Here is a 72,089-nt window from a genome sequence, read left to right on the forward strand (position 1 = left end):
GATTGGCAGAGCTGCCTCTACTAGGGACAAGACTTAACATTTACACTCACAATAAATGTCTAATCAATCATTCAAGTAAGATCTTTGTGCAGAAGATCCCTTGTGAGAGGTGTCTATATAAGATGTTGCTTTGTGCTTTAAATGATGTCGCCTCAGCTAAGGAGCTTCGACAAACAGGGCCTCGTCCATCTTCAAAGGACCTCAGCATATGGGTTTCGGAAGCTCCTCATGAGGCAATGATAAATGGGCCTCGGTTTGTGGGCCTCAGCTATGCAAATCACCTCGAATTGAGTGTCATGTGGTTCGGCATGAGTTAGTTGTGGGCACCGGTGGGTTGCCCAAGTGTGAGAGCACGTAACAATAGTCCTCCAAGTCCAAGTATAGTCATTTATGTAATGCGAGGACTTTGATGAAGTAAAGCCAGCCAATTAAATTGAAAGAAATTTTTGAATTTTTTTTACCCCAAATAATAGTCCCTCAAGTCTAAGTATAGATATTTATATCATTTTTGGAGTTAGAGATTTGCTGCTGTTTGAGAAGTGATGAGAATGATGAAGTCGAGGTGGTTGGGAAAACCAAATCTGCGAGGCTTGAAGGTTGAAGTATGATGATGAAGCCGAGGTGGTTGAGGATCTGAACCTACGAGGTTTGATGGCTGAATTATGATGAAGAAGCCAAGGTGTTTGAGAAATCGAACCTAGGAGGCTAGATGACAGAATTATGATGAAGAAGTTGAGGTGGTTGAGAAACCGAACCTACGAGGCTTGATGGCTGAATTCTGAGGTACCTTGACAATAATTGTTCCTCGACAGCTGTTCCTCGGCAGTTGTGCAAATGATTTGATGTTTTGCACATATTTTCAAAGAAAAGTGGCTGAACCATTACAACTTCCAAGGTGCATGCTATCGGTGAATTAAAACCGTAATCATGAGAACAGTTGGAGCTTCTAGAAAAAGACGCGTTGGAGGAGGTACGTGGGGGACATGCTTAAATCTGAAGTGTAGGTTTGAAAAACCGTTTGAATTCTACGCCTCGGATGTGATTAAAAATGAAGGGTTCAAATTGGATGGGCTTTGATCAGACGGTTGGGGTTCGTCCTAGCCCTTTATAAAAGGCGAGAGCCCCTCATTGTCTTAGAGTTTCTACCTTTAGCAATCTAATTTTTCTTCCAAAGCTAAAGTTTTCCAGCGTCAAAGCTCTTTGTTCCCTGATTTTCCGGTAGCATTTCGTCGGTGTAGTAACCCCGTAGGTATTTTTACAGAAAATTCCTTGTATTGTGTTCTTAGTGGTTTTCTAAAATGGAGTCCACCTCGGGTAGGGAGCTGGTCACTGTCGCGTCATTCAGTTAGGGGGCTAGTTACAAGGGGGACTCCGAGGTTGAGCAGTATGCTATGACCGAAGAGGCAGTAGATTACAGTGTGGAGTGAGGGACGTCTAGGGTCCCGTCGAGCATGAGAGGGAAGAGGTTGGGGAGATTAGGGAGAGGTACTGTGTACCTCATTAGGTAGAGATGTTAGTACCTGAGGCCCATGAGCAGACCAGCTATCCGAGGCCTGGGTGCGTGGCGGTGAATGAGTACCTATTTAAAGCAGGTATGCATCTTCCTCTGTACCTTTTCTTCAGGGTGGTGCTGAGGAACTTTATGTTGTCGCCGACCTAAGTTCTGCCACATGGGTGGGACAGTTGGTTGGCTCGTACTTTCTATGGAAGGAAGTTTCACTTGGGGAGGACATGCCTCTCCACGTCTTCATGACCCTATTCCAGCCTAGGGTAATAGGTAAGGAGTCAAGGGGGTGGTATTACTTAACTCCTTGGGAGGTTCATGCACCATTTGTGGTGGGGCTACCTTCTTCCATTAAGGGGTGGAAGAAGTCGTGGTTCTGGGTGAGGGGCAGGTGGTAGGCAATGGAGGGAGACATAGCCCTGGCTTGCATAGTACTGACCCAGTCCTACGAATCTCGTTAGTCTCTCAGCCTAAGTAGTTTGCATTCTGTATTCAAATTTCTTTTTCTAATTGTTGAGGCTTCATTTGCAGATAGTATGAGGTTCGAGCTGAGCAAGGAAGAGTTCGAAGTGATAGAGGAAATTTACAAGAGGCCTCTTAAGCTTCGCCACTTCGACCACCTCATCGATCGAAGTCGCTACTTCCTTGATTTCGAACTGATGGCCTCCAAGGGTAAGAAGCTCCTATACTTGTCTATTTCTTACTTTTCGTTTTGATGCTGATGCGTTGACATGTTTTGCAGAGAAGTTCAAGAGGAGGGAATACCCAGCCCCTGATATGGCCTCTATACTTAAGGCTACATCTACTGTGAAGGCGAGGCACCTGAAGCCGGGGTCCAGTGGTGCCAAAGAGGTTCGGGGCAGGGTAGAGTACCTCTCTAAGGACGACAGTTCGAGGGCTCCAGAAGAAGGGACACCTCAAAGGACGGAGAAGGCAAAAGAGCTTCGGGGGAAGAAGAAGGTCCTTGAGGAGCCAAAGAAGAGGAAGCTGGTGCATGTCACTAGCTCGTCAGGAAAGTTTGGGACACAGAAGGCAAAGAAACCACTCAGTCAAAGCTCCTTGCAGTCGCCTCGAAAGCTGATAAGATTGAAATGGTTAGTCGAGCCGAGGCAGGACAGCAGAGGCGGCAGAGGAGGAGGCCGACAAGCAAAGACCTACGAGGTTGCAAGGGAAGTCTCCAAGCTTCCTTGCCGAAAGGGAGGAGGTCTTGGCTCCAGCGTTGGTGGAGGCTCTGCCACTTGAGATCCGAAGTACCACATAAAGCTTCTACAATTTCTGGATGGATCAGTGGCAGTTGCACGCCTCCTCATGTGACACCACAAACTTGACGAGGGCCCTCGTTAGTCAAAGTGTGAGGACCTTTGGCCTCGTACTGGAGTGTAGGGAGGCCTTTATTGACTTTCAAATGAGGACCCAGTCCTCGGAGAAGAAGATGATCTCCCTTACAAAGGAGCTGAAGGGGTCTAGAGCCGAGACGGAGGAAGCGAGGGCCCAAAAACTTGAAGATGCGGCCAAGCTGGAGTCTGCCTTGGCTCAAATCGAGGCGTTGAAGAAGGAGGTGTATGAGTCCCAGCGCGAGGTAGCCTCCTTGACTAAGAAAGTGGAGGTTTTCAGTGACCACCAGAAGGTGACTGTCGAAGCCTTGGAAAAGGCAAGCATAGAGCTGGCAGGGGCCCAAGATGTGTACAAGTTCTTAGAAGGCCAGATAACGTGGTATGTCGCTGATGCGACAAAGGCAAGGAAGGAGGCATGTGAGGCGAGGGCGGAGGCGGTGAAGGACTACATTGCCAACTTCCACAATACTAAGGAGTACAAGAGCTTCAGTACTTACTGGAGAAATTTTGCTTATGCCGAGATGATGGAGAGGGCTAAGAAACTCTACCCAAATCAAGACCTATCACAGTTGAGGTCAGAGTTTGTGGATGAGGTGCCTCAAACCCCTACTGATGAAGCGGTCGGAGATGAAGTAGCAGAGGCAGAAGAAGGAAGTTCTAATGCTTAAGCTGCGGAGGCCCCGGCTGTAGAGGCACCTCCATCATCGTCACAGGCTAAGGATAATTTTCTTTTCAGTTATTTTTGATGTACTGGCCTCAGGCTCCCTTTTGTAATCTTGATTGAAAATCAATGCAATATCTTCTTTCATTCAATGTTTTTCTCCAAAGTGTATTGGTCTCGTCAAGCAATTGAAGAATTAAATAAATTTAACTTGGTATCCTAACTCCAATCACTTGAGCGAGTAAATTATACGCAAGCCTCACGAGCCATGAACAATATCGGACTTAAGCAAATGGACTGTACTTAAGCTTAATAATTGTAACCTGAATGGATCCTAACCGGACCGTGTTTCAGCCGAACTGAGAATATTGCTTTCTAATTCGAAAGGTAGTTGCATGAAGCTAGTTGTGGTTGAGCCTTGTGCATAAATAAGTGCATGCGCCTCAGAGTTCAAACGAAGTGGCCTAAAGATGGGACGCTGGCCTCTCCTCTGAGGTGATGATGCTTCCCAACTTTGTGGATGGTTCAGCCACGCTGAGGCTTCTCCTAATGGTGTTCAGCCTCACCAAAGGGAGGCAAGTGCATGTGCCTCGGAATTCAAACGAGGTGGCCCAAAGATGGGACACTGACATCTCCTCCAAGGTGACGATGCTTCCCAACATGGTGGATGGTTCAACCATGTTGAGGCTTCTCCTAGTGGTGTTCGGCCTCGCCAAATGGAGGCAAGTACATGGGCCTTGGAGTTCAGACGAGGTAGCCCAAAGATGGGATGCTGACCTCTCCTCCGCGGTGACGACACTTCCCAACATGGTGGATGGTTCAGCCATGCTGAGGCTTTCCCCAGTGGCATTTGACCTCGCCAAAGGGAGACAAGTGCATGAGCCTCGAAATTCAAACAAGGTGGCCTAAAGATGGGACGCTAACCTCTCCTCCGAGGTGACGACGTAACGTGACACATGAATTTAATCATGGATAATTTTATTGAATCATGGAAATGTTACATAGGCTGGGAAAGATCGTCCAGGGAGGTGGTACATTCATTGCTAATAGATTCGGTGCTGCTCAATGTTGTGGACGGGGTTGTGCCTTGCCGTTCATGTCTTCAATCCAGTAGGTCCCGAGTCGAATCTCCTCTCTGATTTTATATGGACATTCCCAGTTCGGGCCCAGGGAATCGGTACCAAGTTCCTTTGAGGCGAGGAAGACTCTCCTAAGGATCAAGTCATTGATTCGAAATGACCTCTTCTTCACATTTGAGTTGAAGTACTTCGTCATTTTTCTTTGATATGTGCCGAGCTTTAGCTGGTCGTCATCTCTTCTTTCTTCGATGAAGTTGAGGTCGCACTTGCGAAGCTCGTCGTTTGTTATATCACTAAAATGCAGACGTCGTAGAGATAGAAGTCTCACCTCGACGGGGCTCATCGCCTCAGTTCCATATGCCATGAGTAATGGTGTTTCCCCCGTTGGGGTCTTTATAGTGGTTCGAATTGCCCAAAGAACCTGTGGCAGCTCATCCACCCAGGCCCCTTTTGACACACCAAGCTTCATGTTTAGGACGTGTTTGATGGTCTTGTTCACAGTCTCAACTTGGCCATTTGCTTGTGGGTGCTGAGGCGCAGAAGTGTTTCTTGATGCCAAGTTCTTCGCACAAGCTTTTGACCTTCTTGTTGTTGAACTGTCTACCATTATTTGAGACGATCAAGTAGGGAATCCTGAAACGGCATATGATATTCTTCCACAAGAACTTGGAAGTGTGGGCTTATGTAATTTTTGCTAGGGGTCAGCTTCAACCTACTTTGTGAAGTAATCAATGGCCATAATGGCGAAACTCGCACCTCCTCTGCCTTTTGGTAGAGGACCTATGAGGTCCACACCCAACTTCGAAAAAGGCCAAGGGCTGGAAATCGCGATCAAATCTTGCGATGGTTGTCTTTGGACAGGAGAGAATCGTTGGCACTTATCACATTTTCGTACAAACTCGAGGGCGTCCCTTTTCAAGGTAGGCCAGTAGTACCCCTGCCTCAGTATTTTTTGTGCAAAAGATAGACCTCCAAAATGGTTGCCGTACATACCCTCATGGACTTCTCTTAAGATGTAGGTAGCCTCTTCTCCTCCGACGCATCGTAAGAGTGGAGAAGAGAAGCTCCTCTTATAGAGCACATCATTAATGAAGAGGAAATGGGTGGACCTCCTCCTTAGCTTGTAGGCCTCATGCTTGTCGATGGAAAGTACCTGGTCCTTGAGGTATGCCGCGATGGGCTGCATCCGGGTAGGCGTCCCAGTGACCCACATTACATTGGGGCCTCGATTGATGGCATGAGGAGATGCTCTATAGGGACTACTGTGAGTAGTTCAGAATCCTTGTTGCTTGCAAGTTTGGAGAGTGCATCCGCATGTGCGTTTTCGATGCGGGGGATCTGGGTCAACTTAAACTTTTCAAAGGACAAGATGAGGTTCATCACCATTTTCAAGTAGGAGGCCATTGTTTTGTCCTTGGCTGAGAAGTTACCGTTAACCTAGCTAACGACCAGTTGGGAGTCACTACTGATGAGTAGCCTCTTTACTTGCATTTTTTTAGCTAACCTAAGGCCTGCAAGAAGTACTGCTACATTGTTGGTGGCCTTGAACCCGAACCTCACCGCTGAGTTCAGCTTGTGACCTTCCGAGCTGATGAGGACTACTCCGGCACCTGAGCCAGCATCCTAAGCCAACCCATCAACGAATAAGTTGCACGTTGGGGGCTTGGCTTGTTCCATAATTTCATCTGCCTCGGGTAAGATGGCGAATTCTACCACAAAGTCAGCTAAGGCTTGGCCCATGATGGTTGCCCTAGCCTTGAACATGAGGTCAAATTTTCTAAGCTCCACCGCCCATTTCAATAATCTCCCTGAGGCATCGGGCTTTTGAAGTACCTGCCTTAGGGGGAAGTTTGTCAACACATGGATGGTGTGGGCTTGGAAATAGGGCCCCAACTTCCTAGAGGTCGTGATCAAGGCCAAAGTGAGTTTCTCCATATCGGGGTAGCGGGTTTCTGACGATAGGAGTGCTTTACTTGTATAGTAAACGGGGAGTTGGGTGGTTCCTTCTTCTCAAGTTAGAACCGCACTGATGGCCTCATTGGAGACGGCTAGACATAGCTGTAGGATTTCACCAGGCTTCGGTTTGGAGAGGACGGGGGCCTACCCTAGTGCCTTTTCAGGCCCTGGAAGGCCTTTTCACATTCCTCATTCCACTGGAACTTCTTCCCAGCCTTTAGCACTTTGAAAAATGAGAGGCATTTATCCATAGCTTTGGAGACGAAGCGGCTAAGTGTGGCCACTCGTCCAGTCAAGCTTTGTACCTCCTTTAGCTTTTGGGGCAACCTCATCTTGCATAGGGTCTCAATCTTCCTTCGGGTCTATGCCTACCATATCCTCCTCGCACCTCTCAGGATTGAGGGCTCTCCTTTTTTGTCTATGCGGGGCAACCTTAGGATCAATTTTCAGGTGGTGGCAACTGACCTTCGGGTCTATGCCTACCATATCCTCCTCCAAGCAAAGATATCGAGATTCCTACTTAGGAAATCCTTGAGCTTTTCTTTCGCAGTGCTGGACAAGCCCTTGCCCACCTTCGACAATTTGGATGGATCTTGGGGGTCCAACGAGAAGCTCTCAATTTCCTCAACAGGGGATGCTTGAGGTTCGTGTTGAGTTATATGGGGATCAATCTCATCAATGACCAATACTTCCAGATTGGGTGGTGCGTCAATCATTTCGACATCTTTCGGTTTGCGGGAGCATTACATAGGGCATTAGCCATAACTACGTCGACAATAATTACATGGACGTCCCGGGGCTCTACCTATCTGATGGAGCTCAAATAATATTTTCTTAAGCCTCTTTGGTCGCCTCTCACCATTACCACCCCATTTTCAGTCGGGAACTTCATGCATAGGTGGTGGATGGAGGTGACGGCTTCCAATTCTTTTAGGACTGGCCTGGTAGGCTGATCAACTGTCGACAACAAGGAATTGCATGAAGTTCATTGTGGTTTGGGGAGACTCCCCCATCTCTATCACTAGTGTGATTTTTCCTCTTGGAGTAATGTTATCTCTAGTAAATCCGTACAAAGGAGTGGTGGTGGATGTTAACTCATGGTCCATTATCATCTTATCAAAGGTAGATCCGAATAGGATGTTGACGGAGCTATCATTGTCAACTAACATTCGTTTGAGCCCATTCCGGGCTATGACTGCTCTTACCACAAGTGCATCGCAGTGGGAGTAGAGAACCCCTTCAGTGTCCTCCTGGGTGAAGACAATAGGTGGAACTTGATCTCTCCGAGAGCTGTGGCTCACAATATAGTTGGTAAGCGGGGGACGCTTGGCCTCACGGGCATAATTCCTTTTGGCGTTTCGGATTGCACTGCCTACATAAGGGCTTCCAAAAATGGTATCCACCTCGTGGATAGGGGCCTCATCCTGAGTTTGTTGATTTCTTCAATGTCTGCGCCCTTCCCTGGGCCTTTCTGCATCATACTCCCTTTGTCGCGGAGAGATATCTCTTTGACGTGGAGTGGCCTTTTCACGCCCAGGTCTGTTATCGTACCTTGGCGGGGGCCTGTTCGCTTGGGACGAATCATTTCTGTCCCTAGGGTGTTCTTATTGGGAGCGGTGAGCAGAGTCTCGATAATTTGCTGTGTCATGTCCATAGGATCGGTGGTATTGCCCTTGAGAGGCGTATGGAGAAATATGGAAGCCTCCCTGGCCCTGCATTTGGGCCCTAAGTTACCTCACAGCCACATTTTAGCTAGCAATGTCCCTCATATTAGCTGCCATGGTGGCCATTTCTCTTGACAGCCGGGCCGTCGCACGCATTCCACCTCTTTGGTGGTTGTGATGGGGTCTATGCCGAGCTGCTGGGGCTGCTGCTTGGCATTTTTTCTTACCCTCATGGGGGTGTATCTTCATTTGAACTCATTTTCTTTGTATCTTACCCTTCATATTTTTGCTAAGTCGTAGGGCTTCCTCTTGTTCTTTTTCAAGAACAAATCCTTTTTCAAAGAGGATGCCCAAATGTTCCTCTTTAACAAGCTTTCACCACAAGGTTGTTTGTGGTTATGGTGTGGTTTCTCACAGACGACACCGATCTGTTGACCCCAATAAATGTTGCCAACAGATACCGGACCCACCCATGCTCACGTAAGCGAAAGACCAACACGCAAAGACACGTGGACGGTCTAAAAAGGACAGATCAAGGGTGTGGGAGTAGCTCAACAACGCGGGACGAAAATGTTTGGAATCCGGAGAGATGATCGTAGAACGATTATACAATAATTACCAATCGATGTTTGTAAATGTGTATATAAATATCCGTAAATTCGTATTGTGTTGCAAGATAATAAGAAAGAGGGAGTAAAGTGTGGTTTCTTGTATTGATTCTTGTTTAGCCTTTGTATGGGGTACATGGGGGAGTATTTATAGTGTTACTAGTTAGATCATGACCTTTGGTTCGGGGTACACGTGACCTCATCCGGTTGAGTTACATGTCAAATTGTAGGCATCAGCCGCACCTAGCCTGTTATACATTTATTGATTGGCAAAGCCGCCTCTACTGGTGACAAGACTTAATATTTACACTCATGACAAACGTCTTATCAATCATTCAAGTAAGATCTTTGTGTAGAAGATCCCTTGGAAGAAGTGTCTATGGAAGATGTTGCTTTATGCTTCGGATGCTGTCACCTCAGCTAAGGAGCTTCGGCAAACAGGGCCTCGTCCACCTTCAAAGGCTCTCGGCATATGGGTTTCGGAAGCTCCTCATGAGGCAATGATAAATGGGCCTCGGCTATGCAAATCACCTTGAATTGAGTGCCACGTGGTTCGGTATGAGTTGATTGTCGGCCCCGGTAGGTTGCCCAAGTGTGCAAACACGTAACATGATCTATAATTTTTATTAATTTTTAATTATATATTGTATTCGTGTGTTCTAAATATCCAATAACTTATTTTTTTGTTTTTTATAAAAAAACTTTTTCAAACTTTAGCATCTATTTGATTTAGTTAAAAATCAGATTTCTAATAGATGTTGATAAAAGTTGATAAAATTTTAGTTGAAAATTCGATAAAATTTGGAATATCATAAAATGATTGAGTGAAAATGAATTTAAGTTAAAATAAATCTTAGAAAATGAAGAGCTAATTTAGATTAATTAGTGTATTTTTTGATAGATGGGTTTAGATTTCATTTGAACTTTTAAGACGCTAGATTTTTTATCTTTATATTTTCATTTGCGTTTTGAAATATTAACTTTCAAAAATTCTGAAGACATTTTGAAAATTCAAAAATTCTTAAGACATTTTAAAATCTTCTAATGTTACATGTTGGAAGTGTAATCAAATAGGTCATTGCTCAAATGGATGTCCTATAAAGGGAAATATTAATAATCTTCAAATTGATGAAGATATTAAATGCAGATTTTTCAATTTGATCAATTCAAGCTCAGATGAAGGATCTGACTATAATCTCGAACAAGTTTATCTATATCAAGAAGGTTCTAATGTTGAAATTAGTTCAAGTTCATCTTCCTCTTCGTCTTCAAGCCAAGATAAAAAGGTTCATGGTTGTCAAATCATAAAAGTTCTCACCAAAGAAGAAGAACATATTCAAGAAATTGTTGAGAATTAAGAAGAAAACTTTAGGTGAGGGATGATCTCGACGGCATTGCATTGGCTCAATGCATCGATGAACATATTCTTTCTCAGACCCCTCCTCTTTGTTGGGGTGGTTGCCAATAATGGTAGTGATGGGAGTGAGAAGAATAGTAACTATGACTTGTTAATTATGTGGTTTGTAACTAATAAATGATTTTGTGACTTGTTAATTTTGTATTTTGCAGCTAGATATGTGATTGCAATCTTAAATTTTGTTGCATGTAACTGCAACCTTCTTTTGTGATTTGGTATGTGAGTGTATGACAAGTGTATTTTATACACTTATTTATAGCGGCAACGGGGCGGGTTCATGGCAGGGCGCACCTACCCCACCCCGCCTCGCCCTGTTTGGCCCAAACCCCATCCCTCGTGCCCTACCACGCCTTAGACGGGACGAGGTAACTTTTGCCCCGTTTAAATTTTTTTTTTTTTAACATTTTTAAAGTTTCGAATTATGTTATTATTAAATACAAATTCAAAATGAGTTTTTAATGTGTAAATTGTCTAGAAATAAAATTATTTTTAAATATTTTTATTTTTTTCTTCACGGGGTTGTTCAGGGCGGGGTGAGGACCGCGCCCCGCCTTGCCCCGCCTCGTCCATTCGGGCGGAGCGGGTTTTTTGGCCATCCCTACTTATTTAGGTCATTAAAATTGAATATTTTTTGACAAATTGGATGAAACAAGGCTTAATCATATGTATATATTGTTTGTAGGTAACAATAGATGGAAGATGCGGGATTAAGAAGAATAAGCGAGAAAAGGCTAATTTGCATCAAATATAAAGTTTGAGGACTAAAATGCAACAATTCAAATGTTGGGCACGAATGCAAAATGAATATTCGAGATGCAAGAATTCTATTAAAATGAAGAATAAGCAATTGGTATAATAAAATAGTGAAGAAAGAGGGAAAAAAAATCTCGGAAAAAGTTCGAGGGCCAAGTTTGCTCAAAGTTCAAGAACCAAGTTGCAAACTTGGCCCTAAAAGTAATCCAAGGTGGACGCCTCAAGGCCAAAACGGGGTGCCTGCACTAAGGCACGCATCCTAGATTACATTGGCAAGCGCATCAAGGTTGAGTGCGAAAAAATTCAGTTTCCATGTTTTATTTTGGTAAGGAGTCCTTAGAGGATCATATAAATAGGAGAACTTCTCCAAGCCTAATTCTGATCAGATTGTAAGACGACTTTGAGGAAAAATAGAGAGAAATACATTAAAGAACGAAGATTTCATCGCTTAGATCCGGATTTGAAGGCTTATATTGAAGGATTCCAGATTCTCTTCATACTTTAATGCTTCGGGTGATGACTTTCTTTTATTTTTCGTGTATTTCTTACATCAATATGGAAAGCTAAATTTCTTTGTATTGGATGGATGACAAAACTGGTTGATTCTTATTTTTTTAATTCAAGACCTTATGTTTTTATCTCAATTCTTGCGTTGTGATTTCATTAGTATGCATATTTATATTGTTTTAAAGTTTGCACACATTTAGGACAATAAGTTGCTTATTCGTATTGTTGAAAAACTCATGACAGGTAGAACACTGTTATTAGAATAAACGGACAATCAATGTTAGGAATAATATTTGTGACGTGTGCGATTATGTGTGATAATCTTATATGTCAGTGCATGTTTACCATATGAATTCGGACTAGGAATAAGATTGTTTCATAGTAATCATAGGTTTATTTTATTTTGGGAAATAGTAATAAATAAAAGTGGAATTATCGATCGTCAAAATTGCATAGATTGAGATAAATATCACTGGTTGAGAATTTGAATTATGAGTTGATCAGTGGCGTCGGAAATTCAATACGTTCACTTATTTGAATTTTAAATTAAACTTTCATTAATTTTACAATTTTTAGTTACAAAACTTAATTAGCTAACCAAAAATCAACTTTTGGTTATTAGTACAAATTTAATTATATCAATTATACTAGAATTAGACCTTATTCTCTATCGGACGATAACTCTTTCATCACAATTATTACATGTACAATGCACCCGTATGCTTGTGGGATTTTCACAAACAGTGTGATCAATAAATTGTGTGATATTATATGTTGCAACCATATATTTTGTGATATGTGACTGTGATTTTATATGATTTGTGATTTAGTATACAAGTTTGCCGCATAGATATCGTGTAGTATGCGATTGTGACATGTTCAACTTAAATTATAAGTCACAATATTCTATCAGATGTCATAAATATAAACACCTAATTTTTGAATATTTTTTCACAAATTTCTAAAACATTTGTAGTTATGAAATTCTCACTTCATGGTTCATATAATATGTAAAATTCAAATGGTTGGCTTGGTCAGAGCTTCCTTTTGGGCATACAGATTTCCAAGAAGGTAGGCCTTGTTTGGCCAGAGCCCTCATTGAATAAAGTGGGACGGTGTTTTTTATTCTTGGGCAAATTGCATGTTGGTTTCTCACCTATTGCTTGATCAGTAAATTGGTTCTCAACTTTGAAAAAGTAGCGAGTTCATCTTGGACGTACATTAATTTGTCTAATTTTCTATTGAAATTTTAGGTCTTCAATTTAAGTTGTGAAACAAAACCTAATTTGATAACGTTGGATCATGTCAGAAAAACACGACAAATCAATGGATTTTGAACAATTTCTTGCATTTTGGATCGATTATTTTGTTACTCGAATAATTTCTTAATTTTTTATATAACTTTCACTTTATTTCACTTACGGTTTCTGCTTTTCTTAATTTGAAGTTCGTATGAAAGCATTAGTTCAAGTAGTTATAACTACTTACCGCTAATTTAATGATACGCTAGATGGATTAATAAGAGTCGTTCTGCACACTACCACCATTATTATTGGATTGCACGTTTAAGAAAGTCTTGATATCCATTAGTTTATTATAATCACAATTTGCTTTGTCTAACATTTCTCGAGATCTATTCATTTTTTTTTATAAATATATAGAAACGCCTTTCTTTAAACAGAAAATGTCCCACGTGGCCACTTCCCATTTCCTCAAAAGCCACTCAAATAATGGGCAACTTGTGTTTAAAAACTAAGAAATCAACCAATTGGAGGTTAAAAATGTGCTTCACAGAGTGGGGACGCTTATCCTCATTGAGATTGGAGAAAATTTAAAGGTAATGGTCAAATATTAAACTCTTAAAAATAAAGACAATTATCAAGTAATGTTATTCATAAGGAAAACAACTGATGATTAAATAACAAAATGACGTTATAGGTCATGTAGGATCATTACTGACAGTTTTTACTATGAATAAGATTGTTCATACTTTATGGGGGAATTTTCATTCATGTTATTGAACATCCAACCAAATTTCAATAGGGGCATTAAATTTCAAATCGTCTTAATTAGATTATTGAATTTTAATGTTTACTAGTTTATAATATTCTGTCACTTATCGTCCTTGTTAGGCCTGTAAGCGAAATTCAAAAAATTGGGAAATCAATTCAAAACACCTTCTTGAATACGCTAATTTGGTTCCATATGTACAATCAACTAAACGATAATGAACTAAACTGAACAATTTTAAAACAACTAGGTTTAAGTTTTGAAATTTTAACAACGAACTAAATTCAAACTAAAATGTATGGAAATAAAATAAAATGATAAAAATGATAAATTTTAAATCTGACCATTAATTAGAATGACATATTATGATCTTGACCTCCAAAATAAAATCAAACTATCAAACTTTTGACACAATAGTTATATCTTTTAATACAATAATGAATATCTTTGTCCGTTCTCCATTATCAAACACCAATAATTAATTAATTATCCTAATTTTATGACCTTATTACCAATCAATCCATCAAAATAGATGGCCTTACACCGAAGTCAAAACCATCTTCATCTTCAATCTTCACGTTGCAAACATTGAGAACCAAAAAGTCTATAATGTCGGCTATTTAAACTTACAGTCGAGAAAAAATATAGGGGCACGATGTAGTTTAATAATGGACCAAATTGTTAGGTTTTAAGTTTGAGAAAATTCAAAATGTTTTAAACGATTTGGTTTATGTTTTTTATTTTTCTCAAAATGTTTAAAAACGATTTGGTTGAAAATCTACAAAAATAAATAAAATAAAAAATCGATCAAATCGGACTGCTTATATCTATAGTCAACATACTGATGGAATTTTCTTTGTTGATAACCATACTATTACTAGTCTTCCAACTAATCACTACATAGGACTGTATAAACGAAACTTGTAAAATGAGACTTCCAGCAATATCATTAGATTAAAATGTTTATAGTTATTGTTTTATTTATGTATTTATTTTGATATGCAAAATAATAGTTTGGCATATCACGAAACTTACAGGGAAGATGCGGTGCGGTACGAATGATAATTAGGAAACTTTTATCAATTTGAGAAAAGAGAGATGACAACGTTGTGAAATTTGAAATCAAATTTAAGTTCAGAAACCCCATTAAAACTACATTCAACTTTATGACCAAATTGAAACAAATTAAGTTTAATAATCCAATTCAAATTTTGAACAAAGTTCAATGACTTTAGATGAAATTTGAAAAAATTTTATTGCATAAGAATATGTTTGTGAGCATTCTTGAATATGCAATTGAGCCCTATTATTCCGTAAGATTGCATTTTGAAATAACAAATTGATGACAAACGTCCGATTAAAAAATAAAGAAAATATTGGATTTGCATGTAATACTATTTTAGAATGTGATTGAAAAGAAGAAATAGGAAAAATATATTTTGAAATAATTGGGATCAAACAAAGACTAAAATGATTTTATTGAACCTTACAAGTCGTGAAAACATGTATGAAACATGATCAAGGGAGAAAGGAGTTCAATAAAATGTCAAACTTTTCTATCTAAGTCTTGTTCTTTTGATTGTACAAATAGAAATGAGCCTTCGTTATTCATGAATTTCTTACATATAAAAGGAAATTAGTCAAAAAGGTACGAGATTTACATTTTAGTTAATAGTCAACTACGTCTCAAAAATTAAATATGTTTGGTTACTATCAAGTATTATAATACTTGAGGTTTTCAAGAAGATGCAAATTTCCCAATGGCAAGACGTGAAATCCATGACCAATATACAATGTTGCAACTTTTTGGTGAGGAAGAAATTTTAAGTTTCTACAAAACACGACTTCTAAGAAACGTTCTATTGTTATTGAGAATATTAGATAGGGATGATTAGTACTAATTAAGGAAAATAATTGTGTCCAATCGTAGGGATTAAAATTTAATTTTTAATCTAATTCAAATTTATTAATTAATTTTAACCACATGTTTTATAGGATCTACAAATTTCAACCACATATTTCATCAACTTTTATTAAAAAATCTATTAAAAATCTGATTTTAAATAACACCAAACAATGATATAATTTAAAAGAAAAATATTATCGTTGTGAATCCCCGATTTATATGCAGGAAGTAACCCCCTACTTTCATTTTTTGTATATAAATCCCCAACTTTCACATATAATTGGTTATAATTCTTGACAACATCTTGAGCCCTTTTTTGGTGGGGATTAAAATCATGATTTTTATTTAAGTTAAAATTCACAATTAATTTTAGTCATATATTTCATGAAATTCATAAATTTTATACTACACATTTTATCAATTTCTATCAAATTTGATTTTAATCCCCAGGGACTCAATTTAGAATTAAACTCCCTGTACAGATAAAATATACAAAAAATATTATAAATGATGAGGTAACAATACTGCATTGACTGGTTTAACTTTGTTTTTGTTCAACATCCACTCAAATATTGCCAACTGATAATTTGTCAAATATATCTGTATATATAGCATTTCTCCTCAATTTATGCCAAATGTTTGCAACTAAACTTCATTGTAAACATTGTCAGCAAATTATAGTGTAGATTTCTTCAAATTTTCAATTAATCTAATGAGAAATTTCAATCATTCAACTTCTTCGCCGACCGATCACATCTTTCTATTTAAGGAGAGGAATAACATGTGAGAATAGAAAACGAGGAGGTGATACTATTTTAGTTAATATTAATTATTAATTAGTGACTAAATTTGATTATTTGATTAGATGACAATGGACTCGAATAAGTGGGAATATGCACTACAATGATTTCCTCAAATATTTTAAATACCTTCATTGTGCCCCAAATTATTGAGCAAGAAATAAAAAATTGATAGGTTGTTGAATTCTTAGGGCACAAGTGTTTGACTGTCACCACTCCCCATGCCAACCCAACTGTAACATGATAAACTTGTAACTTTTTTTAATTCAAAGCCGTTACGCTTATCTATGAATAGCATTGTTCATACTTTATGGGGGAGAATTTTCATTCATGTTATTGAACATCCAACCAAATTTAAATAGGGGCATTAAATTTTAAATCGTCTTAATTAGATTATTGAATTTTAATTTTTACTAGTTTAAAATATTTTGTCACTTATCGTCCTTGTTAGGCCTGTAAGCAAAATTCAAAAAATTGGAAAATCAAATCAAAAAACCTTTTTGAATACGTTGATTTGGTTCCATATGTACCCATCAACTAAACGATAATGAACTCAACCGAACAATTCTAAAACAACTAGGTTTAGGTTTTGAAATTTTAACGTTGGACTGAATTCAAACTAGAATAAAATGATAAATTTTAAATTTGACTATTAATTAGAATGATAAATTATGATCTTGACCTCCAAAATAAAATCAAACTTCTGACACAACAGTTGTATCTTTTAATACAATTATGAACATCTTTGTCCTTTCTCCGTTATCAAATACCAATAATTAATTAATTAATCTAATTTTATCACCTTATTACCAATCAATCCATCAAAGTAGATGGGCTTACACCAAAGTCAAAACATCTTCATCTTCAATCTTCACGTCGCAAATATTGAGAACCAAAAAGTCTAGTGTCGGCTATTTAAATATACAATCGAGAAAAAAATATAATGTCACGTTGTAGTTTAATAATAGATCAAACTGTTAGGTTTTAGGTTTGAGAAAATTCAAAAAGTTTTAAATGATTTGGTTTAGATTTTTTATTTTTTTCAGAACGTTTAAAAATGGTTTGGTAAAAAATCTACAAAAAAAAAAATAATAATAATAAATAAATAAATATTGATCAAATTGGGCTACTTATATCTATAGTCCACATACTGATGGAATTTTCTTAGTCGATAACCATACTATAACGAATCTTCCAACTAATCACTACGTAGGACTGTAGAAACGAAAATTGTAAAATGAGACTTCTAGCAATATCATTAGATTAAAGTTATTGTTTTATTTATGTATTTATTTTGATGTACAAAATGGTAGTTTGGCATATCACGAAACTTACAGGGAAGATGCGGTGTAGTACGAATGATAATTAGGCAACTTTTATCAATTTGAGAAAAGAGAGATGACAAAGTTTGTGAAATTTGAAATCAAATTTAAGTTCCGCAACCCCATTAAAACTATATTCAACTTTATGACCAAATTGAAACAAATTAAGTTTAATAATCCAATTGAAATGTTGAAGAAAGTTCAATGACTTTAGATGAAATTTGTACAAATTTTATTGCATAAGAATATGTTTGTATGTATTATTGAATATGCAATTGAGGTCTATTATTTTCTAAGAATGCAATTTGAAATAATAAGCTGATGAAAAACGTGCAATTAAAAAATAAAGAAAAATGTTGAATTTGCGTGTAATATTATTTTAGAATATGGTTGAAAAGAAGAAAGAGGAAAATATATTTTGTAATAATTGGGATCAAACAATGGCTAATACGATTCTATTGAACCTTACAAGTTGTGAGAACATGTATGAAGCACGATCAAGGGAGAAAGGAGTACAATAAAATGTCAAGCTTTTCTATCAAAGTCTTGTTCTTTTGATTGTACAAAATATGTATTACAAATTTAAACGAGCCTTCATTATTCATGAATTTCTTACATATAAAGGGAAATTAGTCGAGAACAAGTTAACTACGTCTCAAAAATTAAATATGTTTGGTTACTATCAAGTATTATAATACTTGAGGTTTTCAAGAAGATGCAAAATTCCCAACGGCAAGATGTGACATCTATGACCAATATACAATGTTGCAACTTTTTGGTGAGGAAGGCATTTTAAATTTCTACAAAACAGGACTTCTAAGAAACGTTCTATGGTTTTTGAGAATATTAGATAGGGATGATCAGTACTAAACAAGGAAAATAACTATGTCCAATAGTAAGGGTTAAAATTTAATTTTTAATCTAATTCAAATTTAATAATTAATTTTAACCACATGTTCAATAGGATCTACAACTCTTCTACTACATATTTCATCAACTTTTATTAAAATCTGTTAAAAAATCGATTTTAATTCAACCAAAGAGGGATATAATTTAAAAGAAAAGTATTATCATTGAGAATCCCAGATTTATGTGCAGCAAGTAAATGCTACTTTCATTTTTTGTATATAAATCCCCAACTTTCACATATACCTAGTTATAATTCTTGACAACATCTTGAGCCCTATTTTATTTATTTAATTTTTTTGTGGGGATTAAAATCATGATTTTTTATTTCAGTTAAACTCCACAATTAACTTTAGTCATATATTTTATGAAATTCGTAACTTTTCAACTACATATTTCATCAATTTTTATCAAATTTGATTTTAATTCCCATAAAATAGGGACTCAATTTAGAATTAAGCTCCTTATCTACAATATATTAAAAGGGGGGATGATGGAGAAACTTTTAAATAACAAATTTAACCCTACATATTTAACTATATGCCCACTAGACCCTCATAATTGGAATACCAATTTAATTAGTATTTATAATTTGGTTTAGAATTAATATAATATAATGAGCGAAATATTTGATTTATATTTATCATTTTGGATTGGAATAAATATAAGGATTGAAAGTAACATTCAAATATATTAAAAAAATAAAATCAGTGACTTACCATTCAATTGACCATTTTGTTCTTACAATTTTTATTTTTCACCACCAAAATTATTTTTATTTTTCATTAACAAAACCCTTGTTAATCTTCATGATTTATATTATAATTCATGCAATGAGTCTTTATTTTTCATCAATAGAGCAATTTTTTATCTTCATGCGTTACATTATAATTCATTCATTAAGTTATTATTTAATTGATGTTACAACTATTTTAAAGGTTGCATTAATATATTGCGGACATTCAATGAATAAAAAAGAAATTACATACGAAAATTCAATGACTAACATTCAATTAATTTTTTTCTTTACAATTTTTAATTTTCATCAACAAAGCCCTTATTACCAATTTAATTAATATTTATCATTTGATTTGGAATTAATATAAGTGGTGAAATATTTAATTGACATTTATCATTTGGGTTGAGATTAATATAAAGAGTAAAAACGACATACAACTATTAAAAAAAAAAAAGAAAAAATCAACGGAAATTTAATAACTTATCATTCAATTGAGTACTTTGTTCTTACAATTTTTATTTTCCATCAACAAAGCAATTCTTTATTTTTATCAACAAAATCCTTATTAATTTTCATGATTTACATTATAATTCATCCATTGAGTTTTTATTTTTCATTAACAGAGCAATTTTTATTTTTATCGACAAAGTCCTTTTTAATTTTCATGATTTACATTATAATCCATCCGTTAGGTGATTAATTGAGGATACAAAATTGAAAGATTGCATTAATGTATTGATGTGCTAACAAATATGCTAAAGGTTGCATTAATATATTAATTGGGATATTCGATCACTAAAAAAAATAAAAAAAAATAAATATTGTGTACAAAGAATGGTAATCATATCATTACATTTTAGTTTATTCAACATTTTTATATTACATATATGATTTCATAAAAACTTATATATATACTCAATTGTAATTTTCCCTTTACAATATCAATTACCTCTATTATTTAAAAAAATGGTATTAGTAATTCAAAAATAATACGTATATCATTCATCGACACATAAGACGTGCAACGCTCATACTTACTACTAGTACAAATAAAATGTACAAAAAATATTATAAATGATGAGATGACAATATTGCACTAACTGGTTTAACTTTGTTTTTGTTCAACATCCACTCAGATATTGCTGACTGATAATTTGTCAAATATTTCTGTACATATAGTAGTTCGTCTCAATTTATGCGAAATATTTGCAACTAAACTTCGTTCGTAAACATTGTCAACAAATTAGAGTGTAGATTTCTTCAAATGTTCAATTAATCTAATGACAAATTTCAATCATTCAACTTAGGTGATCACATCTTTCTATTTTAAGGAGAGGAATAACATGTGAGAACAGAAAACAAGGAGGCGATACTATTTTAGTTAATATTAATCATTAATTAGTGACTAAACTTGATTGCTTGATCAGATGACAATGGACTCGAATAAGAGGGAATATCCATTACAATGTTTTCCTCAAATATTTTAATTACCTTCATTGTGCCCCAAATTATTGAGCAAGAAAATAAAAAATTTGAAGTTCGTACGAAAGCATTAGCTCTAGTAGTTATAACTACTGACCACTAATTTAATGATACTCTAGATGAATTAATATTTAATGAGTCGTTCTGCACACTACCACTATTACCATTGGTTGCACTTTTAAGAAAGTCTTGATATCCATTAGTATATTTTAATCACAATTTGCTTTATGTTAACGAAAAATTTTCGGCTCGATTAAAATGCTCGAGCTTTTTTAGAGCCCGGGTCGAGTCGAACCGAGCTTTTGTTAGGCCAAAAAATTTTGGGTCGACCCGAGCTTTCGGCTCGAGTTTTTCCGAGCCGAGTTGAGCAGGCTCGATTTTTATTTTTATTTATTTATTTTTTTGCTTTCCCTATGCCTTAAGAGGCAGCCTTTTAAGGCTGAAATTTATGCTTTTTAAGGCAGCAAATGTTGCCTTTTATGCCTATCTTTCTTCCTTCCTTCCTCCTTTAATTTTTTTTTTTTTCAATTAAAGGCTAGAGGGCCGGGTTAGGCTCGGCCCGTGGGCTCTCCCCAAGCCTCGGCTCGGTTGCTTCGAGCCACGAGCCAGACAGGCTCGAGCTTTTCCCAAGCCGGGCTGCGTGCCGTCCGAGCCATCGTACCTTTTTGACACCCCTAGTTTTGTCTAACATTTCTCGAGATCTATTCCTTCTTTTTTATAAATAAAATAGAAATGCCTTTCTTTAAACAGAAGATGTCCCACGCAGCCACTTCCTATTTCTCCAAAAGCCACTCAAATAACGGGCAAGTTGTGTTTTAAAACTAAGAAATCAACCAATTGGGGGTTAGAAAATGTATTTCACATAGTAGGGACGCTTATCCTCATTGAGATTGGAGAAAATTTAAAACTAATGGTCATATATTAAACTCTTAAAAGATTCAAGACTAGTATCTAGTTTGTTCTTGTTCATTAAATAAAAAATAAATAAATAACTAAAAATCTGAAGCTTTAATATTTTTAATTTTGTTGGATGCAGTCCAATGCTTTGCACCAAAATCTAAACTCTTTAAGTAATGCCATTCATAATGAAAATTACTTGTGATTAAATAATAAAACGACGTTGTATGTCATGTAGAATCACTATTGACGTTTTCACTATGAGTAGCATTGTTCAAACTTTATGGGAAATCTTCATTTATGTCACTAACCTTCCAACAAAATTTCAATAGGGGCATTAAATTTTAAATCTTCTTAACTAGGTGATTGAATTTTCGATTTTATTTTAATTTTTACTAGTCTGTTATATTCTGTCACTTATCATCGTTATTGGGCCTGTAAGCAAAATTCAACAAATTGGAAAATCGAATCGAAACTCCTTTTTGAATACGTTGATTTGGTTGCATATTTACCCATCAACTAAACAATAATGAACTAAACCGAACAATTCTAAAACAATTAGGTTTAGGTTTTGAAATTTTAACGACGGTATGAATTCAAAATAAAATGTACGGAAATAAAAATAAAATGATAAAAACGATCAACTTTAAATATGACTAATTAGAATGATAAATTATGATCTGAACCTCCAAAATAAAATCAAACTATCAAACTTTTGACACAATAGTTATATTAATACAATAATGAATATCTTTGTCCGTTTCCATTATCAAATAGACAAATACCATTAATTAATTAATTATCCTCATTTTATGACCTTATTACCAATCAATCCATTAAAGTAGATGGCCTTACACCGTAGTCAAAACTATCTTCATCTTCAATTCAATCTTCACGTCGCAAACATTGAGAACCAAAAAGTCTATAGTGTCGGCTATTTAAATTTACGGTCGAGAAAAAATATAAGGTCACGATGTAGTTTAATAATGGACCAAACTGTTAGGTTTTAGGTTTGAGAAAATTCAAAATGTTTTAACTGATTTCGTTGAGATTTTTTATTTTCTCAAAACATTTAAAAACTGTTTGGTTGAAAAACTCAAAAAAAATCGATCAAATCGGACTGCTTATATCTATAGTCCACATACTAATGGAATTTTCTTAAACTATATGCATACTATAACCAATCTTCCAACTAATCACTACATAGGATTGTAGAAACGAAAATTGTTAAATATCATTAGATTAAAATGTTAACAAGTTATTATTTTATTATTTATTTATTCATTCTGATGTGTGAAATGATAGTTTGGCATATCGCAAAAACTTACACAGAAGATATGGTGCGGTATGAATGATAATTAAGCAACTTTTATCAATTTGAGAAAAGAGAGATGACAAACTTGTGAAATTTGAAATCAAATTTAAGTTCAGCAACCCCATTAAAACTGCATTCAACTTTAGTGACCAAATTGAAACAAATCAAGTTTAATGATCTAATTGAAATTTTGAAGAAATTCAATGACTTTAGATGAAATTTGGACAAATTTTATTGCATAAGATTATAAGAATATGTTCTTGTGTATTATTGAATATGCAATTGAACCTTATTATTTTTTAAGAATGCATTTTGGAATAATAAATTGATGGAGAATGTACGATAAAAAATAAGGAAAAATTTTGAACTAGTGTATAATATTATTTTATTAAAGAATGTGATTAGAAAAAATATATATATTTTTTGAAAATAAATGGGATCAAATAAGGGCTAACATTATTTTATTGAACCTTACAGGTCATGAAAATGTGTATGAAACACGATTAAGGGAGAAAGGAGTAAAAAATTCAAATTTATTATATCCATCTCGTTCTTTTTATTGTACAAAATATACTACAAATTGAAACGAGCCTTCATTAATCATGAATTTCTTATATATAAAGGGAAATTAGTCGAGAAGGTACGATATTTACATTTTAATTAATAGTCAACCACGTCTCAAAAATTAAATATGTTTGGTTACTATCAAGCATGTGACATCTATGACCAATGTACAATGTTGCAACTTTTTATTGAGGAAGAAATTTTAACTCTCTATAAAAACAAGTCTTTTTAAGAAATGTTCAATGTTTAATGAGAATATTAGGTATAGTAATGGTCAGTACTATATAAGGAAAATAATTATGTCCCTATTTAGTAGGGTCTAAAATTTAAAATTTAATCTTTTTAATCCAAGTCAAATGTAATAATTAATTTTAATCACATGTTTTATGGAAACTCCAGCTTTCAACAACACATTTAATCAATCTTTATTAAAATCTACTAAAAATATATCTTAATCCACATCAAATAAGGACATAACTTAATCAAAAAAATATTATAGTTGGAATCCCCGATTTATATGCATTAGAGCAAATAACTCCCACTTTCATTTATTGTATATAAATCCCCAACTTTCACATCTAACTAGTTATAATTCTTGATAACATCTTGAGCCCTTGTTTGGTGGGGATTAAAATCGTGCTTTTTATTTAAGTTAAATTCTATAATTAATTTTAATCTTATATTTCACAGAATTTATAACTTTTTAACTACACATTTAATGAATTTTTAACAAAATTCAATTTTAATCCCCCATAAATTAGGGACTTAATTTAGAAATAAACTTTTAGTGCAAATAAAATATTCAAAAAGCATTATAGATGATGACGTGACAATACTGCATTGACTGATTTAACTTTGTTTATTGTTTAACATCCAATGAAATCTTGCCAACTGATATTCTGTCAAATATATCTGTACATATAGCGTTTCTCCTCAATTTATGCCAAATGTTTTCAACTAAACTTCGTTCAAAAACATTGTCAGCAAATTAGAGTCTAGACTTCAAATTTCCAATTAATCTAATGACAAATTTCGATCATTCAACTTCTTCACCTACTGATTACATCCTTTTATTTTAAAGAGAGGAATAATGTGTGAGAACGAAAAACGAGGAGGCGATACTAATTTACTTAATATTAATTATTAATTAGTGACTAAACTTGATTGCTCGATTAGATGACAATGGACTCGAATAAGTGGGAATAACCATTACAATGTTTTCCTCAAATATTTTAAAAACCTTCATTGTGCCCCAAATTATTGAGCAAGAAATAAAAAATTGATGATTGCCCCCCGGGGCACAGCTCAATTGGTGGATCAATCAACATTGGCTTGCTTCCAGCGGCAGGGTGGAGAGTTCGATTCCTGGTGGGAACCTGCGACCAAAAATTTGGTATGGAGCAATTACTGTGGAAGAGGGTCTCTTGTGCGTAGAAGTGTACAGTCAATGGGGGGAACTTGTGATCCAGTTGAGGCATAACCCGCGATTTATCCCCTCCAAGGTTCTAGGGGCATGAGTCTTGGAGGTCCAGGATTTAGTCTGGTGTAAGATGGGATACCTTGATATCAAAAAAAAAAAAATAAATAAATAATTGATGGGTTGTTGAATTCTTAAGGCACAAGTGTTTTGACTGTCCAACCCCCCACGCCCCCAACCCCTCCTCCCTTTCTCTCCCAATTCAACTGTGACGTGATAAACTTGTACCTTATCAACTACTAAGATGCGCTTAGGTGGCGATACGCACTCATGTGCCGGTGTTTTGTTTTAGGGTTATGATAGGTGTATAGGGATAAGGGTTCACAGAACCCTTACCAACAACTCACATGGGGGGTGAGGGGAAGAGGTGGGTTAATTTTTTAACATTATTTATTCATGTGGGATTCATACATTTGTGAAAGTTGGTACACTTTATGTAAAAAAAAAAAATTTCTGAACGCCTATCATTTTCCTTTGTTTTATGGGCAAATCCCTCTAGCCCTGGATGGATGGACAGGGCGTCAAATGTGACCCTGGACGTCAACCAAAACCATTTGTTTTATTATGTGTGTGATAACTTCATTTTTTTTTATATTCTTTATTTTCAAAGGTCAAATTTCAATCTTGATTACACATTTCATATGATCTATAATTTTTAACTATATATTAAATTCGTTGTTCTAAAAATCTGCTATTTTTTTAATAAAAAAAACATTGTCAAACTTGAGCATATGTTTGATTTAGTTAAAAATCAAATTTTTAATAGATATTGATAAAAGTTGATAAAATGTACAGTTAAAAATTTGATAAAAATTGGGAATATCATAAAGTGAGTGATTGAAAATGAATTTAAGTAAAAATAAATCTTCGAAAATGAAGACCTAATTGAGGCTAATTAGTGTATTTTTTGATAGATGGTTTAGATTTCATGTGAACTTTTAAGACGCTAGATTTTTATTTTTATATTTTCATTTGTGTTTAAAAATAGTAACTCTTCGAAAATTCTAAAGACATTTTGAAAATGCAAAATGGGTTTCCTATGTTTATAATTTTTAATTTCGATAAAATTTTGGAATTTTTGAGGAAGCTCTTGATCAATACTTGAAAGCTTGAATTAGACTTTCTGAATTTAACTAAAAATTAACTTAATTCTAACTTCAACTATAAGTTTATATAATTTTGGCCTTAATTATTATACTACAAGAAAATTAAGAGGTGACTAGATTTGAATTTAATGTTTTTTAAGAAATTTAACGATTCAATTTATAAAACTAAATCTATATGAAGCTCTTATGTTTCATTACTTATAATTAAACTAAATGTTTCAATTTTTGCGTATTATTGTATTTGTTCCACATTTTATTTTTCCATCTTTCATTAATTATTATATTCAATATTGAAGATGATTTATATCAAAATATTCAGCTATTATTCTTTGCAATAAAGGGGTAAATATTATGCTGTGTTTTATATAATTAACTTTTTTATTTAAAAATATGAAAGTTAAATAAATATTTTTACAAAAAAAGAGAAGAAAATAAAAAATTGAAATTAAATTTGAAACATGGAGTACTAAAAAAATAAGGAAAATTGCAACAACACGGTCCCTAACTTTCATTTTGTGCTAGTGGAGGTTTCTAACTTTTCATAAATATTCATCTGAGGCCTATCTAGACGGAAACCGTCTAAAACACCGTTGGTTGGCTGAAAAATTTAAGAAATCAATATCCAATAAAATTATTCAAAACACCGTCCAAAAATGTACCAACATCTAATAAAATTGTCGCGGTAGCAGATAGTTTAAGGAATATTCCGGGTCAAGTGATGGTATTTTGGATTGTGTCCGTTCAGATGGATATCAGGTGTATATTTATGAAAGATTAGAGACCTTCATTGACACAAAATAAAGGTTAAAGTAATATCTGAAAAAATGAAAAGGTTAGGGATGTGCTGCAATTTTCCCAAAAAAATAACCATCCTTGTCCAAAAATAGCATTTTTTAAAATTTATTTTAAAGCGTCATTTCGTCTGCTTTGCGATTGCGTAGGCACAGCTTCCCACCGATTTTGTTTCTGTTTCTCTGAATTAAGAAATTGCATGCATAGATTTTAACATTATCTTTTCATTTATCGTATACTAATATTTATTCAATCTCTCTAGTTCGCCAAGTTAATGAGCCATGGATTTCCAAATTTTATTCTCCAAGTCCATTCAACTCCAGTTGCTTCAGCTTTAATGATTCCGATTCAAACTTGAATCCTGTTCCAAAGAATCGAGATCATTTGATGTTTCATTTGTAAAAAAACTCGTATTGATTGTCTTAAACTGCAAGCTGTTGGAGTTTGGTGAGCAGAGATCGAAGGAAAAAAAGTGAGTATTATATCGGCCAAAGAGGCAGCTGGCAGAGCATTTTGATTGTTGATTGATTTTTCAATTATTTGAATTTTCTAGTAATTGTACAAGTTTTTGTTTGGGCTGGTGAAAAATGCCGCACCGAACGACTTATATTTTTCCCAGACAATTTCCTGGCCGAAAATTTGATGAACCTTCGAGGTTCCTCTTGGATCACGAGAAGAAATTAGCAACCAACAATGGAAAGTGTTTGGGCGATGCAAAGGACTCTAACAATATTAGCAATAAAAATACTATCCGTCATCGATTCAAGGGCGACAAAATTCACGGAAAGCAGTTGGATACTTTTGTTAAGTGGTTGGCAGAGAAGAAAAAGAAAGAAAAATCATCTGATTATGTTAATCTGGCAATGATTGGATTGGATAATCATGATGAGATTGAAGAGAAAGAGTGTGAATATTGTGGTAGCCAAGTGCATGACGGAAAATCAATTGTTAAGGAAGATCATTGGCAAGGATTTGACTTTGATGGTCATTTATCGAGCAATGGGTGCAATTCTTGTGCCCATCATCTGGGGAATAATAGAAATTTTGAGAGGCAAGCTTCACTAGAGAGACCTTTGAGTGGAGAGAGCACGAGCGATTCGAAGAACTTCTTTTTAGGGACAATATTTGATTGGAATTCGTTGGGTACTACTGCTGGAATACTTGAGGATTCTACGAAAACAGAGGAAGCGGAGAAGGTAGGAGGAGGGTATAGTGTTGATAAAGAATTGTTGCAGAGATCTAAAGAGAGTTATTACTTGCAGCTCACTCTTGCAAAAAGGCTCACTGAACAAGCAACGCTTGCCAATAAGCTTGGGTTTCTGCCGGAGTTAAGAAATGCTGAGGGTCTTGTCTGTGGATCTTCTGATGCAGAAATCGTCTCCTATCGATTTTGGGTACTTTCTCTTTCTCAAAACAGTTTGAGTAAAACATAATGTAGTAATATTAAGACTCACCATCATTATATATCCTTTACGTGGTTCACGTAAAACTTTTCCCTTCATTATTAAAAATTGGTACCTTAAATTCTCTCGAGAAGAAATTTGGTTAATCCACTATTGATGTTTCCAGTTTGTTATCTTTGTTGTTCGGTCAATCAACAAGTGCATTTTCCTTTTTCAGGTAAATGGTTTCTTGTCGTATAATGACAAGATAACAGATGGATTCTATCACATTTTGGGCATGAATCCATATTTGTGGCTGATGTGCAATGAGTTGGAGGAAGGTAGAAGAATGCCATCTCTTATGGCACTTAAACAAGTTGAACCCACTGATACGTCAATGGAGGTGGTTCTGATTGATCAATGTGGAGACTCATAGCTCAGGAAGCTTGAATATAAAGCTCAAGAGATATATTTTTCAGCAGAAAATACATTAGTTTTGGCAGAGAAACTTGGCAAACTTGTATCTGTCTATATGGGGTAGGTATTAATTTTCTGAATGTATTCGTTGAGACATTGTATGCTTATTTTCACAAGACAATTATGATTACAAACATTTTAGGGGCTCTTTTTTGGAGGAGCACGGTGACCTTCATGATGGTTGGAAATTGGTTAGCAAGAGATTAAAGAATTTCCAGAAGTGCATTGTTCTCCGAATTGGGAGCCTGTCCATGGGAATCTGCAGGCACCGTGCAATCCTCTTTAAGGTGATTAGATACATGCTATTTTTATGCTAACAAGGAGGCCTTTCTTAATTTGGTTTTCGGGAAACAGGAATTGTAATTAGCTATTGAGAAAAGTTATCTTATATGAATATGCTTTGCATATGTGAGAATCCAATATTTCTCCTTGAAGGTTCAAATTTAGCTCTAAATTATTTGATTTGATTTCAATATTCAAGGTTAATAGACTCTTACTCCTTTTACTTCTTGGCAAATAATTGCAGTTCTGGATTTATGTGACCATGCATATCACATTGGGTGAACGGTCATCTAGGTTCACAATCTTAATTTGTCATACGTACTTTACTTTAGTTATATAGTAAACGGGAAAATTGATTGAGTTACTTTCATGAAGAAGCTAATAACTCTTATGACACAAGTAAGTTTAAGAAGCTAATAACTCTTATGACACAAGTAAGTTTACTCATGAATCCATTTTTGTTTCCAGAGATTAGCGGACTATGTGGGTTTACCTTGCCGGATTGCTAGAGGTTGCAAATATTGTGTTTCAGACCATAGATCTTCATGTCTAGTCAAAGTTCACGATGAAAATAGACTTTCAAGGTATGATAACTCAACCCTTCTTTGTGATAGTATCATTACCCTTTGAGTTTTTGGTTGATCAGGCAACACCAGTATCTGGATATGGGGGAAAGGAATTGCAGTTTCTCTTCTTACCACCGACCATGTATGGTCTGAGGAGGCTTAGTTATCTTAGAGGTTTAAAGAATTAATCCATCTTTGGCTTCAATGCGTATGCAGAAAAAGAATCCAGAGGGAAAGGATCGTACTTGACGTTGTGGTTAAAGATGATTGTTGGTTATTATGTGCCTATCCTAAATACGACCACATCAATACTTCAGTTTTGGCATTTTGATGACAACTCAGACCATATCTAAGGCATCAATCAACTTGTTGAGGCTGGGCAGTGGGCACCTTAATTGGTTATTTTTCTGTTTAGTCCTTTATGCAAACTGAAATTTGCACTTACTTGGTTGCTTCAGTAAGAAATCAGGTCACTGAATCTTTGTGCTGATAAGTTATGACCTTGGTGCTATACTGATAGGCCTCCTATATGGTTACATATTCTAGAAAAACCCAAAAGAAAGAGGAAGAGGAAGCTGTTGGGAGGGAATAATAGAAGCCGTTAAGAGCATGTGGACTTGACGAAGTTTGTTAGGAAATATATTATAATTAGATAGAGGTAGAATAGAAAGGAGGCAATTAGAAAGTGAGGTAGAGGATTAACCGTGCATTTACAGCCTTCTATGGGCTTTTGTTTCATTTCTATTCTGTAATCGTTTCTTTTATTCAATAAAGGAGATGTTTATTCATAATTTGGTCCTGTTCTTCTGGTGGAATCTTATCATATACATTCTTCTCACTTATTTCTTATGCTTATTGTGACCTTATGATGTTGAAGTGGTAATTTAACTTGCCTTTAAATCACTTAACTGGTTTTATTATGATTTTAGATCAGAACTAAATGCCAGTAAGTAACACGTTATCAACAACTATTAAGCAAATAGATTGTCTTTACATGTTCCATTTTTCATACATTACTTGTTTAACCTCCTGCAGGGAATATGTAGTTGATCTAGTTGGGGAACCAGGAAATGTTCACAATCCAGATTTGTCAATAAATGGAGCTGTATGTTCTTCAGTGCCTTCACCATTTCAAATATCTCATCTAAAAGAATTTCAACAACCTGACGTGAACGATGTGATAGATACTCAAATATTGAAGTACTCACGTGGCCCTGACAATCCCATTTATTCAGGTTTTTTTAATATTTTACACAGCTTTAAAGGTTTTGTTTGATTTTTCTATGCTCTACAATTGGAGGCTAAAATGAATGATGTCATGTGGAGCTTGGGTTTGCATACTGTCACAAGAGCACTACCAATTACAGATTAGATGGTGATGTCAGTGAGTGAATACTAATGTTAGGACACTTCAAGCTATGGATTATCCTCGGTCTTTGGTTCTATCTGTAGTTAGGGAACTGGATTTGCAGTTGAAAAACTCAAACTTTCGTTCGCTTACAAACTACAATGAGCAGTATATCTTTTTGCTCCTAGCAAAATATTGATCTGGCCATGATGTCGTTTTCTATTGTTCCTTTCCTCTATTCTGTGAGGGATTCTTTGATTTTGTTTTTCATGGTGCATGCTTGCTGACTAGCTATAGGAACTTGCTAGTGCTTGCCGGAAAGTTGCATGTATAAATAAATAGAGCAAAGTAAAACAATTAAACATTAAAAACAATAACATTTAGCATATTGAACTTTAAAGATGTGTTTGCAGGCGTTGGGGAAGAAAGTTTTCAAGCCAAGGATAGTGGCTTGACAGAAAATTCTGAGGGTGTGAGCAGAGATGCAGAAGTTTCTAGAGAACTACCTTCGAAAATTCTGGATGTTACTGCTACTGGAAGATCCAGGGATGACTATGCATTACCTGAAGGGGATGGAATTGTTAGTGGACAGACATGCGTAAAAGATATTGGTGTATCTGGAAAGCCAATTGTAAGTTTAGCTGACAGAGTAACCTTCTCTGATAAAAAAGAACTGATGGAAGTTGCAGATCAACATCAGGATGACAGTAAACAACCTGATGCAATCATTCCAAGATACTCAAATCTTGAGCCTTCTCTTTCAATGGATTGGCTTGAGATCGCATGGAATGAATTGCGCATCAAGGAGCGTGTAGGTTCAGGTAATTATTTTCTAGATATTTATAAACTATTATTGTCATTATATATGCTATTTCTATGGAAAAATGGGTTTGTAACTACTTATTTCCTCTCATAGGTTCATTTGGAACAGTGCATCGAGCTAAATGGCATGAATCGGTCAGTTTTATGTACTTGTTGTTTCTACCTTGTACCGTGGGTTTGGATACATTTTACCTGAAGCTTGATTGCATCAGAGTGAAAATTTGATACAAACATCTGAAGCGTTTTTTAAGTTTACTTGGAGATGCAATTTTCATGCTTCATCTGAAGTTACTTTTTATAATCAGACGTATGATACTTATGATTCTTGTATTTCAAGCCCCACAAAAGTATGATACCATATATTCTTTTATCTTGTTATCATATGTCAAGGCATCATACCCTTCATTTCAACCTGGTGGACAATAATTGTATCTTGAACCTGTTAAACTTCCGTATTCAATTCTTTGATGGAATTTTTTTAAGAGATAATTGCTTTCTTGGTGGAGCTGCGTCTGTGCTAAAAAGTGCAGTTCCACATTACCTTTATACAGCTATTAAAGCCTCTTCTTCAATAAAACTTTCTGTCTGCATGGTTAGTTTAATAAACAAAACAAAAAAGGACAAAAATGTCAAACCAAGAATTTAAAATAATAAATTGTTTTTATTTTGGCATAATTGCTGTGGAAAATCATCATTTTACTGAGTACATGACCAGCAGAAATTACCATGTGAAGTATTATCTAGTGCCATCTGTGATGTTAGCGTTTTCTATTCATCAGTCATGAAATATTATTGTTGTCGTTCCAGGATGTTGCGGTCAAGGTTCTAAGTGTCCAAGATTTTCATGATGATCAGTTGAAGGAGTTTCTAAGAGAGGTATGGGCATAGAAAACTTGGATGATTGAATTGCAACTAAATAACTTGTTTAATTAGTTACGTTGATATTCCTGTTCTCTGTTGGTACTGGTTTGTCTTTTTTATTTTTATTTTTATTTATAGGGTGATAAATATGTCTCAGCATGCATCAAGATTTATTGGGTGATAAATGTCTCGAGATGCATTAGCTTTAATTGGTAATAAATGTCTCAAGATGCTTCAGATTTCTATATGAGGAAAACTTCACATTATCTAGTATATTTTTCAGCTAGTTGTCTTAATAATTGTGTTTGCTATTATTCCCTAAAATGACACTACATAGTGAGCTCACGTGTTTGAAGCGACAAAGTAGGTCAGTTCCAGAAGGCTGACCAATGCACAGCAAGCAAGAGGCAGTATCTAGCATACTGTGAGGATGAGGCCGTTATACCACTGAGGCGATGAAGCTGATCCCATGGCTTAGAGGATGAAGCCAAACCGCTCACCAGAGATGATTAGGGCATGTAGAGATCCTTATGAGGGAAGAACAGATTAGTACCAAATTGAGCTCAACGTCAGTGCATGGTAGCAGCACACCCAACAGAAATGTTCAGTAGCAGCACATGAAAGAATCTAACAGGGCAACTGTAATCTCGAAAATCCAAGGATGTGACCAATAATGTGTCCAACACATAAGCACAACATTGTATCCTCGTCAAGTGCCAAGGTGATTTAACAAGCAGGTGCACTAGTAGAAGACACCTGCCCTCTTATTTCTTTATGTATGTCCCCCAAATTATTCAGTCTAGGTATATGAGATCAAATTTTTTACCAGAAGTGCTTCCAGCAGATTCTTCGCTGCAGCTCCAACTTAGACTTAACCATCGGAGTGAACTCTACCACCAGTCCTTCCTCCAATGGCCAAACGCTGCTGACTGGCCTATGTTGTAGGTCTTCTTCTATAAGAAGGTTCATGCAGTAGACAGGAAAGGATTTTCGACTCAACAGTTAGACATTGTCTGTAAGAAATGACAAGCCTGAGCCAAATCTTTTCCTTAAGTTCATATTCAGTATTTTCTAGTCACCATGAGTCAAACTAATCGTGAATATATTGTTCGTGATTCACTAAAGGCGAAGAACACTTCAGATTGTAAGGTAAAATTCATAGAGAACAAAATGGCAAATCCTCACCCAATTCAATATTCGGCTACCATAGTGCATGTTTAGAGCAATACTGTGTGGCTTTGCCACTGATCATGGAAGAATTGAGCAGAGTGCCCTGCTCATGGTGGCGACCACCATAGCAATGAAGAAGATCATCCTGATAGTCCTTCTATAGAAAATCCTCTAGGTAAATGAAGAAAACTCTCAAAATCACCAGTGAATCTATTGAAGGAGGCAGTCTACATTGAGCTTGAAACATCTTTGACAGAAGAGGATTAGATTGAGCTCAGAGAAGGTTGGCCCTATGCTTATCCAGAGGAAGAGTTTGGGACCATTCTGAGCTAGGAGATATCGAGTCTATGCCGAGCAATTGGGTCCTCATGGTATCTCATATACATTCAAAGTGGATTGGCTCAGCGAATAAGTCAACTTCAAAGTGGATTTGTTGTGCGAAGAATGCGTTATGACCTGTGGCAGCCTGCCTGGTGGGGTCGCTACTCCTTCGCCTGACTCTATGAACCCAAGGAAAGGCTGCACAGCAGTTGACGCCGAGTTCGAAGAAGGTTCAGTCCATTCTGAGGCAAAAGGGAGTTCTAGCCCATTCTAGGTTGGGAATTTTGTTTCCATGTTAGAGTCCAGATAAGGTAGAATCTAGAGAAATCTATGTCCATGGCAAGAGGATGAGGATGAGCATGAGTAGAATGACCACCCTAAATGCTTACACAAAGAAAAAGTTACAGAGTTAGTATCGAAGATGACATGAGTTTAAGCAGAAACCGAAGTTGAACTCGTTATAGTTCAGGAAGGAATGTGAATTTTTACCTTAACCATCCTGTCGAGAATGATAGGAAGTATTGATTTTAAAATTTTGAGAGCACAGGCATAAGTGAGCTCAAGCTTGTACAAATCTCAAAAGCTTAGTCTTCCTTTACAATGAGCAAAGATTAGTCAGGCCCTATAAGAAGGTCTTGCTTCCACAGTGAAGAACAAAAGTGGAGCTCAACCTATCTCAGCTCTAATAGCAAGAAACTAGAATGAAAACAACTGATGACAGTGTGCACCTCTGCAGTGTAAGGTAGAAGTGAGCACAAATAAACTGACATGACATTTGAAGTCTGAACTTTTGATCCGTCGTAGTGAGCTTAGCTTACAGTCCTTAAAATTGCAAGAGTCGAAGAGTCTAACCCCAACTCATTTTCCATAATAAAATGTAGAAGCCAGCAAAATGGTGCAAATTTCTAATCCTTTGAAACTTGGAGGTTTCATTCCAAAGTAACAAGTATAAGAGAGCCTCACAGAATCACTGAAATCTAGGAAGCCAAAAAACCAAACCTGAATTACTCAATTGTTCAGAGCCTAGAAAATGGAGCTTATGTTGAGAGCAAAACTCTGAGCTTGAGATCCCCGAGAGCATGAATTCCTTGCTTCTGCAAGAGTCAACAGTGAGCTGAGCTCAGTCTCAAAGTCCAAAATCTTAGTGTTCCTAACAATAGTCGATTTCGTCACATGGACGACCACTAAGGCCATGTAAAATAGGAGGTCTCACCAGACATGATGTATAGCTTTGACATAATAGCAAATGTTATACCTTAGATTAGGGCCAATGTTTCTGAAGTTGAAATTTAAACCATTGCCAAAAGGTTAATTCCTGGTGGTTGAGAAGATGAGGCCAAGCATAGAGTTGAGTCTAGCAGATATCATGTTCAGAGAAGATGGGATGAATCCGGTACCATTGATGAGAGGATGAGATGAGTCCCATGACCAATAAGATGAGGTCAGAACCATACCCTTACGAAGACTAAAGAAGCAAAAGCTCATGTTGAGGGGAGACAAGAGAAGGCTGGCTCATATTGAAAGTAGATTAAATAAGTACTTGCTTGATATAGAAAGTGCTCGACCTCATTAAAATGCCAAGCTCAACAATAGTGTTCGACTACGATATTGGATAGTACTTTGCAAGGTATGGTTAATTCCAAAAATCAAGGGACGTGACATTGTCGGGTTCAGCAATCTGGGCAGTGTCGCATCCAGCACTCAAGCTCAGCATAGTGTCCTCTTCAAGTCCCAAGGTGATGTGACAAGCAAGTGCACCAGCTAAAGATACCTGTCGTCTTCCCTTCTTTCCCAGAGTCATTAAAACTAGGTGAAGAATCACAATTTTTGCTTGAAAGCTTATTGTCATGTTGCAGGATTTATCACTGCAGGTACAAACATTACAAATTGAACTGGTGGATTCAGTTTATTCAAAAGGAAGAAATTTCTTTCCCTTTTTTTAGGTTCTTAGAATATGTAGAATAAGAATTCTTCAGTTTACCTTACTCAATTCAATTCAAAAAATAGAAAATACTTTCTTTTTGCTGAAAGAAGAATTAACAAAAGATACTAAATTTTTATTTTAGTATACATGGTCCGTTTCTACCCCACCCATTCCTCTAGAGGTCGGACTCATTGAGTTATGGTTTTCCATAGAAGAAGGTTCATGCAGTTGAACATGAAGGCTTCCAAGGATTTTCGACATCAACAATATCTAAATTTATGCAGTTCTCACACTCCCATAGGATATATGCTGCATTCTCACACATTCATAGGATGTATGCTCATGCACAGACCAATAGCTTGAACAAATCGTGTTTCAGTAGTGCCATTACTTCAATTCAATGTTCTTTGTTACTTTTCCTGGATAATCTTATCAACATGTATTATCACTCCCGAGCAGCGATATAACCTGTCATTGTTTTTGAGTTCACTTTCATGTATCATGTATTAACTATTTGGTTGCTAAATTGAACCTTCTTCACCATAACGTGTTTCTTTTAAGGTGTTTGAGACAGTTTTTTTTTTTTTTTTAATTGGTTTTCAATAATAATTATATCTTTCACATGTATTTAAAGGTTTCAATTATGAAACGTGTCCGCCACCCAAATCTGGTTCTCTTCATGGGTGCAGTTACTAAGCGCCCTCATCTCTCTATAGTGACAGAGTATATGCCAAGGTATATCGATTAAACACATCGAACAGTCTACTTATAGTGCAAATTAGGGGACACTAAACTTTGTACATCCAAACTTTATGGAACAGAGGTAGTCTATACCAATTGATACACGGGCCAGCAGCTTCAAAAACGTTATATCAGAAGCGACGGTTACGAATGGCTCTGGATGTGGTATGTTCTCATTGTCTACACTTTTCAACTACCTATTTTCTTATGCAAGATAACATTCTGATAGATGTTGCTTGCAGGCTAAGGGTATCAATTATCTTCATTGTCTTAAACCACCGATTATTCACTCGGACCTCAAATCTCCTAATCTCTTGGTTGATAAATTTTGGACAGTGAAGGTCAGATTGTAATTTTTTTTGTAAAATTTACCAGAGATCCCATTGCTAAATCACCTTATTTCACACCGTTACTCAGGTATGTGATTTTGGTTTATCAAGATTCAAAGGAAACACATTTATATCATCAAAGTCCACTGCTGGAACTGTAGGTTTCTCTCTCTTTCTCTCTCTCTCTCTCTCTCTCACTCACTCACAGACACACACACACATAGAGATTAGATATGAGTCCTTTCCATTCCATAAGCATGAAATTTAGAAGTGCCTCTTTTCTACCTACTCCCCTCCCAAGATAGAACTTGTTCTGTAAATTGACAACTTGAGTACAAGGTTTCATCTTAAAGATTGGTAAGACAAGTTCTCCACTGAAGCGAACATCTGGTGTCCCTTTTGTTTACCGTAGTGATGGAATGTCTGCAAGTTCAGGCCATGGGATAAATGAACATAAAATAGATTTACTAAAAGAAAGTGAAGTTGTCATTGCTGTTAACTGTGTGCTAAAGTTGTTACTTCATAAACGATGGTGCTGTAAAGAATACAAGAGTTTTCTCCATTATCAAGAGGTCAACGGCTTAGCATGATGTTAAATTGTTGGGAGAAAAAAAAATCTCATCAAACGCACAGCAGAAACAAACAACTTGACAACAAGAAACGTGTCAGAAAGAGAAAAACAAAAATTTAACAGGGTTCAGTAAACTATTGATGACCACAGAAGCATAGTTTTTTATTAGCCGAAAAAAACCTGACAATTCAATGTTTTCATCACTTTTTCTTCTTCCCATAAACTAGAATGCTCTACGTTATGTTGCACCTGGATGTACCATTTATGTCTCAATTTTCTCTCTTTGCTAGCAGGCTCACCATGATAGTCTTCACTCCCTGCCCATGTGCATTCTACCACAATTCTGATAGAACACAAGGCGCACTCACATGTGCCTTCCACTCTTTCACAAGATTACAATTTTGGCTTCCCAATTCTTTTGTGTCCATGCTAAAGAATTGCATGGTAGTCATAACAAAGACACCAACTTTATTATGGTAAAAGTCTTATTTCCTTTTCCTTGTCTGAGACCTTTCAGTCACAAAGCCGCCAATTTTGTTGTATTACCCTAAACAATTGTGACTCATGCATTATAGTAAAAGCTGATAATTAAATTTTCCTTTTGCCCATAACTTCCATTTATTTCTCTAATTTGAGTGAAAATTCCTGACCATCTCCATTTTTACATTATATTCTTCAAAATATATGAGACGTCTTGATGCCCATCCCTACACCCTTTCTTGGGTAGGTGTCACCATTCTACAATTAATTATCGTAGATAAAACCAAATTCAAAGAATCATCAAATCCGACTATATAGTTTAGCTTCGTATTATAAACTTAATTATATTTTCATTGGCTACAGGACTCGATCAGTGCAACTCGATCACAACCACAACTCCACCTTGGTGCTCATCCATCATCACAGCTCTAAAAGTGTTTTGAATATATTATTGTCTCACACACTTACAATACAAACTGGCTAAGGTGTTTATACAACTTAGGAATGATGATATACAAAGTAAAATGAGCTATACAAAGAGGATGCATGATTTATGGGATAGATGTGCTTGAATCATGTAAACCGTGTGCTTCACTCATGGAATTTGCTTGGAGAAGATTTCTCTTGAGTACTAGAATTATGATCTCTGATTGGAGTGACTGGTGCACTATTACACCCCCGCAAGATGGAATTCCTGTCAGAGATTCCAATCTTGGATCTTAGTAGCTGAAATTGAGAGCGAGGAAGAGACTTTGTCAGCAAGTCAGCTAGTTGATCATTGGTTGAGACACGAGAAACCTCAAGAACGTCTTTGTTGACATAGTCTAATGTGTTTCATCCGAGAATGATGCACGGGGTTGACACTTAAATGAGTTGCACCAGCATTATCACAGAGGAGTTTGGGAGGCTTTGTGAAATGAATGCCCAGTTCTTGAAAGAGAGATATGAGCCAAGCGCTTTCAGAAGTAGCTGTTGCAAGAGTATGATATTCTGCCTCGGTTGAGGAACGTGCAACCGCACGCTGCTTTCGTGTACACCAAGAGATAGGATTGTTCCCGTAGAAAATGACAAATGCAGATGTTGAGGTGCGATCATCAGCATTACCAGCCCAATCGGCATCAGAATAAGTAGTAAGTGCATTTTCATCATCCCTGGAGAGTAGGAGACCATGGTGCACCATTTGTTTGAGATAATGTAGGAGTCGTTTGACAGCATTCCAATGTTGCTCTGTTGGTCGATGCATGAATTGGGGTAAACGATTGATAGGAAAGGCAATATCTGGCCATGTGAGGGAGAGATATTGAAGACTCTCAATTACTCGACGGAACTCAGTACCATCGCTGGCTGGTGAGCCATCATCAAGGCGGAGATGAGCAGTGGTAGCCATCGGGGTACAAACTGGTTTTGCTCTTTGTAAATTTGTTCTGTAAAGGAGATCCCGCACATATTTTTGTTGGCTTAAGAACAATCCATTACTGACAGGTAATACCTCAACGCCCAAGAAATAATGTAACTGGCCCAAATCTTTAATCGAAAATTTGGAACCCAAAGATTGAATGATGAACTCATTGAAGTCTGTCGAACTGCCTGTCAATATAAGATCATCAACATAAACAAGAAAATAAGCTACAATATCATCACGAGTATAAATGAATAAGGAAGAACCTGATTTGGACTGATGGAACCCCAATTTCTAGAGATAGCCATTGAGGGTGGTGTACCAAGCCCTTGGGGCTTGTTTTAGCCCATAGAGAGACTGGCGCAGTTTACAGATATAATTTAGCTTATCAAAGTCTATGAAGCCAGTGGATTGAACTATATAGACATCTTCATCAAGTGTACCATGGAGAAAGGCATTATTAACATCCAATTGGCGAAGTGCCCAACCACGAGAGAGGGCAATGGTGAGAAAATTTCGGATTGTCGCAGGTTTGACAACTGGTGAAAAAGTCTCCTTGTAATTAAGGCCAGGTCTTTGATGAAATCCTTTACCCACCAATCGGGCTTTATAACGATCAATGGATCCATCAGGGTGTCGTTTTACTCGAAATACCCATTTGCATCCAATTGGTTTGATTGTCGGTGAATAAGGAAACAAGATCCCAAGTCCCATGGCGAACAAGTGCATTGAACTCATCACTCATAGCCTGACGCCAATGGTAATCCTTTAGAGCCTGTCCCACACATGTAGGCTCAATAGATTGTGGCATTGGATGTTTGGTCGCAGTGAACATCCGTTTGGGCTTTCGGATATTATTCAAGCCTCTTGTAATCATTGGATGAGTACGAAGTGGCAGTGGACCAGATGGGACAATAGGCTTTGGTAAAGCATCTGTAGTAGTAGGTGTAATGTCAAATGGGTCAGTTGGTGATGGGCCCGTGGGTGGACAAGGCAGCACGGGTTCTGCTCGCAGAAGGTGAGAACCAGGCGGGCTATGGAAGTTAGATTGAGTCGTAGCTGGTGAGGCTGGCACATTTTGGATCAGGCTAGATGATGTCGGTAGCATGATGGGCCATTGATCAAGGTGAGTAGTAGACTTATCCATGGGTTGAATAGATGGAGTAAGAGAGGTGTATGAGAAAAATAATTCATCAAACGTGACATGACGTCTAATATAGACACGATTAGATGTGAGATCAAGACATTTGTAGGCACTTTGAGAAGTAGAATATCCAATGAAGATGCATGGTTTGAATTTTGGGTCAAGTTTATGATTGTTATATGGTTTAAGCCAAGGAAAACACAAATAGCCAAAGGTCCTTAGTTTTAGGTAATTGGGTATTGTACCAAAAAGACAAGTGAACGGTGGCTTATAGCCTTATACGGTGGGGAGGCGATTGATAAGATAAACTGCAATTTGAAATGAGACAGCCCAATATTTGGTAGGCATGTGGGCTTGGGTGAGGAGGGTTTGACTGGTCTCAACAATGTGTCGATGTCTTCTTTCGGAAAGGCCATTATGTTGTGGAGTGTGGGGGGGGGGGGGGGGGGGTTGTATAGTGACCTATTCCATGGGCTTGGAGATAAGGTTTAAGTCCTATATATTCACCACCATTGTAACTGTACAAATTTTTAATGGGTCGACCGAATTGCTTTTCCAAGAGGACATGTAATTGGAGGAAGATTTTACCAACTTCTGATTTTTGATGCATGGGAAAGAACCAACAATAACATGTGAAATGATCAATGAATATGACATAGTATTTGTGGCCCTCGTGAGATGGGACAGATGCCAGTTCCCAAACATCAGAATAAATATATTCAAATGGAGTAGTTGTATGAATAGTACTAGAATGAAAAGGCAATTGATGACTTTTATTAATATGACAAGGATGACAAACTTGTGACATAATTGGAGTACTTAAAGGAAGAGAATGCTATGAAAATATTTTAGAGACTAGGCAATGGTGAGGATGCCCCAGAAATGATGCCAAATGACACTAGAGGTTTTCTCACTAACATTGGCTACAATGGGAATGAGCGGATCTGGTAGTGTAGTAGGTAATGGGTAAATGCCTTGTTCACACCTTCCTCGAAGTAGAATCGCCCCCGTTGTCCGATCCTTCACCAAAAAATAATTAGGATGAAACTCAATTTGTACATTATTTTTTTTGGTGAATTGACGTACAGAGATGAGATTTTTATGAATGTCCGGAACACATAATGTGTCATTGAGTTTAAAATTATGCGTAGGTGAATGTAAAATAAGGGAGCCAATATGAGTAACTGGTAAACCTGAACCATCACCAATTACCATAGCGTCAGTGCCATCATACTTAGAATGGATAGATAAATTACCAAGCTCAGAGGTTATGTTGTGAGAGGCATCAGAGTCTAGCAACCATTTTGTAGATTTCCCTTTTGGAGCGGCCAACACAATTAGCCGAAGCGGTCTATAGTTTTGGACAATATTTAGCAATGTGTCCAATATCATCACAATATTGACATATGGGCTTACGTCGGGGCTTGTTGAACCGATGGGCCTGTTGGTCAATCTGACTCGAAGAGCGAGTGTGACGGGGACCAATGAAATAGGTAGGCGAACCCCATCACGACGTGCAGCAAGATTAACAATCACCACAAGAGATGCAGAGGAGGCCTCGAGGCGCTTAAGATAGACTTCATGACTGACTAGTATGTCATGGAGTTCTTCAAAGGATAGGGATGATTCCCTGGTGCGAATGGGGGCAACAACATCACGGAATTCTGTCCTAAGTTGTGAAGTACATAAAATATCATCAGTTGAAAGAGGAATGTCGATAAGGCTCAGTTTATCAACTATAGCCTTCATAGCTTGCATATATTCAGAAATATGCCGATCACCACGCTGCAATGTGGTGAGACTTTCTTTCAACTGCATGACTCGGGTGCGAGATCGATTAGCATAGAGACGGGACAAGCGCTGCCACACTTCTCGCGAAGTTTGAGCAGTAGCAATCAATGGCGTGATGGCTTCAGCAACGGAAGCAAGGACAGCGTTAAGGAGAAGCTTATCTTGTCGGAACCAAAGTTTAAATGCAGCATGGGCAGTAACATTTGTAGATGTATTAGGCTTCGATGGGCATGGGAGAGTACCATCTAAGTACCCCATGAGATCGTAGCCATGAAGTGGGCTAGTAAAGGTAGCGCTCCATGATGGATAATTGGAGGAAGTAAGGCGCTATAATTGATTAGTGTTTATGGCAATAAGGGAGTTATTTTTATCAGAGAGAGACCCACTAGTTGGGTGAGAGACAACGGGCTGACTGGAGGGGGAAGAGTCATCTGATGATGCCATAGCAGCAGAATTTCGGATCGAGATTCTCATTAGAGGGAATGCTCTAATACCATAAAAGTGTTTTGAATATATTATTGTCTCACACATTTACAATACAAACTGGCTGAGGTATTTATACAGTTTAGGAATGATGATATACAAAGTAAAATGACATATACAAAGAGGATGCATGATTTATGGGATAGATGTGCTTGAATCATGTAAACCATATTCTTAACTCATAGAATTTGCTTGGGGAAGATTTCTCTTGACTGTTGGAATTATGATCTCTGATGGGAGTGACTGGTGCACTATTAAGCTCCACCTCAAACTTTGAACTTGAAATCATCTACACCACAATTTTAGAATTTGAACCATCAAACATGAGCTCTAATACCACTTGTTGGGAAAAAATTCATGAAATGCATAACAAGTAAGGGTGAACATTGTTCGGTTTTTAGCAATAGGAGACAATTTTTCAAACCAATCTACTTTAAGCAATTAGGAATTTTTTTCAACCAAACAAAACCACTTGGAAACTAAAACAATCCAAACCACAAATATGGTTTAGTTAAAAACCACTGTTTAACAAAGAAAAATTAATATATATCAAATAAGTTTAACCATAAATATTAGTTTAAAATTCATGTTAAAACATAAATGGTATCATTAAAATTATTACAATCAAAGTTCTCTAATTCTAATCATTATAATGCAATAACATGATACAAGAATTTTAACCTCTTAGTCGATACTAATTGGTGCAACATCTACAATTTTAACACATTATTCATTCTCTCAATAAAGATAAGAATATAGTACATGAATTTATTAATTATAGTTAAATGATATAAAGTAACTAATAAAACAAAATGAATAGAAATATAAAATACGATAACAGCTTCTATAACTTTCTGTAAATCATCCGATGCTTCTTCTTCATCCAATCACTGCCTGAACTCTATTTTGTACTCAATGAACGTCTAAATGAATCAAGAATTCAATCAATAGTAAGAAATGCAGACCTAAGAACAATTGTGGGTATTGAATAGCTAACACATCTTTAACAATTTGAGGGACAATTTTGTATTTATTTGCATTCAATTTTCACTAAAGTAATATGTTGAAAGGCTCATTGATCAAATTTTCAAAATAACGATTTAAGCAATTCATTAAATCACTCTTACGATTAACAATAAAATCTAAAAACTAAGTTAAAATGTAAATAATTAATTAAGTGACCTCACCACGAAATTGAGAAGTAAATAAATAAAAAATGTTGGCAACTAAAAATTTAAGGAGCCCAGCAAATCAGAACAAAACAACACAACTACCAAACAATTACCAAAAAATAAGAAAAATTGGATAAACTAACTTGAAAAAACTTAGGCGAAATACAAGAAAATTATTTGTAGAAGGAAAAGAAATGTGTAAGTTTGAATTAAAATCTAGATTGAGTTATCTATTCAATTATAATGTACAGTTGATGAATATAGTTTAGTTGCAATTGTTCAATACTTCACCCAATTTAAGAGTTTACATTCGCAATTGTGAAGACTGTTGTGTATTTGAGTATGATTTAATTAATTAATTGGTATGGATAATTGTGTATTAAGCAATGAGTTTAATTGAGTTCTGTCTAATATGGATGTATCTTTTTAATTAGGATATGTTTAGTGTTAATTGAGTATGATTAAATTCAGTTCAGATTTTTTTTTTTTTTAAAGGTAAATAGTTTGAATTGGTTTGCAAAGATTGAAACGTAATCCAAACCTGAAGTGGTATGGTTCGGATCAAAGCCAAAATATTCCAACTTTGGTTTTATGATTTGACAGTTTCATTGTTCTGCCATAATAGTAGAAACAAAAAAGAGACCCAAGGTAGGAAAAAAATTAATGTGATTTGACAAACCGCTGACTAATATAGGACAAGAACTCTATATAAACGTTTTATATATGTTACAAACTTGCATGTCTTGTTTCTTCTTAGTAACTTTCGTCTCAATTTTCTCTCTCATTGCTAGTTGGCTTACCTTGACAATGTGCATTTAGCCACAATTCTCATACAGCACTTGAATACAATTTCCAAGCATGCACTTTCTTTTCTTTCCGTTCTTTTCCCCTCTCACAAGATCACAAATTTAGCTTTCCAGCTCTCCATGTTCATGCCTTCGATTCTCCATTTGTGCATGGTACTTATAACCTATGTTGCACAAATACATTGTTAGAGCAACTTTCTCGTTTGATTTGATCTTAGATTGGATTCTATTTCGCCAGGCTCATCAAGATCATTTTGATCTAAATTGATCTATTTGTTTTGATGGCGTGACATGCGCCGAACACGCTCTGACGTCTCAAAATTGCCACGTGGCATGCCCCCCCCCCCCTTTTCTTTTCAAATCTTACACGTTCTTGGACATGGCAAATTGCGACAAGTGCTTTAGAAAAAATTACCGACAAGTGCAATGAAAAAGACCATCTAGCAACCATGCCGATGAGTGCGACGCGAGATATATATGGAGAGGGGAATAGCCAAAACTTAAGCCTAGTCAACATTTTTTCTAGCATGTCAATTGGTCAACGTTTTTTCCAGATGGTCATTGTTTGTTTCTTATTTTAAAAGGTGAGTCAACCACGTATTAAATCTTTCAATACATATATATATATATATATATATATATATATATATTATTGAAATGGTTGTGTTTTATTATTATTTTTATAATAATGAAATTATGCCAATTTTTATGATATGACCCATGAAAAATAGTAGACACTGATTTATTTGTATTTATAAGCACATATATGCTTATCTTGGGCTCTCTTACATTGATTAGCTCCTACTAGTAAGAAGTTGTTTCCGAGCCACGTTCCTTTGATCCACTTTCAAATAAACGAAGTTTGACCCAACAAACACCTAGAGGGGTGAATACACGTAATATCCAGAATTTAAATTTAACTAACAATAACTTGCAACAAGTCACAAATTATCAATCTAGATGAAATAAAATCAATTTAAACCCTATCAATCATTCAAGCATAAAAGTAAATAATACCAAGTTTTGTTTACGAAAGAAAAACCATTGAAGAACTCTTCAAGAGAAAAAGCATCTGGGCACACGTGCTAGCAAATAGTCCACTATAAAGATTGAACTTATAGAATTGTTCTGGATATAACATAACCTTAATAAACTTTGACTCCCAACCTATATTCACTGAGACATTCCTCGATTGTGCGCTCCAGCACCAGGATCTTCAAAACTTTGAAGAAAATGTAGTAGAAAATTTTATGGTGCTTTCATATTTAGATGTTTTGATTTTGTGATTGAGGCAAGAGAATTATGTAATGAGTTGTATTCTCTTCAATAGGATCCTCTCTTCAATTAATAATTTGCTACACACGCCTAAGATTTTCATTGGGTACATATAGTATTAGAGAGTTCTAGGATGTTTGGGATTGTTTAAAGTCTGCAAAATCACGTATTAGGATTTCACCTGGTCAATAGGGCTCTTGAGCACCCTTTGGGAGGACAACGAGCTATCAATCACTGCAAAAATTGCTCTAGCATTCACTTGGCATTCTTCGAGCACTTTTCGTCATTACTTGATCTTCTTGAGCAAACATTGAGCCAATCCAAAGACACACCCAACACCCAACAACTCAACCCCAACTGCAACTCGATTAAATGATATTTTGGACATGGAACTTGCTTGCCAAGACTTTTAGACCTCACACGTCTTCTCTTAATTTTAAGAAAGTTGTATCCATCTAATCTAAATCCCAATCTGTTCTTCTTAGCTTATAATAAAGACACCTGAAAATAATGAAGTTTGATCCAATTAACACCTAGGAGGGGGGGTGAATAGGTGTTTATGCGGAATTTAAACTTATCAATTAATAAATGTAACAAGCTACAATTATTAATTTATCCAGATGAATACACATGTATACTATCCTATGTTGAAATACCACAATTGAATGAATTGCAGAAAAATAAGTAATACAGGAGAATTGTTGATGGAGAAAATCCCTTGCGGGATCAAAAACTTCATGCCCAAGCCAGTATAAATCCACTATGAACGAATAAACTTATAGTATTGCCAAACTCGACTAACTCTAGTACTTTCCGACCTCCCGACTATAATCATCAAAGCTTTTCTGGATTGCGTGCTCCTGCATCAACTCCTGACTTTGTGAATTCGTTTATCTCCAGTGGATTTTCCAAGAACTCCTCGTTCTTCAGCAATCGGGACTCTGGTCACCTTTCTTGATCTTCAAAACTCTAACAAATTCAATGATAGTATGTGTTTTGGTGTTTGAATTCTGTGTCTTTGATGTCTTTTTGTAATATGGATCGATGAATTTTGGATTGAACAACTTGTGTAAGGGTAGGAAGAAAATTCTCAAGTGGCTCAATGTTCAACTCGTGTGTTTTACAAAGTGAAGCTTAGGTATTTATATTTTGGATTTTTTGGTAGTATGACCCTGTTAAAATCCTTTAAAGTTGCGAAATTGGGTTTCTTGGAATACACTGTCGCTCAAGCGATATCTCAGCGACAAGCGAGCTATAGTGTTTCGCTCAAATGATGGTCAGGCGCCAGGCTAGAGAAGAGCTTACTGTTTTTGATGCTCAAGCAATAATTTGACTGCAAGCTAGCAAAAATTTCCATAGATGACCCCAATGAGTTTTAACACATTTAAATAACCTACCACATGACTCTTTGACTTTTTAACACTTTTTTTACATAAATATTTTTGTTCCCAGACTACCAATAATTATAAAACCTAACAACACCAGCTATTATGGTAAAAAAATCTTATTCACTTTTCCTCATTGGAGGCCTTTCAATTAACCTAGCCGCCACTTTTTGTCATCATGCCCTAAACCATTTTGCCTCGTATATTATAGGAAAGGCCCCCAGCTTTGATAAATAACTTTCTTTGCCCATGATTTTTTTTTTTTTATTTCTCTAATTAAATTCAAAATTCCCAACTATAAGTTCAACGATAAATATAGACTTCGCATGTCATTAAATTTGGTTACCTGTTCTTGTTGTGTGACCAGTAAATGCATACATGATTCAGAAAAATAGAGACTCCCATGTTCAATATGGAAAGTCAACTATTTGTTCTATTCATGTTTAACCATTTCTTCTCAGTGATTCAATCAGTATGTAACACTCTTCCTTTCATTTCAGTTGGAGTGGATGGCGCCTGAATTTCTTCGTGGAGAGCCCTCTAATGAGAAGTCTGATGTATACAGTTTTGGAGTGATTTTATGGGAGCTTCTGACCATGCAGCAGCCGTGGGATGGACTTAGCCCAGTACAGGTCATTCTAACTTGTATTTATATTCTGATGTTTTTAATTTCCTTCTTATAATATTGCACTTTTGTGATTATACATCCATTTATATTACTTATTATGCTGTAAGAGCAGGATTGGCTAGCAGTATTCAATAGGTTCTGACATTATGAGATTTTAACTTTTAATTTCTACTCTTTAATAGTTAATACCATTCAATACTGTTCAACCCAACTTGCAGACTTGCAATTCTATGCTCGAGTTCTCGTAAAATCTGCTATATAATGATATTGACACGACCTTTGAAAATTTTTAGGTGGTTGGAGCAGTTGCTTACCAAAATAGAAGGCTTCAAATCCCACAGGGAACCTCTCCAATGTTGGCTTCTCTGATGGAGTCCTGCTGGGCTGAGTAAGTAATTCTTGCAAATTCTAGTAATCATTGACTTTAAAATCTTATAAAGATTAAATTGCACATTTGGCAAAACTTAAATAATTTACTTGTAAGTATACAATGAAGTTTAAATTAATTTTTTTTTAGTTGGTTATAGTTGAAAATAAGCGAGTTACTTATTTTCACAATGTGCTAGGAGTTACTAGATTGAACAGTAATGTTAAACACCTAATCTTTTAAGGCGGGGTTCACTTAAAAGGCTACTATCTGACTGCATCTAGATTGAACCATCTTTTCCAGATAAATTCTCTGTATCCTTTCTCTGATGTTTCTCTTTCTGCCTTGCAGTGATCCTGCACACCGCCCTTCTTTTACGAGTATTGTGGAGATGTTAAAGAAGTTACTGAAGTCCCCGCAGCAGTTAATTCGGATTTGAGGGACATGAAGTGTCGTGAAGTATTTAAGCGTTTGTTCTGTTTCCCAAGTGAGTATGAAGATTTAGTCGAGCATAGTCGCATAAGTACCTGCATGTAAACTCTTATGCGATAGAGGCACTGAGTTATCACTCCAGCAAAGGCTGTTACAATTTAGCATACTTGCATCTAGATTCTTGTTTCTTGCTAATTAGACACACTACAAGTCAGAAAATAGAGCTTATGGAAACTTTTACACACATTTTGTTACTTTTTTGCTTCGCGTGGATTATAGTAAGATGCACTAACTCGTGCAATGCTATTTTATAAGGATGTAGTGATCAACATGTTACTGAGATTGAGCATTCATGTATAGTTCTTTCATCTCTATTTTGTTATGATGTAATGATAAACATGTTACTTGTTGACCTTGCTTTCTGTTGGGGGCGATGTGGTCAATAGATACTGATCCCACTCGTGCACACATAAACAAATTCCAACATGTATGGATAGGTGCTAGTCGATCATACCCTGGGTTTGGACATGGGAGATGCTTTATAACAAGCGATAAATATGTTTGGGCTCTGGCAATATATTTTACGATCTATTGTAAGATAATAAATGATCATCAATAATTTGAAGAGAGCAAAGTAATCTAAACTCAAACTAATACAATAGTTTAATCAGCAAGAGAAAAAAACAGATTGTAGTTTCAAGTGTAATGATTTACATAAACCTTCAAATGATACATGAGGGGTATTTATAGTGTTACAAATGAAACGGTGTTCGTTGGATGAAAACGCACGTCACCTCGTCTCCTTGGTCAAAGCATACCATCCTAGGCATCAATTTGACTTTCCTAGTCTGACACATTTAATGTCCTTACAAAGAGTAGCCACCCTATTACCTAAACTAACGAGACAAGACATTTTATTCATTACAAAAGTCCCATCAATCATTCCAAGAGGATTTCTTTCATAAATTCAGAATCCTTTTGTGTAGGTCGTCGCTTGCTTTAGCTAGGCTTCAGCTTTGACTTATGTCGAGCTTCATCACCTCGGCAAACAACTGAGCTTAGCTTTGGGGCTTCGTCCTTGACATAGGACTGCTTCAACAGATGTGGTTTTCCGGTAGAAGTGGGTTGGTAAATTCAGTAATCAACAAATGGGCTTTGGTGGCTTGCCACGTGGAGCCACATGTGGCGAGGCGTAACAATAGTTCCCCAACTCCATGTATAGTTACTCATATCATGCATGGACGTTAGTAATAAGTGGACAATACTCTCTTGTCCTCCAATTGTCATTATTTATTTTTTATTTCATCTTATTCTTTGACAAATAATATTACTAAAGTTGATTATGGAAGTACTATAGCTCTTTCATCTTTGTAATCTTCCAATCCATGAGATTTACTGAAAACTTTTTCATATTCTTCTTCTTCATTTCTCTGTTCTTAATACTTCACATGGTACCAGAGCCTTCCTTCGTGATTAGGGGTGGGCAAAACCCAAACCAACCCACGAAAACCGACCGACCAAAACCGAACCGACCGGTTTGGGTCGGTTTTTTGCTATTTTTGGGCGGTTTTCGGGCTATGGGTTGAGTAATCGGGTTGGGTTGGGTCGGGTTGCGGGTTAACAAGTAAAAACCGACCCAACCCGCCCAACCCAACCCGACCACATTTAAAAAAAAAAAAAAAAAAAATGAACGTAAGATCTTGCTGACATCCTGTAATTTTTTTGTCTGCTTCTCATATTTTGCTCGACTCTTGACTCTTGAGACTTGAGAGCTCGTCTAGCCTTTGCCCTTGTCCACAAAGCTGCTGCCTGCTGGAATCGTTGAAACTTTAACTGCCTCAACCTTCAGGTCCTGTTATAATTTATAGAATATCAAATGTTCATCTATTTTAGCTACTTCAAATAAATGATGGTGGGAGGCAGATTTCTAGAATGTGATTTTATTTTACGATAATTTTCATTTTTATTAGTCTTAAACTTGTGTTTTGTGGAATAGGGAATAATATATGGTGGTGGGAGGCAGAATTTTAGAATGCTTTAATTTTCATTTTCAGTTTCAAACTTTGTATTTTGATTAATTTGTTGAGTAGAATATGAATTATAAATCTGAGCTATACCTAATACAGAATATGTATTATAAATATTTTTTATATTTCTTTTTAAGATGTGTGTCTGTGTAATGTTAACATTTCTTGCAGATTAAATTGCCAGGAGAGCTTCATGGAGAATATTATCTTCAATAGAGTAGAAGAAGGAATCCAGAGGGAATGAGCTGAATGCTAAGCGGATCAAGGATTACGGGCAGAAGGTGGAGTCAAAGCTCATCAACAGTTGCAGTGACATCATGACTGTCATAGATAAGCATCTCATTCCTTGGTGTACTGCTGGTGAGTCTACTGTGTTTTACTACAAGATGTGAGGATGGTCTTACTTTCATTTATGTAGAATGTGATTTTCAATTTGTTAGAAATTGAATGGTCTCTGTAGTAAAACAAAGTAAAATTACACACGGGCACACACTTATGATTATAGTTAAACATTTTGCTCAAACCGATCAACCCAACCCAACCCGACCGACACTTGATTGGGTTGGGTTGGGTTGGGTTGGGTTTCAACATTTACCTGGGCTGGGTTGGGTTGGTTTTTGGTCAAACCGACCACATTGGGTTGGGTTAGGGTTGGGGTAAAAACCGACCCAACCCACGCCCACCCCTATTCGTGATGGCAGAATCTGTACAATTTGTAGTAAAAAAACTAGACTGGAATTGAGAACTTGAGTGAGTATGCACCATTTTTGTTTAATTGAATTTTCTATAAACTTGTTTCCTTTCATAACTCCGTAGGTTTTCAAGAATGAGTTTTACATGATGATGGGTTAGAAGGAACCAAAATTGAGTTGAAGTGTAGACAATGATCACAATCTTATTCAGAAGCAGTGTTTGACCTCACGACGCATTCGAAGTTTCCAACTGAATGTTGGAATTCCCTGTGAGTCAAATTCGTGTGTGGAAGGTTGGATGTTGACCTCTAAATGATGATAAAAAAATTTGTCACCTAGCCTGGGTTTTCCCCTCTTAAATTATTATGCTGCTCAATAGGTAGCAAAAAAAATAAAAATAAAAAAAAAATTAAAAAAAAAAATTAAAAGGAAACTATTCAAATTAAAAAAAAAAAAAAAAAAAAAAAAAGACTATTTAAAAGGAAACTATTCAAATTCAACATAGATTTCTTCATTTCAGGCATGCCTATTTATAGATTTCTATCAAGACATTGGGGGTAAATGGATTTTTTTGGTTTGTGACATATGGTAGCCATTGATTGACTGTCTTTTAACTGATTCTGTTATATGTTTACATTTTATTCACCAGCTTACGTATCTTTCATTCTTGATTGTGAATTCATGCTTGACACCGTGCTTCGACAACTATTTTTGCTAATGTAGAATGATTTAGTGAAAACCCTTTTGCCATTTTTAGTTGCAGGTAAATGCTCGCTTCTGATTCCTAAGGTTCGTATATGGTTTAACTATCTTTATGTGGTTCGCATAACAGGGGTATTAGAAATTTTATGTCATTTTTATACAAGTCCTAAAGCATATTTTAAGAAGTCAAACATGTGAAGAATAACTTTACAGGAGTAGTTTTTGTCTCGGGCGAGTTCATGCGCAGGTTTGAACTCGACACTAAACTGTTCAATGTTAAGGGATAAAAATCCCACTTAGTTAAATATCGACCAACTTAAAACGATTTAGGGCTACTCTTCTTAATAAGGTTGACCTTTTAAAATGGAATCTTGAGTCTTAACATGGTATCAGAGTTCATTAAACTCCAACGAGCGATTTGATCCGATTATAAGTCTTAATTAATGAGCAACAAATTACAAGATTGGTTTGCTCAAATGAGCCACCATCTTTAGGGGGCATGTTAAGGGATAAAAATCTCACATCAGTTAAATACCAAAATATTGATCAACTTAAAAAGATCTTGGGCTACTCCTCTTGATAAGATTGACCTTTTAATATAGAAACCCTAGTTTTAACATGGTATCAGAGCTCATTAAACTCCAACAAACGATATGGTCCAATTATAAGTCTCAATTAATGAGCAACGAATTGCACAATTGGTCTGCTCAAATGAACCACCATCTTGAGGGGATATGTTAAGGGATAAAATTTTCATATCGGTTAAATATTGAAATATTGACCAACTTAAAAATATCTTAAACTACTCCTCTTAACAAGGTTGACCTTTTAAGATGGAACCCCTAATTTTAACATGGTATCAGAGCCCGTTAAGTTCCAACGAGCGATTTGATCCGATTATAAATCCCAATTAATGGGCAATGGATAGCAGGATTGGTCTGCTTAAATGAGCCACCATCTTGAGGGGGCATGTTAAGGGATAAAAATCCCACATCGGTTAAATATCAAGATATTGACCAATTTAAAAAGATTTTGGGCTACTCCTCTTAACAAGATTGATCTTTTAAGATGGAATCCCTAGTCTTAACGTGGTATCAGAGCCCATTAAACTCCAACGAGCGATTCGATTCGATTATAAGTCTCAATTAATGAACAATGGATTGCATGATTGGTCTACTCAAATGAGCCATCATCTTGAGAGAACATGTTAAGAGATAAAAATTTCACATCGGTTAAATACCAAAATATTGATCAACTCAAAAAGATTTTAGGCTACTCCTCCTAACAAGGTTGACCTTATTAAGATAACCCAAAATCTTGAAACTCAATTCTAGAATTTCAAAATTCTCATATATTTTCCTATTGCCTGGAAATTCGTGCATGCGAAAATTAAGTGAGAAAATTGGATATCTTTTACTATTCTAAAAGATATGTATAGGATCCTTAAAATCCCAAAAAAAGTAAAAGACAATAAAGAATCCGAAACTAACTAGAATTTCTTTATTTCTAGTACGTGATCTTTTCACTATTTTTGGAGTCCTTTAGGGCTGCAAAAAAATCGCGAAATTACAAATCGAATCAAAATCGTTGAGTTGAAATCGTTGGTTTGGGTCCATGTGGACCCATGATTTTTTTTCCCCTCGTATTAAACCAAACCGCTTCAAAATGGTTTGATTTAGGTTTTGATTTTCAAAAATCACACAAAACCTAACCGAACCGTTATAAAATTTTAAATTAAAACATTAATTTTATTAACTTAAAAATTTTACAATTTTCACTTTTCAGAAAAAATACCAATTTATCAATATAAATTACTATTAGCCTATTGAAATAATCATAGAAATTAAATTATGTTCATTATTATCGGCCTATAATTTAACAAGTTCACAGCATATGTCCTCACTCGATGTCTATACTAAACTAAAATTATTGCAGAATCATATGAAATGAAAAAAATTATATATATATTTTCAACGTTCCAAATCATAATTCAACAAAACTACGTCAGCAAATCACGTCCAAAGTTTCAGAAGCCCTAACACAAACTCTCATTTCCCTAACATTTGATACTTGTCTGCCACAGCTGAACGAATTGTCAGTCACCTTTACCAGTTAGTCTGCTAATTTCTACCCGAATCACCTCTTTCTCTCTTTTATTTCGGTAAGTTTCATATTCTTATTCAATCCATTTTTTCGTTGTTCTTTCTTTATTTGTTGTTTCTGAACTTATAATACATTTATGAATTGTGGTTTGAATAGAAAAATAATTTGTGTGTGTTTAGATAAATAATGAACTTGTTTGTGATTTGGAAAAAAAAAATAAAGACGGATCATATATATTGTGTGAAAATATTAAAATTTCCTAACTAGTACTACTGCCTTCTACTTTCATAAAGTAATTAGAGAATGAAATTCGTCAATTCCCAATAACCCGAAACTTTATCAATTTTTGTACATCTAAACATGTTCAATCCTTATTTAACATCTCACTAATAAGATGAAAAAAGTTTTAACCAAACTATAATAGTAGAATATAATTCTACCATTACCAACCACTATATGACAATATAAATGTCAAACAGGAAAATGTAAATAAAAATGAAGAAAGATGCATTTGTTCTATTAACATTTTTTAGCAACAAACTTTGAAAATAATATATTCATGGGTTTCATGGTAAATATGAATGTAATTTAACATTTAACATTATTGGTTCTCATTTAAACTTATGTGTTAATTTATGTTAAATATATTACTATAATATCGATAGGTAAATCGCGGATTAAAACCGAATCAAATCGCAAATTATGATCTGATTTGGTTTGGTTAGAAAAATAAAATGGGTTGGTTTGGTTTGGAAAAATTTCAAACCGCATAAAATTATTTGAGTTGAAAATATAGCACAAACCGCCTAAAACGAATCGCGTTCACTCCTAGAGCCCCTAGCAGGTTCTTCCTTCCCTTATACAAAAAAAAAAAAAAAAAAAAAAAAAAAAAAAAAAAAAAAGACTTGACATTAAGGAAAACAAATGTTAAACACAACATTGAAGCTTTACATGTATAGGATTCATGTCCATTCTCTCTGTTTAGGATTAGAAACATTAATTCTATTCTAACAAGAGTAATCAATTTGCAAAAAGAAAAATAAACACTCTAGAACAAACAAAATTTATAAAGTTCACATCAATAGTTATGATAAAAATAAATAAATAAATAAATAAAAAGTGTTGAAAATTGTACATCCTATGCTCTCAAACATGTCTCTATTATGATGATAATACAAAATTCTCATGACAGCTTCACCATCAATGGCTATTTTGTAGCTGCAACTCCTCAATCCTCAAAAGAGAAGTCCAACTCAAATTGCACATAACATTATGACCAACTTTCTTCAACAGTATCAATTGGATGACACCTATATCTAACAATCAAGGAGTTTACACTCATCATCCTTCATTCATTCGAGCTTCACATTCGGATGGGGCTCGTATAGTTTTTTAGTTATAGATAATCCTCAATATGTATACTCCAAAGCAAAAAATCTATACAAATAAAACTTGTATATCCTCAATGACGTTCCGTCTTCCTTGGTCATTGGTCTCAATTAAAATCTAAAGCTTTGATATCAATTGTTAAGAATTACAAACTATAGCAGAAAAAAAAGCACTTAGGAGCATCTCCAAAAGACTCAATATTTAAAGAACGTATTATATAATTTGAAGAGCATTTATAAATTTAAAGAGTTAAAATTTTGAAATACTCCAACAAACTCTTTATATTTAACACTTGGTTTTACTACCACAAAAAATTATTTATTATTTTTACTATATTTATTTTAACTAGTTTTTCTCTAGATTATTTTATTATGTTCCTACATCAAAATTGAAACACTTTGAATACATTTAATTTTAGAGATTATGTTTGGCTCTTTAAATTAGATAGCCAAACTTACTCTCTAAATTAAAATATTAATTTTAAGAGTCTGTTAGAGTATGATTTTAATGGTTAATTATTCAAAATAAAAAAATATCTCACATTTATAGAGTCTATTGAAGATGCTCCAAGAACATGCTAGATTTATGAAGGTTGGCTTAATGTAAGACTACATCTTATTTTGCCATTGTTACTATTCAATATGATAAAAGATATTTACAACAAAAATTATACACCATATCTAATCTAACCTCTCTTTTATAATAGGCATACAAAAGCTTAATAAAGGCTCCCTCCTTATTTGATAAATTAGAAAAAATCTAAAATTTACAAGGACTCAAATTTCTAAATTATCATTAATGAAATTTTGGATCCAATCCCCGCCAAACTCCAGAGAGGATGTTTCCTGCCTTTGTTCGAATCTCTTATGCATGCGTATTAATTATGTACAGTGACAATAATTAGGCTCTACAACCCAACAATCTCTTATGCCCTAGGATTTCTTGATTTTTCTCCTCCGACCCTTGACCTTATAATCCATTTTCATCATTACAAAAATGAGACTCTCACTGGTTTTCTCTTGAAGCTGAAGGAGAAGGTTTAGTTCACCATTGAGGTGATTCCGTCGAAGATAATCTTAAACCTATTTTCTAAACATACACTCTCACTGTTACAATTCATCCTAATTAGTCAAAGTCAAAGTCAAATAGAGACTAAAATAAAATGAATTATTTTATTGGGCTTATTTTATACTGAAAAATATTTTGAGGGTTTAAAATGGATAAAAATTAAAGTTGGGATTTATTTTTCCATTATTGGAACTTAAGGATTGAATACTTTATTATATGGAATTTAAAAGGACTAAATGTTATCTTATATGGAAGATGAGGGACTTCCTTTGCAAATATAGAGTTAGTGGCTATTTTCGAAACCTATTTTTCATTCTCTCTCTCTCTCTCTCACAGAGAAGGCAGAAAATGGGGCAGAGAATAGAAGAAATTCGAGAAAAAGGGAAAGAAAAGAGAAAAAGAAGAAAAGAGAGGATAAAGAAAGAAAGAAGGAAGTAAGTATTGATTTCTTCATGCTTGGGTTCAATACTTCATTTCTCTAAGAGATTAAGAAGTAAATGTTTTATGGTATTATGATGTTAAATTTTCAGGGTTTAACTTGTGGTATAAATTTTCAGATTTATGAGATATAAGTAAAAATTGGAGCTCAAGTTTCATGATTTTTTAATTTCCAATTTCATTAAAGTAAGAAGTACCATTTTTGTCAAACCCTGGATTTTAATTGGGATTTTTTATTAAGTATTGTTAGTTGAAATGATTGCGGTAATGGAATATTCAAATGAAAGCAAAATGAAAGTTAGATTGGTTGAGTTGTTTATGTTAGTTTTCACTAGATCGAATGATAATTATTTTTATACTTTGGATGAAGGTTATTTTGATGAATTGGTAAAGGGACTAGAAAGTAGAATTAGCTCCAATTGATAAAAGGAAAATTTGGAAAATTTATTGAAGTATCGAGAAATTTAGTTTAAGTATTATATCATTTAAGATAAAAGGTTTCTTGATTTGATAGTGGTTAAATTGGTTATATTGTATGGTATTTCAAGTAGTGACGATGAGATTGGAAAAGTCTACCGACTATCCTAGACTATAGCTTGTATTATGTGAGTGAAAAAAAATTATTTTTCAGAAATAGAGTTGATAGCATGATTTTCAGAATAAAATAGATTTTATAATCAGTTGCATTTAAATCTAAATTCAGTTCAATTAAATTATTTCACTAGCATGTTATATGAACATTAAATATTTTGGCATATCTAAAATTATTTTTAAAACCATCATAATGTACCGATGTGATTTTACCATAGTTTTTATTTGTATGAATATGTTTCCATTGTGTATGACCACATATGGTTATTTTACCTACTCTACACTAGTGTAAATTTGTTTTCACGATATAAAATCAGTTATGGTTATTTTACATGTTTTGCACTATTTTGAATGTGTTTCTACAGTGTATGACTAGATTATAGCCTTCAGACAACTCTGTGCACGTATGACCAGAATTATAGAATTTCATAATTGAATAAGCTTGCCATGTACAATACATTAAGATAAATTGGTACATAAGTATGGATATTTCGGGTACGATTTTGGTGTGATTTTTCAGTTTGTCGGATTTTAGATTACAGAATTTAGTTTACTCAGTTTAAAAAATAAAGATTTTAGCTTAGAGTACAGTAAAATTATATTTTTTTTATTTCCGATTTTCAGAAAGTTAGTATAAATGGAAAATATATACTTATTTGCGAAATATCTATTCACTAAGTTACAAGCTCATATAATTTGCCGCCCTTTTTCTTATCAAATAATAGATGGGTTGAGCAACATCTGTGCTTATTGATCTACCTAGTTCAGCCACACACTGTCACTTGTTGTATGTCGCATCTTGTCAGTTTATATAGTTCATATTTTTGGGATACATGCATATTTTATCAGAAATGTATCTATATCATAGGCTCGTTGTAGTTTTTGTTTATATGGTGTATTTGGAGTCTTCAAATTTGGATAGAAGTGTAAATTTGAGTCCAATGCACTGTAATTTAAAAAGTTCGTATTCCGAGGGACTGGTGTATCTTGTTTTATATTATATCTATTGATTTGAGAAAATTATTTTTTGTTCAAGTGGTTTTAGTCCATTTTTCAAAGGAAACCCTATCAAAATTCTTTTACAAATTTGTCACAGTTAAAGCAGGTCAATGTTGCCTTGGTGGTGAGTTCGACACTTAGCTAGAATCTACAATTGATGCACAACATGTGTTAGGTCCATTAAGATGGTTTGGGACGGGTCGTGTCAATTAGTATTAGAGCATGGTCATGGAGTCAGCTTGTAATGCATTTATTTTGATTTTGTTCTCATCATATCATACATATTTTTTTAGTCGGAGATCATAGCTCATGGTGGTAAGACTCGCTGGCTCCAGGATGTGTCGCCTCAACGACAAGTTACTCCCGATAGAGATGACATTAGAGATGGAAGTAGAGTTGAATAATTAGTTTATCAGACTCATGAGCATCTACGACATGGGAATGTAGCTCAGCTTGATCTTATAGCTGATAGGATTGTTACAACTGTTGGTTTTGCTTTACACAGTTTAGGTAAAGAATATAGTATGGCGCGAGCAATTAAATTAGGAGCTAAAGTATTCACAGGAACAACTGATCTAGCAAAAGCTGAATCTTGGTTGTAAAGATTGAAACAATATTTGATGTTATGGATTATCCTGATGATCGAAAAATTACATCTCGCTACCTTCTTGTTAGAAGGATGTGCATATGATTGGTGGAGATCGATACAAAGTAAATATGTTGATTCTTCTGTGATCACGCAGGGTGACTTTAAAGATGATTTTAACGAGTATTATTTTTCTCATTCTTATAAGAATGATAAATAGAATGAATCTTTTAAACTAGTACAGACATCCACAATGGTGGAATATCAAAAAAAGTTTGTAGAATTGTTAAAGTATGCCTCAATCTTTAAAGCTCATGAAGCTGATAAGTATAAAAGGTTTGAACAGGGTCTAAGGGAAGAAATTAGATTAGTTGTGACAGCAATAGGATATGAAAATTTTTGTAAACTTGAAGAAGTAGCATAGAGGATTGAAAAATGTCTTTCAGAACGATATAACAGTCAACAACAAATGACGCCTGGAGTTGGTGGTAGTAATCAGACATGGGCAGGAGTCTTTATGACTAGACCATTGAGGAGGGATTGCATAGGAGATAGATTAGGTGTTTTCACTTCTTGTAGCTTCAAATATAGATCTCGAGGAAGTTAGGGCTCAAGATTGAGCTAGAGGACGGTATAATAGCCATTGTTTAATTTTTCTTAGACCTAGGGATCTTTCTAGAGATCATTTGCTCTTGGACAGGGTGATAGCTCTCGTGTTGCCAAATTTTCTCAGCGTCAGTTGTGTGGAAAATTTTACCTTGGTGAGTGCCTTAAGGGCATTGGAGTTTTTTATCACTGTGGTCAGACTGGGCATAGGAGGAGAGAGTGTCTCGTTCGTTTTCAATGGGATGATATATCATAGGGGACCTCTTCACAACCACATATTGGTACTCTAGATAGAATCAGAACCAGGACATGTTGGCATAGGTGCTACTAGTATATTTAGTCTGATGTTCTGGCGACAGTGGTATTAGATAGAAAGGCTGGACAAGACGTCCCAAGACTCAGGGGAGAGTGTTTACAGTGACTTAGCATGATGTCTATGAGTCACCAGATATAGTCATGTGTACGTTAGCTATTTTTGGTAAAAAGCTTGTTCTTTAATTGATTTAGGTCCTACACATTCATTTATATCATATGCATTTGCTAATTATGTGGACCATATGGCAGAACCGTGAGATAGTGATTTAGTGGTAGCTATTCTAGTAGGAGATTCACTTTTAGCTAATAGTGTGTGCAAGGATTGCGTGATTAGAGTGAATGATCGTGAGTTGAGAGCTAATTTGATTCCAATTAATATTCATGATTTTGATGTGATATTGGGCATATATTTTTTAGCTGCAAATCTTGTGTCAGTTGATTGTTTTCGCAAAGAGGTGGTGTTTAGAAGGCCAAAAGAGCTTGAAATTATTTTTTAATGGTGAACGGATAATATTACCTTCATGTATCATATACACACTTGATGCTGGGAGATTGCTTAAAAAAGGTTGCCATGCATATTTAGCTTATGTAATTGACACCCAAATCACTGAGCTAAAACTTGAAGATATATCATGGTAAGAGACTTTCCTGATGTTTTTCCCGAAGATCTTCAAGGTTACCTCTAAATAGAGAAATTGAGGTTACCATAGACTTGATCCAAGTGACTATTCCTATTTCACAATCATCTTACGGAATGGCTCCAGCAAGCTAAAGGAATTGAAAGTTCAGTTACAAGATTTAGTTGACAAGGATTTTATTAGACCCAGTGTATGTCTATGGTGAGAATCAGTCTTATTCGTGAGAGAGAAAGATTACATAATGAGATTGTGTATTGACTACAATTAGCTGAATAAAGTAACTATCTGCAATGAGTGTCATTTACCTCGTATTAATGATTTGTTTGAACAACTTCGAGGTGCTACAGTATTTTCTAAGATTGATTTGCATTTAGGATACCATCAACTCAAAATTAGGGAGGTTGATGTACAGAAAATTGCTTTTAGGTCGCGATATGGCCATTATGAGTTTCTGGTAATGCCATTTAGGTTAACTAATACCCTAGCAGCATTTATGGATCTGATGAGTAGGGTGATTCACCCATATTTAGACAAATTTGTGATTGTTTTTACTAATGAAATATTAGTTTATTCTCGCAGTAGTGATGAGCATGCCGAACACTTGAGGATTATTTTGCAGACTTTGTAAGATAACTAGTTGTTTGCTAAGCTCAGCAAATGTGAATTTTGGTTGGATAAAGTCACATTTTTAGGTCATGTTATCAAGTATTTATTAGATCCACAGAAAATTGAAGCAGTAATGAAATGGGAATGCCCTACTAACGTTACAAAAGTGCGGAGTTTCCTTGGGCTAACAGTTATTATCGTTGGTGCATAGAGGATTTTTAAAAAATTACTTTCTTTGACTAGTTTGACTTGAAAGAACACTAAATTTGGGTGGATTGAAGAATGTGAAAAGAGTTTTCAATAGTTGAAGAAAAGATTAGCTTCTACTCCTATACTTACTCTTCCATATCCAGGTGAAGATTTAGTGATTTGTAGTGATACTTCCCGCCAAGGATTGGGTTGTGTTCTAATGCAGAATGGAAAAGTTATAACTATGTTTCAGTCAATTGAAGAAGCACGAATTAAACTACCCAACAGATGATTTGGAGTTAGCTGCAATGGTGTTGTCATTGAAGATTTAGAGGTATTACCTTTATAGTGAGAAATGTCAAATATTTATTGATCACAAAAGTTTTGAAGTATGTCTTTAATCAGAAAGAACTTAATTTGAGACAAAGAAGATGGTTGGAGTTGATAAAGGGTTATGATTGCAAGATTGACTACCATCCAGGGAAAGCTAATGTAATTGTAGATACTCTTAATAGAAAGATTGGTTTTTCCTCTCCATCTAGTGCAGTATGCTTCCTTGATTTGTGAGTTCAAGAAGTTGCATGCTCAATTGTCAGTTACTAGGGGCAGTATGAGCTCATTTTTAGGTGAGACCTTCTTTGATTGATAAGTTTAGAGAAGCTCAATCCCAAGACTCGACATTGAGAACATTGAAAGTAGAAGTTAGTTTTGGGTTAAGAACGGATTATGTGATTAAAGACGATGGTGCATTGGCTATAGGTAATAGATTATGTATTCCAGATATTCCAAAAATGAAGAAAAGAGATTTCGGAAGAGGCACAAAGTTCTACTTATGCTATACATCCAAGTAGTATTGAAATGTATCACAAATTGAAAGATAATTACTCATGGTTTGGTATGAAGAGAGAGATAGCAGATTTTGTAACCAAATGTCTTATATGTCAGTAGGTTAAACCAATTCATCAGAAAACAGCAGGACTTTTACAGTCATTGCCTATTCTAGAATGGAAATGAGAGCACATTACTATGGAATTTTTATTTGGTCTTCCTCGTACTCAAAATGACTATGATAGTATTTGGGTTATTGCAAATTGTTTGACCAAAACTGCCAGGTATTTGCCCATCAAAGTCATATATACTTTAAATAAGTTGGCATAATTGTAGGTATATAAGATAGTCAGTTATATGGTGCTCCATTGTCTATTGCGTCAGATAAAGATCCTAACTTTACATCTAAATTTTGGCCAAGTTTGTAGAAAGCCATGGATACTAAGCTATATTTTAGTACAACTTTTCATCTACAGACAAATGGCCAGTCGGAGAGAACCATACAAACTCTTGAAGATATGTTGGAGGCTTGTGTTTTAGAGTTCAAAGGTACCTGGGATTCACATTTGTGGTTGATGGAGTTTGCTTACAATAACAGTTAGCACTCAAGTATAGAAATGGCTCCTTTTGAAACTGTGTATAGTAGGAAGTACAAAACACTAGTTTGCTAGGATGAAGCTAATAATAGAAATTTAGGAGGCCCTGAATTGGTTCAAATGATTTCAGAAAATGTGAAATTGATGAGGGAAAAGTTAAAAGCAACATAAGATAGATAGGAAAGTTATGAAGATAGGTGCAGGAAAGATTTTGAATTCACAGTTGGAGACAAAGTTTTTATATAATTGTCACCTTGGAATGGGGTTTTGAGGTTTGACAAGTGAGAAAAGTTGAGTCCATGATATATTGGATCCTATGAGATTACTGAGTGGATTGGTCGAGTTGCATATCAATTAGATTTGCCAACTGAATAATCTAGGATCTATGATATTTTTCATGTCTTCATGCTCCGCAAGTACATTGCAGATCGTTCTCATGTTCTAGAGTCTCAACCAATTCAGTTGAAGAAGAATTTGACTTATATAGAAGAGCAAGTGAAAATTCTAGATAAAAAAGTGCAAAAAAATAAAATTCATCAAAACAAGAGAATTTCACTTGTAAAGGTACTTTGGTAGAATCAAATGGTAGAAGATGCTACATTGGAGAATAAGGATCAAATACGTGCTCATCATCCTCATCTATTTATTACCCAGTTAGTTGTGAGTAGAATTTTGAGGACGAAATTCTTTTAAAAAGGTAAGATTGTTACAACTTATTCTAATTTGTCAAAAATCAAAAGTTGACTTGTAGAAGTCAAATTCAAATAGGGACTAAAATGGAATAAATTATTTTATTGGGCTTATTTTATAACAAAAAATATTCTGAGGGTTCAAGATGAATAAAAATTAAAGTTGGTATTTATTTTTCTAATTTTGGAAATTAAGGATTTAATACTTTATTATATGGAATTTAAAAAGACTAAATGTTAATTGTATGGAAGATGACGGGCTCCCTTTGCAAATATTGAGTTAGTTGCTATTTTTAAAACCCATTTTTCCCCACACACACACCCACACGTACACAGTAACTTGTGGTATAAATTTTTAAATTTATGAGATATGAGTAAAAATTGGAGCTCAAGTTTCTTGATTCTTTAATTTACAATTTCATTAAGGTAAGAAATATCATTTTTCGCAAACCTAAATTTTAATTGGGATTCTTGATTGAGTATTGTTAGTGGAAATGGTGATGGAATAGTCAAATGAAATCATGACTTTATGGAAGAATATGAAAGTTACGTTGGTTGAGTTGTTTGTTAGTTTTCACTAGATCGAATGATAATTATTTTTATGCTTCGGATGAAAGTTAGTTTGATGAATTAGTTATTAGTAAAGAGACTAGAAAGTGAAAATAGCTCCAATTGATTAAAAGAAAATTTGGAAAATTTATTCAAGTATCAAGAAATTTAGTTTCAGTATTATATCATTAGAAATAAAAGATTTCTTGATTTGATAGTGGTTAAAATTGGTTATCTTGTATCGTATTTCAAGTGGTGACAAGGAGATTGGAAAAACCTACCAACCATCTTAGGCTATAGTTTATATCATGTGAGTGGAAAAAAATTTATTTTTCTAAAGTAAGTATTCATTAAATTTAAAGCTACTTATTTTATAAGTTGAGTTGATAGCATAATTTTCAGAATAAAATGAGTTTTATAATAAGTTATTTTTAAAGTTAAATTCAATTATGTTAAATCATATTATTATCATGTTATATGAGTATTAAATATTTCAACATATCTAAAGTTATGTCTAAAACCACCATAAAGTACCTAGATGATATTACCCTAATCTTCACTTGTGTGAATATGTTTCCACAATGTGTAACCACATATGATTATTTTACCCACTTTGCACTGATTTGATCGTGTTTCCATAGTGTATGATTAGTTTTGGTTATTTTACTCGCTCTGCACTATTGTGAATATATTACCATAGTGTATACTACACTATAGCCTTTGGACAGCTCTATGTGTACATGATTAGAGTTACAAAATTTTAAAATTTCAGAATTTCAGAATTAAATAATTTTGCCATGTACATCAAGATTAATTGGTATGTGAGTATGGTTATTCCGGATACTTTTGTAGTGAGATTTTCAGTAATATATACAACTTATCAGATTTCAAATTACAGAATTTAGTTTATTTTGTTTAAAGAATAAAGATTTTAACTTATAGTACTATGAAAAGATATTTTTATTATATACCAGTTTCAAAAAGCTGGCATAAATGGAAGATATATATTTATTTGCGAAATATCCGCTCAGTGAGTTACAAGCTTATATATTTTGCCACCCTTTTTTCTTATCAGATAGTAGTCGGGTCGAGCAGCATTGGAGCCTATTGATCTATCGAGTTGAACCACAGATTGTCATTTGTTGTATGTCTCATCTTGTTAGTTTATATAGTTCATATTTTTGGGATACATGCATATTTTGTCAAAAATATATCCAGATCATTGGCTCACTGTAGTTGTGTTATATATGATGCATTTGGAGTCTTTTGAATTGGATAGAAGTGTAAACTTGATTCCAATGCACTTTAATTTGAACAGTTTGGTATTTTGAGGGGCTGATGTACCTTGTTTTATATTATAAGTATTGATTTGAGAAAATTAATTTTTGTTTGGGTGGTTTTAGTCCAAATATCAGAGGAAACTCTGTGAAAATCCTTTTACAAATTCGTCGCAGTCAAAGTAGGTCAAGGTTGCCTTAATGGTAGGTGCGACAATTAGCTGGTATATATCATCAGCATACGACACATGTAGGGTCCATTAGGGTGATCCAGGATAGGTTGTGTCACTCACATTATAAAATAGGGAAGACTACACAATCCTGATTCACTTTGATTAAGAATCATGAATAACCAAGTTTGGGACTCTTACTCCTTTCCGTCTAATTAAGTACAAAAAGTTGAATTAAGATTGGTTTAGGATTTATATGGTAATTATCAAGAGAACAGATATTTGGCTTTCAAAAATAGCATGAAAATCAAAAAGTTGTCCATGGTGCATTTTTGGAGCAAAAAGATTGGGAATACAGCTGGTCCTGGAAAACGAATCAGAGGATATTATCTGGTGTCCAAAGAGAAAAATAAACCCTTTAATGAATCATGCTATTTGTACAAACTAGGTTGACAAACTTGGCTTACAAACTATGTGTTGGCAACATCTAGGCCAATCATTTCAAAAACAATTTTTGAAATCAATGAAAATCAATGGCCTAAATCTTATCAACACTTTGTAAACAAACTTTTTACAAGTAGATAAATTCTTAATTAGAACCTATTTTCTTAACTGAAACGCACAAAAGCAAGACAAGCTACTTGTTTCGACTTTATAACATACAAAATGCTAAATGACCTCTTTCAATTTTCTGAATGAAAACGTAGTAAAATAGTATACTAAAAGTCTGGTAAGTCATTCACTAACACGGAAAGAACTTTCTATTTCTAGAAATATGTTTCGACATTAGCAAATTAGAGTTGATATTTGTTTGCTAGATTTTTCAGATCTTTCACATATATCATAAGTAAAAATTAGATTTATCATTTCTTGTACAGCAATGCTAATCTTTAATGTATTTGTTACTAGGTATTCCTACAATTACCGGAGCTTCTTTGGGTATTAATGGTCTTGCTATACTTTTGTGCATGCAATTGTGGGATTCGCAAATTCATTGAAAATACTCCTTTAAAAGCCTTATCAAGTGTTGGAGTCGAACCTTGGTTCTCTCGGGTTTTATGCTCCTAGAATTATTATTGTTGAAGTTGTGTCTTGATAAACATGCTTTTATTAGTATAAAGTGTTTTCTCCTAGGTGGTCGACATGTGTGCTTATGCTGGTCGTTGGACGGTATGGATTGGTCCTTTGGTTTTCTGAATTTCGTTCGTTTTTTCTGGCTCTCTGTGTGTTCAAGAGAAAAATGGGAAGGGCTAGGGTTTGCTTATTTCATCTGATTTTACTTAAAATCTCTAATTTTAAGTGTGGTGTGATAGTGTTGACCTTCGATCGTGTAGTATTCTGAGTGAATATTGTGAGAAACTGTGTGATTTCTCTATAGTTGATTCTGGTTTTGTTTGAAAGGCTTTGTGAAGATTTATTGGCGAATCTCTTTGGAGCTATCACTGTATTGAGAGATAAGTCTCTTGTTTCATCTCTCTTAACACTTGTAACTTTTATTGCCATTTTGGGATATCTTAGTAAAACTGAGCATAATCCTTTTCTTGGATGCTCAACGGAGGATGTAGGTGTTAGATCCAGTTACCGAACTTTCGGGGCTTAGGCCTAAATACTTTCGTGTTCAACTTTAATTTTCTGCAATTTATTTTCTATTTGATCAAATTATTCTTGTTTTTTGATACTTGTATAGTGCGATCCTGGCTTTTCAGTGGTATTAGAGCACTGGGATCAGGAACAAGATACCAGGATCTTTATAGAAAGAGGCAGATCTTGAAGTTATTTTTTGGATCTGCTTTTAAGCAAAATTAAAGAAAACGAGTTTATATAAACTCACTTGGTGAGATCTTTAACTTTTGTAAAGTTTACTTTCTGCAGTTAGGGTTTCTTGACCTTTCCCTTGATTTACCGTACACCGTTGAAACCATCTTAAAACTAATATTTGTCCATTGGCTCCTAAGAGGCCCTTGGAATTTGAGATAAATCAAGTACTGGTGTGTAGTTGGAGAATCTTACTTGAGAGATCAGTGAAACATGGTTTATTGATCTCTGTGTTGGTTTTCTTTAAGTAATTTAACTGTGATTTTAAATGACACCAACTCATTTACTTTGAATTTTTTTAATTGTCTTTATACTCTGTTGTCATTTATATGTCAATTGCTTGTTAATATGGGCACTGATAAATTTGAAGTTAGTCAATTTGTTGGTAAAATTGATTTTAACATATGGAGTTAGAAAATGAGAGCCATGTTAATACAAATGAGATGTGTTAAAGTTTAGGATAATAGTTGGCCTGCTGATTTTTCCCTACTAAGAAAACTAAACTTGAAGAAGTTGCTTGGAGTACTATTGTGTTGTACTTGACTGAAAATATAATTAGAGAAGTTGGAGAAACCAAAATTGCTGCTGATCATTGGGCCAAACTTCGAGCCTAATATGTTACTAAAACTATTCCGAACAAATGTTTTCTTTTAAAACAATTATTTTCTTTCAAAAGGGATCCTTTAGTTGATTTAGGTGAAATAGATTTACAAAACTTACCCAAAACTTGGTCAATTGTGATGAAAAACTTTTAAAAGATCAGTTGGCAGTAGTTTTGTTAAACTCCATTAGTGATAGGCATAGGGACATTAAGGTTGCCCTTGAATATGGTAGAGATGAACTCACTACTGATATTATAATTATTGCTTTGAGAAATAAGGCACAAAAAATCAAGGCTAAGATAAGTAACAGACACAGTAGGGTAAATTGCTGTCTAAGGGAAAAACGATTGGTAAATATGAACATCATCCTAAGTTTTCAAAAGAAAATAAAAAGTGGATAATAGGAATAAGACCAAGAATAATGCTAAAGGCAAGAAATGTTATTACTGTGGTAAAATTGGTCATTTTGTTAAAGATTGTTTTAAAAACAAAAATGAAGCAAAAGAAAAAGGTTTTGAAGATGGGAGTACTGCCTTAATCCATAATAAAACAAAATCTGAAAATGGTTTTTTTCTTGTAAGTGTTGAAAAGAAATTAAGCGATGGATGGATACTTAACTCTGGTTATTCTTTTCAAATGTGTCCGAATAAATACTGTTATATTGATTTTGAACAAATAAAAGGGGGACGGGTTATAATGGAAAGTAACTTTGCTTGTAAAGTGAGTGGAATAGGGACTGTTAAACTATTATTAGAAAGTAGAAATGTTTTGTTTATGAAAGAAACCAATTATGTCCCATATTTAAAAAGAAACTTAGTGTCCTTAGGCATGTTAGATAATATGAAGTTTAACATAAATCTGGAGAAAGGACATATTAAAATTCTTAGGGGAAATAATTTGATCATTTCTTCCCCTAAGAGACATGGCCCGTATTGTTTTAATGCTAAACCTTTGTTGGGCCTGACTGCTTCTCCTGTACCTGAAAACTTTATTTTGACAAAATTGTGGCATGAAAGACTTGGTTACATTGGTAAAAAGAGGTGAATTTTTTTTTTTTTTTGCAATCAAAAGGTGTTTTTCGAAAATTAAATCTTGGTGGTTTTGGTTCTGTGAACAATGTATTATAGGAAAACAAGTTAAACTTCCTTTTCCAACTGGAATTCATAAATCCAAACAAAAACTTGAATATTTGCATGCTGATTTGTGGGGTCCTACTGTTGTATCCACCTTATCTGGCTTCAAATATTATTTATTGATAATTGATGATTTTTCAAGAAAAATTTGGGTGTTTTTGCAGAAGTCAAAAGATGAGACATTCTTTGTTTTTTAGGACGGGAAAACTCAGGTTGAAAATCAAGCTAATTTTAAAATAAAATTTTAAGAATTGATAATGGCTTGGAATTCTACAATCATGAATTCAATAATTTTTGTAAAGAACATGGCATTTTGATACATATAACTGTCACTTAAACACCAAAATAAAATAGAATAGCTGAAAGAATGAATAGAACTTTGTTAAATAAAGTTAGATGTATGCTTTTGAGTTCAATTTACCTAAATGTTTTGGGGTGAAGCAATTAAGACTGCAGCTTAATTGATTAATAAGAGTCCTACATGTGCTTTGAATGTTGTTGTTCATGGAGCTGTGTGGTCAAATAACTCTATGAATCATTCTTACCTGAAAGTTTTTTACTGTGTTGCATATGCTCATCAAAATATTGAAAAATTAGAACCTAGATCACTTAAATCTGTTCTTGGGATACAATAAACATGTAAAAGGGTACAGATTGTAGGTTAAATCTGAGAAAGGTTACAGGATTATAATTAGAAAAGATATCATTTTTAATGAATCTTTGATGCTGCCTTGAAGGAAAAGAGAATGTTTAAATTGAAAAGGATGTTCAACTTTAGGTGGAGTCCTCCAATAATAACCAGGATACTCCTGTGTCTATTGCTGAGGATACTGAACATGAAGAAAATGTCACTTTGCCTAAAATTGAAACTGAGCAAGAAATTAATCATGTTGAACAATATGTTCCTACAGCTCTTCCCCTTGCTAAGTATCAACTCACAAGAGACAGGGAGAGGAGGCAGATTAGACCATCCATTAGATTTGACATTGATAATTTTGTTTCCTTATTTACTTATCAATAACTTTTTGAGAATGAATCAAACTCTTATGATGATGCCATAAATTGTAAAGAAAGTGGAAAGCTGTTATAGAAGATGAAGTAGCCTCACTGCTTAAAAATAAAACCTAGGAACTTGTTGAAAGGCCTAACGGGTAGAAACTTATAGTGGATCTATAAAATAAAATAGGGAGAAGGTGGAAATAATAGTATTAGATACAAAGCTAGACTTGTGGCAAAATGTTTTACTCAAAAAGAGGGTATTGATTTTACTGAAATATTTTTCCCCTGTTGTGAAATATACTAATATTAGATTTTTACTTGCCCTTGTGCTTAATTCAAATGGGAACTTGATCAATTGAACGTTAAAACTGCTTTCTCGTATGGTGAAGTTGATGAAATTATTTACATGAGACAGTTTGTTGGTTTTGAAGAAGGTAATTTTGAAAATACTGTGTCTATTTAAAGAAATCTTTGTATGGCTTAAAGCAAGCCCCTAGACAATGATACAAAAGGTTTGATACTTTTGTTTTGAAATTGAGTTTCAAAAGAAGTCAATATGACGCTTGTACTACAAAGATAATGCATGTAAAAATACCTTGGTTCTTTATGTGGATGATATGCTGCTTGCTAATTGCAATAAGATTGAAATTGAAAATATTAAACTGAAGTTGAAATCTGAATTTGATATGAACGATCTTGGGTTTGCAAAGAAGATCTTAGGCATGCAGATTGTTAGAAATAAGGAAAAAGATCTGCTGTTTTTAAACTAACATGATTATGTGATTAAAATTCTGAAAAAAAATTCAATACGTATGACTGCAAACCTGTAACTTTATCTCTTGCAAATCATTTCAAACTATCTTCTGAATGTTGTCCTAAAACTGAAGAAGAATATGTTAAGATGTCCAAAATTCCTTATGCTAATGCTATAGGCTCTATGATGTATATAATGATTTGTGATAGACTTGACCTTGCAAATGGTATTAGTATATTAAGCAAATTCATGAGTAAACCTAGAGAAGATCACTAGAATTTCTTAAAATGGTTATTAAGACACCTAAAAGGTACTGCTGATTTAAGCTTAGTGTTTAAATATAATAAGGAGCATGTGATTTTAAAGGGATATACATATTCAGATTTTGCTGGTGATAGAGATAGTAGGAGATTAACTTCATCCTATTTTTATACCTTATGTGGTCCTGTCATAAGCTGGAAGTCTCAATTACAAAAGATTGTTGCTATACTGATGCTGAATATATCTCTGCTACTTATTCTATAAAAGAAGGAATGTGGTTAAATGGTTTGTTGTCTGAACTTGGTTTTGTTGATATACAAAATGTTCTCTGTTTAGATAATTAAAGCGCTATTCATCTTACTAAAAATCCCATGTTTCATAATAGAACAAAGCACATTGATGTTAAATATCACTCTATTAGAGATGTTGTTTCTAAGGGAACAATAAAAATTGGAAAGATTTCCACTCAAGTTAATCCATCTGATATGGGTATTAAAGTGATTCCATTAAAC

At 35.0% G+C, this 72,089-nt stretch overlaps 1 pseudogene; it reads left to right on the forward strand.

The window, feature by feature from the left end:
- The first annotated feature begins 26,955 nt into the window (after positions 1-26,955).
- Positions 26,956-49,367, forward strand: LOC111401411 (annotated as a pseudogene).
- The last annotated feature ends 22,722 nt before the right edge of the window (positions 49,368-72,089 follow it).

This window comes from Olea europaea, chromosome 10 (genome assembly GCF_002742605.1).
Source record: "Olea europaea var. sylvestris chromosome 10, O_europaea_v1, whole genome shotgun sequence".
Lineage (NCBI taxonomy): Eukaryota > Viridiplantae > Streptophyta > Magnoliopsida > Lamiales > Oleaceae > Olea > Olea europaea.